At 38.9% G+C, this 72,089-nt stretch overlaps 2 long non-coding RNA genes across 2 annotated transcripts; one reads left to right on the forward strand and one right to left on the reverse strand.

Annotated features, from left to right (window-relative positions):
- Positions 1-10,842: 10,842 nt before the first annotated feature.
- LOC118245751 (uncharacterized) lies at positions 10,843-15,259 on the reverse strand. The gene is made up of 3 exons (XR_004777962.2): positions 15,164-15,259; positions 12,744-12,820; positions 10,843-11,945 (listed from the first exon to the last, which is right to left on the reverse strand). It is a non-coding gene; the product is annotated as an uncharacterized LOC118245751 (long non-coding RNA).
- A 7,142-nt stretch (positions 15,260-22,401) lies between these two features.
- On the forward strand, positions 22,402-26,814 carry LOC118245750 (uncharacterized). Its single transcript, XR_004777961.1, has 3 exons — positions 22,402-22,478; positions 26,227-26,343; positions 26,508-26,814. It is a non-coding gene; the product is annotated as an uncharacterized LOC118245750 (long non-coding RNA).
- The last annotated feature ends 45,275 nt before the right edge of the window (positions 26,815-72,089 follow it).

Genomic DNA, 72,089 nt, shown 5'->3' on the forward strand with positions numbered 1-72,089 from the left:
GGATGCTCGAAACTTCTTTATTTATTTCTTTTTAAAAGATGAAACCTACACATGGTTTTGTTTTATCTCCATTAGCCAATTCCAGGAGGTAAATATTCAGGATGGCACAGATGGATTTAGATTATTGATTCCTTTTAGTTGAATTGTGAGGTTAAATTCCCTGGACAGTAAACTGAAAATTTAACTGGAGTGAAACACCTAATACTGATGGCATCTTTCAAACAATTCATAAACACAACCAAAGCCAGTTACTAAGTACTTTCTTGTTTTCTGTTGTTTTAGCAGTCCTTGCTCAAAAACAGAGATGCTGATCTGTAACATTTAGCCAAGTTTTGTGCTTCAGACTGCAGAATTTTAAAGCACAATGTTTCATATAATCACAGAATCATAGAATATCCTGAGTTGGAAGGGACCCACAAGGATCATCGAGTCCAACTCCTGGCACCACACAGGTCTGCCCAAAATTTCAGACCATATGACTAAAAGCACACTCCAAATGCTTCTTAAACTCCGACAGGCTTGGTGCCGTGACTACGTCCCTGGGGAGCCTGTTCCAGTGTGCGACCACCCTCTCGGTGAAGAACCTCTTCCTGATGTCCAGCCTGAACCTCCCCTTGTTGCAGCTTGACACCATTCCCGCGGGTCCTATCACTGGTCACTAAAGAGAATTGATTGGCATCTGCCCCTCCACTCCCCCTTGTGAGGAAGCTGTAAACTGCGATGAGGTATCCCCTCAGCCTCCTCTCTTACAGGCTGAACAGGCCCAGTGACCTCAGCCGCTCCTCAAACATCTTCCCCTCTGGGCCCTTCACCATCTTAGTAGCCCTTTTCTGGACACTCTCCAATAGTTTCACATCCTTTTTGTACTGTGGTGCCCAAAACTGCACTCAGTACTGGAGATGAGGCTGCTGTCTCTGACAGAAAGGAAAAAAAACACCAAGAAAAGAGGTGATATTTCAGTGTTTTTTTTTTTTTTTTTTTAAATTTGATGTATAGAAACTATTAAGGCAAGTTTTTATTATGAAATATGTAAGATAAAACTTAATCATAGTGGATGGCAGTATAGTTTGCATACCCAATATCTCCAATACCCCCCATAGCCATCCATCATTCTTCCTGACCGACAAACTAGACAGCTACTATCAGCTAATATTAGAAACATGTTTGTCTATTAATAAGTTTTTCTCAATTGTATTTAACAGCAGAACAGACTACGCAGGATGACAGTGTGCAAACTCACAGGGCTTATCGTAAAACAAACAGCATTAAAAAGCAGCAATTAATGTAGAAAGTTGGTTTCAAGCACATGCCTGTCTGGATTTCTTCAAGGAGTTTGAAAAAAATAGTGAGCTCTGTGTTACTAGTTATAAATAGTTTATATATGCCACAGTTAATGCTAACCAAAAGTTTCGGCTGAACTAGTGATCACACCCAGGAATCCTGTAAACTTCAAGGTAAAGGCAGCCCCTGTTGCATGGGCTAGATCCGTGCTTCTCAAGCTATCTGTAACACACCTCCTCTCCCAAAGTGTGTGGGAGTCTGCACCCCTTCTCCGTGTACTTGTCTTCCCAGTGAAGGGGAATGTGGGGATGGGGTGTGGAATGGGTGGAGGAGGTGGGTGCAAAGGCCTGCCTCGAGCGACCAATGTCATCTACTGACTGACCAATGTCATCTACTTGGAATTTTGTAAGGATTTTGACATGGGCCCACACAACATCCTCTAAATTGGAAAGAGTTGGATTTGAAGGGTAGACCACCTTGTGGATAAGGAATTGGCTTGGTGGCCACACCCAGAGAGTAGTGATCAATGGTTCTATGTCCAGGTAGAGGCCAGTGAAGAGTGGTGTCTTGGGACTGGAGCTTTTCAATATCTTCATCAATGACATAGATGATAGGATTGAGTGCACCCTCAATAAATTTGCAGATGACACTAAGCTGAGTGGTGCAGTTGATACCGAAGGAGGAAGAGATGCCATTCAAAGGGACCTGGACAGGCTGGAGAAGTGGGCCCATGTGAACCTAATGAGGTTCAACAAGCCCAAATGCAAGGTGCTGCACCTGGGTTGGGGCAATCCCAGACAGGAGTACAGACTGGGAGAGGAACTCATTGAGAGCAGCCCTGCAGAGAGAGACTTGGGGATTGTGGTGGACGAAAGACTCAACATGAGCCAGCAGTGCATGCTTGCAGCCCAGAAGGCTGATTGTCCCCCTCTACTCTGCCCTTGTGAGGCCCCACCTGGAGTGCTGCGTCCAGGTCTGGGGCCCCCAGCACAAGAATGATGTGGAGCTGTTAGAGTAAGTCCAGAGGAGGGCCACAAAAATGGTCAAAGGGCTGGAGCACCTCTCCTGTGAAGAAAGGCTGAGAGAGCTGGGGATGTTCAGCCTGAAGAAGAGAAAGTCCCAGGGAAACCTCATTGCAGCCTTTCAATACATAAAGGGGTCTCATAAAAAGGATGGAGAAGGACTCTTTACTCGGGTAGATAATGATAGGACAAGGGGGAATGGTCTTAAACTAAAAGAGGGGAGATTTAGAATAGACATTCTAAAGAAATTCTTCAATTTAAGTGTAGAGAGGCACTGACATAGGTTGCCCAGAGAAGCTGTGGATGGCCCATCCCTGGAGGTGTTCAAGGCCAGGCTGGATGGGGCCTTGGCCAACCTGATCTAGTGGGTGGCGTCCCTGCCTATGGCAGGGGGGTTGGAACTAGATGATCTTTAAGGTCCCTTTCAACCCAAGCCGTTTTATGAATCTGTGATTTTATTATTCTACAATTCTATGAAAGGCAGTGAGGGTGGAAGTGGTTGGACAGGGACGGGGATGGGGGCAGTGCACAGAACTAGCACAGAAGGAATCTGTTGGGTCCTGGGAGCCTTCCAGAGGTCTCTGGGCCCTTTTGCACTGGAGTGGTCAGTGTTCTTGGGCAACCTGCTAGGAGATAGCTGTAGGACTGGTGGGAAGTCTTAGAAGCACCGGGACAAAGTGCTATATTTGCTCATGGCACATTTACATGGGAATTGGCTTTCTACCAATCCTAGTGAAAATTTTATCATCCCCTAGACAATAAAAATGTAAATGTAAGAGGAATTTGTATATGCAGAATGTAATTACTCTGTCTGAGAGCAAAATCCTGGCCTCATGGAAGACAGTGGCAACTTTACCATCAATCTCAGTGGAGAAAGGACTGTACATGCAGTTTTGTCAAGAATCTATCATTAATGTTATTGTTTTTAAGATGACATTGGGTATTTAATTACAGCAAGTATGAAAGCTTTTATCTTATAATTAAAAACAGAGAAAAATGTCATTAGGCTGAGAGTTCTGTTAAGGCCAAATAGTTATATTCTACATATGGCCAAGAGGTAAATCCTTCAGGAGAGTGATATTTAATAATGTTTAGAAGATATTATCTTTTGGAAAATCTAGCTGCTACAGAATCCTCCAGCAAATCCTTTCAGCACTGTATCCACAGTATCCTTGTTTTTTCTCAGCCTGAAAGCCTTAGATGTAAAGAGCCAAGTCAAAAATGAATATCTCAAATTCATTGACATAGGCTTGTATTTAAGGTCTGATCTGGCAAATCACTTAAGCACATTTTCAACCTCAGGCATGTTAATTGTCTTAGCAACTTCATGCCTGGCTGAATGGAAGATTTAGGCAGTTTAAAAAGCCTGATTTGCAAAAATAATGGCCTCTTAGCATGCCATGTTTCATTAGAATGAAAGATATAAAGAAAAGAAATGGAAGTGGGAAAGGAAAATTGGAGGACTTCTGCTCATAAAGCAAAAATGTAATAAAAGCATTTGAACTGTACTGTTCAAAGGATGAAACACAATTAAAAAGTGACATTTAAACAAAGATATACATTTGTCTACTGTAAATATTTATACATGTTTTATAACCAAAACCACAAGAGGAAATACAATTAGTGAGGACCATCTGGATGGTACATCAGGAAGACCAAATAATTCTTTTTTTCCAGCTTCTCCCAGATAAAGTTCCAGTCACCTGCTTCAGACCAGTAGATCCAGCTCATATCACTTCATCCTTCGAGGCTTTGGTCCTGTTCTTCTATTAAGAAAACAGGGAAGTTTTGCTCCGGAGCCTGACAGTACAATTCTTTATGTGGCCTTAACGCTTGGTGTTCAATCATGTACAAAATCTCCCTCCCGACAGAGGACTTTGAGGACTTGCCAGCTTTGGGAGGAAGCCACAAGGATTAGGCATCAAACCCAGATCTCAAAATCTGTCATTTTATCTTTCCTTCTTTTATAGGAAAATGTGCACTTTATACAAGTTATTGTCCATCATAATACAGCTAGATACAGAAAAGAATTGCCTTCAGTGGAGGTATTCAGGAGCAACCTTTTGGAAATCCTGTACAAAGAATTTGGATTTCTCTGCAGTTAGTGATGAGGAGGATAAGGCACAATATACATTTTCTTTCTGCAAAAATCTTTAAATGTCATTATTAGCTATCACCTTTTTGAACCCCTCTTATTCCTACATGTCAAGGTATTCTTTCTGACAGCATGTTTAACTCTAAGAAGCTGTGCATGCAATCTCTTTATGTTGCATTGAAAGTAATTACTGGGCATATAATGAATTCTCTCTGTCTCTAAGCAGATGGGTTCCCATTATCAGGGTTTCAGAAAAAACTGATTGTGTTAAGGTGTTGTGTCATATCTAATTCCAAGAGTCAGGGGGAAAAATAACCTCATTTATTAATGATCAGCCAAAGTAAGAGAAATTCATTATCTCATGCTTATGTTTTGTACCTGCTTTTTACCCCCCCTAGAATGAGGGTGAGATGACACTGCTCTGAAAGCTGGTAGGGAGAGGACATGCAATTTAAAATGGATTTATGTTTGGTTGTCACTCTTCTTTGGAGCTCATAGAAGCAGCAGTTCAGGAACAGAAAGAAATTCAAACATTCAGAAGTTGTCACTGATATGTTACCTAAATCCCAACTATAAAATCATATGCTGACAATTATTTATGTCTGCTATGGTCCAAATTTATGCCTGGTAAAATTTAACTGATCTCAGTAGAATTACAACAGTAATGTGTATAACTCAATGGCTTTTCTTCTGGGAATGTTCAGGAAATTCTAGCACAGTTTTATGAGAATCAGTTGATAAGTAGCTATACCAATATCTACATATTTATCAACTGAGTGGGGTAGTACTCTGAAGAGCTGACAGGCAGGAGAAAGGTAAGTAGCTTTGGCAGCCCTCAGCTCCAAACACGCTCCTTGGCTCCCCTAGAAATGGCACAACTTTAGACAAAGCAATTTAAAGATCAATCTGGTTGAACTGATGCAATCTGCTAATGCATGTACATTTAAATTAGCTAAATTGACACAGGCAACATTACAATCGATTTGAGTGCGTCTACATTAGGCTTAGCCTTAGTTCAAGATAGATCTCAGCTAAAATAAGATCAATTCTACCTAAAATGTTGCAGCTTTCCAGTATGGACAAAGCCTGCCCGAGCCTTGTAGTTGGCAGGACTGTAACGAACTTGAGGAAGATTTTTTAGCTTATTTTACATTTTTCTCCTCACTAAGTTTATGTAGTCTATTAAAGCACAATATTGGGGACATTTGTGTAATCTAAGAGATCCTTTAAAAAATAGAAGCCTAAAGATACGGTTCAAAAATCTGCATTCAGACCTTTAAATTAATGGTCTGATTTTCGAAAGTGGTGATCGCTCCCTGGGTGACCTCAAGGTCATTGTTGGTGCTCAGCACTTATGAAAAGCTCTAATAAGCTCTCAAACCAGATCACTTCTTTAGGGGCTTAGCTGTGCATTTAAGAGACTATTCTTTGTTCTGTTTTTAGAAGTTTTGGATGCAGGTTTTTTTCCCTTTTCTGTTTTCTGCATTGTAATTCCTTTACATATGACCACTATTCCATTTTAAAGCAATAATTTTAACAGTTCTTAAAAAAAGAATTCTAAATATATTCTCCAAATTTTATTTCTTTTGGCATTTCTTACACATGGAAGCTAAACAATACACAGTTTTGCAAGCTGTATATTTTTGTACACCCATTCTCAGCTGCAGTCATCACTTTGCTGACAACCATCTGTGTCAACCTGCTTTTTCCTTCCCGTTTTGCTCAGCTGAAATGAAAATAAATTGACAGAAACAACTTCTGTAGAGAAAGTGCAGAAAAGTTAATAGAGTCTCAGCATCTGCAGGCACTTTTTTTTTTTTAAAGTTTTATTTGTATACAAAATTAAAAAGCTATTTATTTTCAAATCAAAGAGGGAAAAGCAATCACAACTTGTTTACTTACAAATCAAAAAGCTATTGCCAGCCCACACGGTCCAGCAGAATACAATGCCTTGACTGTTGAGTGGCACAAGGTGAGGACTGTTGAGAGGAGAGGATGATGCCTTGGCCTTTCTCTGAGGGCTGGCACTAGGAAGGGGATTGGAGAATCAGACCAGCTTAAGAAATACCTAATTTCCTTTATGCACAACCCTCCTTCTCAGACCATGCTCTTCTCTGTGCCCCCCAGGCTTCTTTTTGCCAACTCACTTTCTGCTTGGAGTTCCCTTGTAAAATTATTTGTCTGTGAAGTCAGGAATTGGAGAAAAAGGACACAAAAGAGGAGGTAGAAAGGTAGTCTTGAGGCTTGAAATGAAGCCAGGCTTGTTGGCACATGGGCTTGGTTTCAGAGGTGTTTTCTGAATAACCCTGAAAAATGTTTTTGTGACCTGAGAGTCATAAGTTATCCAGCAAATCTAATAATTAGTTTTTAAGCTCACTAACAGTTCCTATTAAAAGTATGTTTCAAACTTAGTTCTTATTATTATTGGTAGTACTGGTGAGTCCTTCAGACTGAATCAGCCAGGCAAAGGAGCTCAATGGTAGTGATACCACAGAAATAATCTTGTGTATCAGTGTTAGTGAAGAATGCATCAGAGTTGTTTACATAAAAGTACAAAAATAAGGTTGTATGGAATAATTTTTTTTATTATTTTCCTGAATTCTGTAGCTCAAATTGTTAAATTAATACAAATTTTTAACAAGCATACACATAATAATATCTAGGATGATGTTCTGGCCCTATTTAATTCAGTGGGAATTTTGCCAGTGATTTCAGAGAATCAGAATTTGACATATTCCCATGCCTGTTTTCCTTTAACACCCATACTGCAAGACTACACCCCTGCATTGTCTGTCTGAAATAATCTTTCCAGTCTAACAGAGCCTTGTCAAACCTCTGAGCAGTGTATAGTGACTGTTTCACAGTCCGCAGAATTGATTTTTCTCTTTCCATTACAAGCAAGCATTACACACAGGAATTACATTAGTCCACATCAGAGATGTTCAGTACCAATTCAGAAATATGTTTAGGATCTATTATTGTAATTTAACTACAACTGCAGTTAGAAATCTGTACATTAAAAATCCTTAAGATTTTGACAAGACATTTGTAAAACGTGCTAGTTTTTCTTTCTGCCACAGAGAGTTTCATCCTCTTGAAGGTACAAAGTACTGTGATCTGAGAAGTAGGACACTACTACAGTCCTACTTGTCTGTCTCAGAGTGGCTTAGCCAATTTTGTTTGAACTTCAGACTTGGTGCTAAGAGGAACTCAGAAGTTTCAAGAGGTTCTGAGTCATGAACAATCAAAGAAAGCTGTGCATTAGAGTGTGACTTTCTCTAACTCAGCTACCATTAAGCTAATAAGACATGGCATACCTTAATCCAACTATAATTCACATAGGTCAAATGGCAGATGTGTGTGAGATCAAGGCCAACTCCAGCATTTGGTCAAAAGATAGAATAACCATCTAAATCTGTGGCAGGCTTTACGAAGCAAGGCTTAGGATCAGTATAAGCATAATTAAAAAGCAAAAGCAACAAAACAAAACAAAACAACAGAACAAACAAAAACAATCAAAAAAACACCACTGAAACCGCTAAGCAGAATCTCTCTGCAAAGAGCTATACAATATTGCTTATACTTTATACCTTGAGGAGTCTGATGCACTGAGTCAAACTAGAACTTTTGCTTGTTAGCCTGTACAACTTTTTAACCTTTTTGTCCTCTTTGTGTCCACAGCACTCATACCATTTATATATTAATAAATAAATAAATCTGTAGGATAAAAATGAGAAAAAATGTTTTTACAAATGAAGAGTGACTGAGAAGACGTAGTTAGAAGCGTAGATGCCACCATCACTGCCTCACCTTGTAATACACTGGATCAAATCATGGGAGATATTTCACATAGCATAACTTTAGTAGAAAATGCAGTAACTTAGCAGCTGCCACTGATATCGTTACAGGTTTTATGGCTAGACATGTATTTAACGGAGGACAAGAAATGGGGGCAGTTCATTTGCCTTTAGTGTTAGTTGGAATGGAAGGAGTCAGTGCTATTCTCACTTTTGAATGGGAAATTGTGCTATGTAGGAAAGAGTCCAACACACAAACAAATTGTCACAAGCAACAGACCCTCTGACTGAAAGGCTTGGTTGTGCTTTCACCCAGGAGGTCTAAAATAAAGGTCTTGACAATCAAACATAGAACTTGCATTTAGTCACTTGGCACAATTTCAAGAGGTAACTGGCTAATGAATGTCAATACACAAATATATAGGAAGCCAACAGTCTGCAGCTCAACTTTTTTCATAGAACTTTTTGACATACTCACATTACAGAGGAATGCAGAAAATGAGCTATCTATAAATATTAAAAAACACATAGTACTAGTGAAAAAATTTAAAATATCAAGGCAAATCTGGTTTGGGTTTTCTGTTATCATTGAAGTGTTTGCTTGTGGACCAATTTTTTTTTTTTTTCCCCCCAGCATGGTAAATATGCATGTTGAATATATACTTAGTATACTTCAAACTCTATTACCTATGTTATATTCCTGTTACTAAAAATAACCCTGCTACTTCGCGGTGAGCCTCCGAGAACTTCCATATCATGATTGCTGTGAGGGAAATCCCTGCTGTGGTATTTTGTGCTCAGCACATCTGGTTCGCATTTTTCTGGCATTCTGAAAAGATAACATCATAAGGAGGCTGAAAATGCACATGGCAGTGAAAATGCATTAAGATGACATTTACATAATTATTTCAAGAACATTCTAGGAAGCAAAACTGCAGGAAGGAAAGCAGGTCAAATGTTTAAAATATTGAAAGGGTAAAAAGGACAGCACAGTTTTATGCAGGTGGACTACAATCCCGCAAAACATTTAAAACACATGCTGGGGAGGAAGCCACTTGCTGCTGAAAGCTTCAAAGAGTAGCTCCAAAGCACATCACTTCACCAGACTCCTATACTAGCCATAAAATAATTAAGAAAAAATCTCTGAGGTAAATATATCATGTTTTTCTTCTACTTTTCTTTTCTTTTTTTTTTTTCCACGTATTTTTCTTGTAAAATGATATTACAGTCTATCAACATAAATTACTTTGGAGGAAGATGGATATTTTTCACTGAAAAGGTAGGTCTGAAAAAAAAAACAAGTTTATGCATCAAAATCTGCTTATTACCTTTCTTGGTAATAATTATCTTTCTTCATTGAAACTTGGTTTCATAAATGTTTGCTGCTTACTAATTTTTTATTTAGGTAGCTAGGGTACTGGAAGAACTGCACAGGGAACTGTGTCAATCATTAATGTTCATTTTAAAATACCTTAGGAAAAAAACAACAGTTAATGTTATACCTGAATTTCAGAGAATAAATGCAATGCTGAGGCCTGTTAGTTATCTCAGACAATAGTGGAGGGGCCAGTATAAATGTCCTTTAATAAATAATAAAAGAGTGCAATTTGGTAATGCCAGTCAGCTTAGCATTAACAAATTTGTTATGTTTTTGAGCATGCTACTTGTTTGTCTTGCTAATATCAGTGTAATATACTGATCCCCCCAAAACATTTCACGAGATAACACTTAAATGAAGGAATCAGGGTGGAGCAGAATCAGTAGTCACAATAACTACTTTAAAAATGCTCATTTGTTCAGCCTCAAAATAGGATTATAAGTGGGCACTGCTTGACCAGTTGTATTTTGCAAACTGGGAGGGATGGACTCTTGACCTGTTTTTTGTAAATTTTTTTTTTTTTTAAAGTAGATGTCATGGATTCAAACTAAATCTTGGGTAAAACTTGCTGTTCAGGGAAAACAAGCAATTAAGCTGATCCATGGTTGCATGGGGAATTACATTTTGTTACTAAGGCCCTCAACAGTGTATAATAAAATACAGGTGCTGACTGTGGGAAGTGGACAAATTCATGTGAAAATAGGGGATGTGAGCCCCTGTAGGCAGCTGGATGTTGGCCCTGCAATGCTGTTGCAAACATGTGTAGGAGAGAGGGGGCCTTCAAGGCTGGATCTTGTGCTAGCATGCCAGTCAAGCTGGGATTTTCCCAAGGATAACTAAAGGGTTGCCCCAGAGCTGTCCCAAAGGCTATCAGTGAGACAAATAAGGATGGGTAGCTTTCTTTTGAGCCTCAGAGGTACTTTTACAAAGAATCATCATCAGCTGAAGATTTTTATCTTGGAAGCCTGAGCAGCCTTAGAAGCTGTTTATCTATACTGTGAATGTGTTTTTACAGAGATGAAAGCTGTGGATACAGAAGGTCTAAATTCGTAATATTACAAACCACACAATAAGGAAAATGTTTTTTGTTTCTTGGAGGCAGTGGTTCTAAATTTATAACTTAAGTAAGATGTGTTAAGTTCAGCAAAGCTGACATGGTTTAAAAATGCACTTAGTAAAGCAATTGGAAGAATTTTTACAACTTCCTTTTATTTCAGAATCAGTAAAAACAGTAAAATCCAACATTAATGCAAACATATTTTCTCTCTGCATACTGGCTGATGCAATTGTTATCTGTCTGTTCAAATCATTTCATGAACTTCTTTCAAATACTCTTCCACTAATTAATTTTGTTCCTTTTTCTTTTAGATGGAAATGGAAATACACAATCCTGTGCTAGCTATATAACAGCATTATTTATATTTGCTTATTTAGTGATCTCTAGTAACTGCTGCTTCAGTATTCAGTATGTTGGATAATGCACACTGATTTCCCCGGGTTTCCACTTAGAAGCTGCTATTGCATGCAGTGGTGACTCACCAAATGAATACAGTAGAGACATGTGCTGGTGCAAGAATCCAGGGCATTTCTGTAGCTTTTACAGAATTGTTCTTTAGTTAAATCTTATTATTGGCTTTTAAACTGCACTATAGATGCTACAAAATTCCAAACACATTTCATGCATGCCATCCCTCCTAGACATTATGTAATATAAATAGTTCTGCTTTGGAATACTAAGTTTACAATCTTCTTTCTTTTTCTTTTTCACTCTTTCTTTTCCAAAAGGTTACCATACATTTAAACTTCTATTTTAATTAATCCAAGGTGCTAATCAGGAGCATTATCTGCCATATTTTTGCACTTTCTTTGTTGCACAAAAAGCTGTTTGCAAATGTTTTATGCTGCAGTCGCTTATTTTTTTATCTGATTCAGCAATCCCTTTTTGACTGTCATTTCTCCAGCAAGGTACACAAATAATCAAAACGTGACAATAAACACTGTACGGGTCATTTGGAGGTCGTTATCTGCTGCTCCATAACAGATAGATTTTCAGGTATTTTAACTGGATGAGAAAAGGGAAATAGTGAAGGATCTCTAACAAGGAAACACCTCCTATCAGTGAGTGGTAGAAATGCAAGGAACGCTATGCAACTAAACTGTGCATACAAGGCAATGTTTGAAAGGCAGAGTAAAGGAGTAAGAAAGAGTTGATGTGGTACATCATGATGTACATGAGGAGAGGTGAAGGATGATGGCAGGCAGAGGGTGGCTGAGGATGGGGCTGGTGGGAGCTTCTGGCAGGCTCTGGGCTGCTGCACTGACAGCATGACTGGCTGGCATTCACCTTTGGACATCTCTCCAGCCAGCTCTTTCTGAAAAATATCGAGAAAAAAATCTGAATGCTTTCTAGGAAAATGTTATTAGGCCTTGCTTAATAATAGGAGTTCTGAATTATTTCAAAGTATAATTCTAAATCTGCGGTAATGAGACTGGTCTCTAGGCTCCCATCCCCAGGAACTTCCATACAATTATTTTTGGTACGTGCATCTCTTTATTGTTCATGGTACATTGCCCAACTCAGAGGTGCAGCAAAAACAAGGCATCTGATTCAGCATAAACGCTTAATATCTAACAGCATCCCGTATACTTCAAAGGTCTAGACTGAACATGAAGTCAATACCATTTAGTTTAATGTACCATGCAAATCCACTTAGGAGAAAAATACTAGAGAAAGATGGAAGCAGTTCCATCTTTTCACCTCCTTTTTTCCTCAAGAAAAAAGATGTGCTCTTTAAGGAATCTGTGTTCTTTAAGGAACTTCTGAATCTTGGATTTTTGCAAACAAAATCATCGCAGAAATGTTTTTTATAGAGACCATAGAATTATTAATAATCCATTTCAGGAAATTTTTGAGCACAAGAATATATTTAGCTGCAGTAATTAAGACCTGTCAGATTAGCAAGTGACTGAGAAACATAAGAATTATGCAAATAAATATAGGTGTTGTTACCAATGACATGGATCATAATTCTTAGCTTCCAGTGTCAGGCTTGAGTGGGTCCTAAACGTTTGGTTTGTACCTTATGGTGCGACTGCAAATCCCTGAAGTCACTGGGGCCTTTTACCGCATCAGGTAACTCTGAAAGAGCAGGGGTATTTGGTCACAATACCTTCAGCTGTGTGTGCAGGACAGTCCTGGTCACATCCACAGTCATGACTTCAGTAGTTGCTCTGAAGCACCCTTTACCTGCAAGAGTGAACCACATGACAGTTGAACTATTTTGCTCAGGATAAAGAAGGAATGAGATACTGACACTGTCAATAGCAGATAGTATAAAAAGATTACTGACAGTACTTCCTGTCGACTCGCCCTTTGTTTATTTACAATGCTCCCTACCAAAGACTGTACCTCTTTGGAGATATTAAGATAGCCAGGCTTATGACAGCAGGTTGCTAAGGTAACACTTTGCTACTTCATTGAACAGCTGTCTTCCCAGTCTCATCTCAGTATTCATATCAATATCTGTATGATAACTTTCTGCAGATTTTTTTTTTTAATGTAAAAGGGTATAAAATTAGTACATACGAAAAGACAAAGGAGTATTATTATTCTAGACACCTTCAGAACACGTACAGACATTTTGGGGAAACCACTGGACCCAGAAACAGAATAAAGGGACCATTTAATATAATACCATCTCTATAATTCTTTAGATTGTCAGCACGATATATTTTTTCGAATTGAAATGGAAAAGGTACGCACGCCTACTTCTTACATGCTGAAATGAAAACAATGTTCTTAGCAATTCATCTATAATCAACAATTGCTGTACTTCTACCATGAATGGGAGCAACTTGTACTGGATTTGTTGTTGTTGTTTGTTTTGTTTCATTTACTGCAATTTATTTCAGATCCTAGCAAAGTAGAAAAATATTCCCTTCCTTCCACCTCTAACCAGCTTTCAGAATAATTTGCACTAGCAAATTCAGATGGTGGACCTTCTTGCTTATTACAAAGGTCTGAAATATGTACTTGAAAGAAAAATAATCCTGATAGAAATATTGTTCCCCAGTGCCTTCAGCATAATCCTTGCCCCCCACTGTAAGCATCCTTATATTTTCAGCACCCTCAGAAATGATTGCTGTTTGAAGTATATTTCCACTGAGCTGTTTCGAGGATCTGTAGGAAATGGGAAGAGGAGGTTCAGAAGTCACAGAGATCTGATTACATCCAGTCCCAAGAAAGATAGCATGAGAGAAAGTCTGTGTTCTTCTTAAAAACATCAGAATTGTAATTAGTTTAATTTCCCCAGCTCAGCAACTAGCATTTGATCTCTGATAAAACATCTAGTTATTATTTACCACGCTGGGCTAAAGCAAATTGCTTGGATTTAATTCTATATGTTCTTGGTATCTTCCTATAATTGAGTGAAAAGTCTATAAGGGAATATAATCTGTAAACAGCACCAAATTAACAACAAAAGTTCCTGTCAAGGTAATTGCCAGGGGGTTATCAAACTGCTATGATACTCTTAAGAAATACAAATAAATTAGAGAAAATGGCAACAAACAAAAGCAACTATATTGTGCTTTGTCAATATAATTTGGGCTCCAAACATAATCGTGTTTACTTTCAAAAGAAAGACCGGGGGGAAAACCAAAACCAAACAGAAGCATGATAAAAAGCACTCTGAGTATGTTACAGCAAGTCATTGCTCTGTTTAGTCTAACATCTTGACCCCAACAGAAGAGATAGTGGAAATGCCTATATGAATAATTTAAGGTATCTATTATTCATGACAGAGATTTTCTGGAACTAAATTTCTATGAAACACTGCCCTGCTGAAGATAGGAATGGTAAATTTAGAGATACAGCTGGGGAAGTTTGGGTGAAAACTTGTTACGATGATAGAGAGGAAGTTACGCACTGGAAATGGGATTTTCTGGCCTCCCTGCTGAAGTCAGGGTGCCTGATGGAGATACAATGCATTGATGAGAATGACTGGTCAAAACCAATGGAGAGGTTGACTACAGAAGAAAAAATAAAGCTAAGGAACAGTCTGCTTCCTGAGGAAGCAAGGAGGAAGAAAGGGGTGATGAGGGAGAACCAAAGGAAGGCTGCTCCCATCCATGGCAGGTGCCGATGGAGGGAGTCAGGAGGGGGAGTCCTGAGAGGGTGGTGAGGCAGAGCAGGAGACAGATGCTTGTACACAGCTCTACTGATAGCAACAGGTTCATATCCTTCCTGATTATTTAGCCAGGAACATCCTACAAAATGATGTCTGTCAGCCTAGGGTTACGAAATAGAAGGGAAAGTCATTTCCTGGCAGCAGGCACAGAAGAAACAAGCGTGGCACTTCTCACAGTCACGGCTGACTGCAGCCAGAGCGGCTGCCCACAGAAATGCCTCACTTTCCCTACACAAACTCCGCTTGGTCTGAAACATGCACCCACAGTTCCAAAGGAGCCAACATCCCCCCTCCCCTCTTAGAAAGGGGTGCCAGATAAGGAAAAGAAAAATCTGGGCACTTTCTTGCGCTTGAGGATATTTACGCTCCTCCCTTCTTCTTCGGCTTGGTCAGGGAATTACCTCAGTATCCTGGGAGCAGGGATAGCTCGTGCACGCTGGGAGGGCTGGCAGCAGACGGTGGTGCTGACCCAGGCCTCCAAAGAGATGGTGAAATCTGGGGAAAAGCTAGGGAAAAAAATAGACATGCGGTCAGACTTTGAAGGCTGGAGTGATTGATGGCATTATTCAGGCTGGCTATATATCAGGATGTCTCCTTCTCATTACTCTTGTGGCATGAAGAGCAAAAAGCACAAAAGGGATAGAAAGGTAAGAAGAGGGGTATTTTGCAAAGCAAAAACAGTTTACGAAAGATGATTCAAGCCTCTACTTATCACATAGAGCAAAAAATCCCCCATTACTAGCTCTTCCCTCAAGTCCTAATAACACGGCAACAAAACAAGAAACAAATGCTTCATTATTTGCTCTCAACAGAGTAGTAACTGGGCTGTAAAACATCACTGTGATGTATTCAATATCAAAAGTACTGTGAAGTACACACACTATTATTTTTAACCAGGAAAACAGTCAAGTGGATACATAAAGGAAGAGCTGCAGTTCTTAATACACTCCTTACATTCATTGCAATGCATCCTGCTCTAGGGTGTGGGCAAGGTACAGCACAACCATGGCATTTCCTAGGAATTATCATGTGAAGTCTTAATTATTTGCATCAGCTGAAAGGCTCTTTTGAGCCTTCATTTAAAACTGTCTCTCCTGTCTACTCTGAGCAGCTGAAGCTGTTTTTCTAATCAGTATGGGTTTCATCAAAACCAAGCTTCTATTCTTGCTTTTGTGCAGATGAGCATACATGGCTGGTAGCTGTAAACACTTTTCTGACATCCTTAATATTTCACTTTGTACTTTACTGCCTCTCTAGCCTGACAGGTGGCAGCTCTACCAATATGATCGGCAGTAGGAGCACAGGATTTGCGTGAGCTAATAAAAAGTTTTTTTTTTTTTTCCCTTCAGTTATACTGTTAACTTCTCTCTCTCTCTCTCTCTCTCTCTCTTTCTTTTTTTTCTTCCTGCAAACAAATGCTTCCCTCTTTTTTATTCCTTTTGTTTTTCTTTTCATTCTTGTTTTCTTCCTTTTTTTTTTTTTTCCTTTTAGCTTTTTAGAGATAGTCATTATTTAGGAGAAACTGACATCCATTAGATCCGTGCCTCCTTTTTAACTATATCTTTAGAAAGAAAACAAAATTATGGTGCCTGATCTATATGGACACAAAACATCATCAAGGTCACTGCGCTGAAGAGCTCGTAATCCACATCTAAGACGCCAGACAGTGGCAACAGCAGTCTTTCTGTCTGTAGCAATCAGCTTGCAATCCAGCCTTAAGTGCCTTATGTCACTGTAAAAATGCTAAGGGGCATTTGAGAAATATCTTAAGCACACTTAAAACATAATCCTCCTTCAAAAGAGGTTAATATACAGAAACATGTTATTTATGTTTTTCCTTCTTTATTTATTGACACACATCAAAAAGAAATGACCTCATTAGTGGCATAGCTTTGCCCCCCCCATAGGGTGGTGTTTTTTTTTTTTTTTTTTTTTTTTTTTAACAGTCTACAGTTAGCTGGATGTGCTGCAGTAATGGGAAACATGTAGCAGGTATTAGGGCTAGCTATTTCTACCGGCTCATGTCTCTTTATATGAGACTCTCATGTCCTAATAAGGCAAGAAACTTCTTTTAGTATGATTCAGCCTCTCCCTCTGGTGTAATAGGAAAAGATGTGAGATACCTTGGGTACAGTCCTTGGCATTTTATAGAGGAAAAATTCTAGTGAGATTACTGAACTATTCAAAAAAAAAAAAAAGGCAATAACATTGGGATTAAAAAGTAAAAATCCTGCCCAACAACAAGAACCAAACTGCATTATTTTTTTTCTCCCTTACATCTTTGTATTATAGCTTATGTTAGGGATTTTTTATCTTTTGTCTCTATTGTTTTATTTTAATATCCTTCTTTTCTTTCTTTTATAGGCTAAAAAAAATAATTTTCTAAGTAGAAAAGTATAAAGAAATTCCTTTTCTGGTTTAAGGCACTGGGCATATCAGAAATGAAGTGGTAACAGAGAAGATGCTCATTAGCATGTACACAGTCTCTGCAAATTCCTAATTGCAATGCGACATCCCTGGGTTAGTTTATCTCTCTCTGGCTTCCCTTGGGCCCTTTCTCTGCCTAATTATTTCTCATAAAGAACCTATATTGTAACAGAAAGTTCTCTTCGTATATACCCACAGGAAAAACAAAGCAGAACACTTTGCAGCTCTCCAGCAATATGTTTGTACGCAATGTAGCTCATGCATCTTGTCGCCGTGCAAGGAGACCTCCCTCCAGTGGCACTGCCCTGCCTTCGGAGCCCGTTCTCCCACCTGGCACCAAGTGCTGCTTTCCTGACAGAGCTGGCAAAAAAACTTAAAAAAGAAAAGTTGCCTTTTCTATATCATAACTTGTCCTGGAGTTACTTTCTTTCATTTTCTAGCCTACTGAAAGTATATAAATTTTTCACATGTAATGCTTTTTTGACACTATTTCCAGTAGTTAGACCTGTCCCGCTGCTGGTGAATCTTGCTGCTCTGTCGGGGACAGCAGCACCGTTCATCTCACAGTCACATTAGCAATCTGCTTTCCAGTACAAATGTCCACTTGCGTGGTGGCTGATACCCAGCCCAGGGACTGCAGCTTCAGGAAATCCTACCGCGTGCCTTGCTGTACTGTTCCTCACGGGAGGTACGAATTTCTGGTGGCAGGCTGGCCGACAGTTGGGTGCTCACTCACTGCTTTCCACATCACTGTTTTAGTTCAGATGCTCTGTGCACTTTTGAGCAATTTGCCAGGCTTTTGTTCAAACTGGAGACTGGTTCAGGGTTGTATGAACTGGACTTCTTTCAGATGAAACTGAGCTGGAAGTTGTCCTCCAGAAAATGACATCCAAAAAATGCTCCAGCTTACAGTGTTCATTACCATGGGGTTACTGGAGCAAGACAAGAGCTACTCTCACCTCTCTCCCCCCGCTAGGTCTGGGATGGAGCTAACAGCAGCCCATATGGTTTTGGATTTGTGCCTAAAATACTTTTGATAATACACTGATGTTTTGGCTATTGCTCAATAGTTGCTGAACACCACGTCACAGCTTTATTTTTCCACTCTGTTCCCTCAGCTCGTAGGCTGTGGGTGGGCATGATAGGGAGAGAACACAGCTGGGACTACTGACCCAGACTGGCCCAAGGGATATTCAGTACCACGTAACATCAATGCAATAAACTGGGCTAGTAGAAGAAGGAGGGGACAGACTGGCTACCAAGGTGGCCTTTTCTCAGAGACTAGGTGAGTTTGAGTCTGCCTGTGGGAGGTGGTGAGTGACTGCTTTACATCACTTTTTTTTTTTTTTCTTTCCCCTACCTCTTTTAGATTGTTTTCGTCTTTACCTACAAGTTTAATTGCTTTTGGTCTTCCTGCTCTCTCTGCTGTCTTGCTGAGTGCGCTCCTGACAGTTGTTACTTAAGAGTTTTAAGGCACTGTTTGAGGGGACTCAAGGAATAATGTGATGACCATGCCACAAGAAAGTGTGTAAGAGAATAAGGCACATAAAGCATGCAAAATTCATGCAACAGAATTTTTCTTGTCCTCAAGTGAAACACAATCAGAGCACACTTTAAATGCAAAAAAGCAAACAAATAAAAAAAAACCAACACAACAAAACAACCAAACAAAAACCAGAAAACTCCCAAACAAAACAACCCCAAAGCACCTACATAAGCTAAGAATACTATAGAAAAATATGTTTTTATATCCATAAAAGTCCAGGACTGTGCTTAGGCTCACCCAATAATTTCATGCAGCAAAGGCTTTTCATGTCTGAAAGCAAAGCCAGGATAAAACGACCCACTCCTGTAAAGAGCTTCAACAGATTCAGTTTTTAATTTCAGATCTGATATGCTATTTTCTGTTACAGTGGATTCTGCTGTTTGTGTTTCTTCTGATGCAGTCTCCCTAGAGGCCCAGCTGATACTCAGTAATGCAACATTCAGTCTGCGGCCTAAGGGTCAGCGCAGATTTCACGTCTTCTCCAGCTCTTATCCTTGTATCAGTGTATCATGTGCATTAAGAGGGTAAAATTGCCCCCCATTCCTCCTTATTTGGTAAATCAAGCAAGACTCAAATTCTAGGCGAGATCACAGGCACTCGATGGCTGGGAGGGAGGCTGCAAGAGGGAGAGAAGGATACAGGGTAGAAATTAAGTTCTCCAATTTTTTGGCCATAATATAAACATTGCTGCTCCTATAGGAATGGTGCCTTCTATCTGAGTGATTCAATTAATTTGATAACATCAACGAAGAATTTTTTGGTACCTTTTTCAGCTAAAATATCTCAGGCAAAAGTAGTCGGTGTATGATGTGAGAATGTGCCTTAATACATATTTCCCAGCTTTGCACTCTGCAGTGTTGGAGGTAGAAGCTGATACTCCATACTATTTTCTTATTCTTTCAGGGTCAAATTGAACTGTTAATACTTAACTATTAACACTGAAAATATATGAATGAGTTATTAGATTTGATGAAGCATATTGAAATAATTTAATACAGTGAATTATTAGAGTAATAATGTAAGTGCATACCTCTGTTGTTACCCAGTTGTCCATTCCTTTTTATTGCACCCTGCACATCACCTAAATCTTTGGTGGTGAGCTCTCAGGAAAGGACCTGCTTTTCTGCTGTCTGTAAAGCATCTAGTGATTGAAAAGGGAATTAATATTTGCTTGATATCCATAAGTACTACCACAGCTGAAGTAAAAGTCTTTTCTTATGACAGAAAGATGTACTCTGTATTATATAGTTAAAAACTTCAGTACTAAATGTACAATGTACAAAATTTTTGTACAAAAAATGTAATGTAAAAATGTAATGTAAAAATGTAATGTAAATGTAATGTAAAAATGTACAAAATATTTTGTACACTAATGTACAAAATAAAGCTGGATGAAGACACAAAAAAAGATGGTAACTGACAATTTAAAAAATTTAGATATTGAGTGAAAGAATAAAAATTTCCTTGAGGTATAATCTTAATTTTTATTACTCTCCTACAGCAGTGCAAAGCCTAACTATTATACCATTGTTATGACATAATCAGAATGTATAAGTATTTCTTATATAGATATTGCCAAGTATTTATCATGTGATCCCATTTTCTATTTTTGAAAAATTCCATTGTATCAAAGTCCTTGGAGAGAAAGACTTGTAACTAGTGAGACTTCTTTTCTATATTTAGAAATATTGGGATAGGAGCAGTTCCTTAAGATGGTTATGGGCTGATATTTTCTGGGAAGTTGCTGTGAAAAGCTGCTGAGAGCATGAACTATCAATTTCCCACAAGTAAGAACTATTATACTTTACTTCTTTTTACTGTAATAAATGAATTTTAACAAGGCAGTAGAAGGCCGCACCAAATCTTAAAAGTTGGAGTATGTCAGGTCTACTCAGCTCTGGTGAGGCCGCACCTCGAGTACTGTGTTCAGTTTTGGGCCCCTCACTACAAGAAGGACATCGAGGTGCTCGAGCGAGTCCAGAGAAGGGCGACAAGGCTGGTGAGGGGTCTGGAGAACAAGTCTTACGAGCAGCGGCTGAGGGAGCTGGGCTTGTTCAGCCTGGAGAAGAGGAGGCTCAGGGGTGACCTTATTGCACTCTACAGGTACCTTAAAGGAGGCTGTAGCGAGGTGGGGGTTGGTCTGTTCTCCCACGTGCCTGGTGACAGGATGAGGGGGAATGGGCTAAAGTTGCACCAGGGGAGGTTTAGGTTGGATATTAGGAAGAACTTCTTTACTGAAAGCGTTGTTAGGCATTGGAATGGGCTGCCCAGGGAAGTGGTTGAGTCGCCATCCCTGGAGGTCTTTAAAAGATGTTTAGATTTAGAGCTTAGTGATATGGTTTAGTGGAGGACTTGTTAGTTTTAGGTCAGAGGTTGGACTAGGTGATCCTGGAGGTCTCTTCCAACCTAGATGATTCTGTGATTCTGTGATTCTGTCTTCTGTAATGCAGTTCCTATCCTCTGGTATTGCAGAAAACCATTGTAGAGTCCCGCCACGAAAACACACTCAATCTTCTCACAGTGCTTTACCTGGCTGCCACTGTGCCTGGAGTCTGAGAGCTCTGTGTGTTAAATGAAAACAAACTTAATGAATATACGTGCACATACTGTTCTTGCACTCATGTTGTCCTTTAACTTAAATCAGCATCCCCTTTGTGGTACTACAATTTTTTTTTCCCTCTTAGGCTATGTCCACATTGTACTGACTGTAGCACAATGCAGAGACATTGGAACTAAATTAGGTTTCAGAAACAAACTAGCCATGGTAGCTTAAATCTGTGCTGCATCCTAATTTATCAGTAGTAGTCTGTGAAACAATCAGTCTGTTTCTAGGGCAGACTCTTCATTCTCCTGATCAGCCTAGTAGTTCCTCCCTACATTTGTTTCTGTCTTAGTTAATCTTTCCTCAGCAATGGTAACCAGAATGTCACATGGTTTCCTAGATGACATTTCACTGTGACCTATACAGTACTATCCATCATTCCCTGTCTGTGCTGGAAATGCTCTCCCTCTGTACCTGAGGACTCCATTTATCCTCTTCATTGCCACATCCCACTAATGGTCATACCCATCCTGTGATCAACAGACGTATACAGTTCTTTTTCCTTCACCATTGCTCTTAACTTCCAAATTCATTATTCATGATAGTTAACCCTGAGGTTCAAATCCTATATTTTTATTATTCGTTATTTTATTATTGAGCCATTCTAACTCCAAATATTCTAGTCCACCTCTCCCCTAATTGCATCACAATCATCTTCTGTATCAACAACAAAACATTTCCCAATTGCATGTTATCCACTCTTTTCACTAGAATTTTTTGCTAATGTCATTAAGGAAGAAGCTGAGTCTTTTCCAAGATATGTCCTTGAGGAACTCCACTAATAAACTTGCTCTAGCTCAACAGTTCCCCTGTTAACATAACATATTGTTGCCTCCTTAGTAAGTTCCAGGGCTGTTTCGGATTTGTTGAAATAAACTCCCTCTTTTCCAGTAAAATTTACAATATCCTTTTGGTTATCATATCAAATATTTCACCTAAGACCAATTATAGAATAGCCTAAAACAGTGTTTATTTTATTAAACGTTAATCTGGCATAAATGAATGTTGTGAAATCCATCATGTGTTCTTTTTCATTTTCCATTCACATTACAGATTCAACGTTTCTTCCAAATCCTTGCTCACCGTTGAGATAAGACTCATGGACTGTAGTTTTGAGGATGGTTTTGTTACAGAGCTATAGGTATAATTTTTGTGATTTTCTATTCATTTGACTCTGCCTGCTTTGGTTTTATTTGTGACTTTTGCTCATGAGTTGTCATTCCATATTCTGGAAATTATTTCAGAGTTCTGGAAGGGAGATCAGCTAATCTAAGTGGATGCACATTGAGTACTGGCCATTATTTCCATTATTTATCCATTTTCCTGTGATATGTTCTTGGCTGTCTCCTCACTGAAGCACTTAATGTGTGTGAGTGTGCTTTTGGCACTCTCTGCTATGTTAGGGAACAGATTTTATTTTAAATGGCCAGAACGATACTGAAGCTGGACTTAGCCAATGTATGAGGATGTGCAACACTGCAGTGTTGTAAAGCTCTTCTCAATTCACTATTCATGCTTTGAGCATGTTATCTGGATGACATGTATATCTCCCAACATCCAGGAGTAGGCTTCAGCTCTCATCAAGGTGAAAAATGAATCAAGGTGATCTTTCTCTACCTCTAATACCAAAGTTACCTTTCACCTGTGCCTCATTCTGAATAGCTACCCACTTTCTTCTAACTTTATCCTATTTCTGATTGCCTGTCTAAAATCCTCATTGCTTAATTTTGTTTGCAAGAACTAATTCAGATGGATTTTTTGGCAATTACTCACTTTCTCCTTACACTTGCTGGCTTTTAAGATAGAGCTTTCATTGTTGACTTGTCATTTTAGAACCAGAACTCTCTCATTAAACACTGCACAAGCTGAAAGGACTCTATAGTACTCATGTAACAGCATGAAAACAAGTGGGAGAACCCTCATAATGAGAAATAGAGGTCTCTATGGAAATGAGGTCATGGAAACAGGATGAAAAATAATTCACTGGAGTCCGTAGACTGCTAATGCTCCTCAGATGTATCTCATGACAAATGACAAATGCTAGAAATGTTGTAAGAGCTGAGCTGTGTGATTAGATCATCTGTGGGAATACCCTCTTTTCAAAAAACAAACAAAACAAAGAGGCAGCCTCTTGCCAAGACAGTCTAGAGTTATATGAATCACCTTCACAGCTGATTTCACAGCAAGAACCAGAAGAAGACATAAACTGTTATGCAGAGAATACCAATAAACTGAATCTAGATAACTATAACTCATTTACTTTACAACACCATTCATATGAGGAAGTGTTTTTTTTTCTTTCTTTCTAGAAAAGATACTGATAACAAATGCTTACAGAATTAATTAAATTCCACATTTTTTATCAGCTTAAATGAACTACGCCATTATAAACATGGCAATTAGTTGTGAACCACATGCAAGTTTAAGGACATGACTGCTGTCTAAATTCCAGGGCAGATATCGTATATTTAAATATTAGTCTAGGCTATGCTGCCTTGATCTCATGAGTCTTCGGGGTTATTGCAAATTCCGCTAAACAGGAAGTATACTGGAATGGAGCTGAAGCTGGCAAAGAATTGTGTGTACCCACAGCAAACTGCACTGGGTTATTCACCAAGGACTACTTCAAAAGGGATTCAGGATACTATGTATTACATAGGTTTTTTGGGAGACTGTTCAGATTTTAGAAGTTTGGTTCTTTATGGCATTTATCACCACAGCGAAAAAAAAAAAAAAAAAGTAATAATGAGAAAGAAAGAATATGGCAGAACTGGAAAGTTAGAGCTGTGTCCAAATTTGGGGATCCTCCAAGAATAACATATCACATTTTAGCATATTATCCTGCTATTGAGTAGAACTTCAGCCCTTTGAAGTGCAGTTAATTCAATTGTAGATGAACACATACTAAGTGGATGAACATTTCTTATGAACACTCTGTTCTGTGGTATACATATGAATGAACGTGTTTTAAGGAGAAGCCAGAAAAATGCTCCTTATGACAGCAGTGCAAATGAGGCTTTGTCTGTGTGTCTGCAGTTAAATAGTAGGAAAGGCTATACCTTGACAGCTTTATGGAATTTGAAAATATCTGGCTGATATATATATGAGTAAAATTCTCCTTAAATTTGTCTCTGCTTCTGCTGAGAGTGCATTTAGAGTGCAAGGGCTGTGGTACTTTCATATTGTTGGGCAGCTAAGCTCCACCACAACCACCCTCTCACATCCTCTCCTCAAAGGAATAAAGGGAGAAAATATGATGAAAAAAAAAAAAGCTTGTGGGTTGAGATAAGGACAGGGAGACCACTCACCAGTTACTATCACAGGCAAAACAGACTCAGCACAGGGAAGATTAATTTAATTTATTACCAACCACTAACAGACTAGAGCAGTGAGACCTAAATGCAAACTAAAACCACCCTCTCCCCATCCACCCTCTTACCACCTCCTCCCCCTGAGCGGTGCAGGAGAATGGGGAATAGGGGCTGCGGTCAGTCCCTAACACTGCCTCTGCCGCTCCTTCACGGTCCTTCTCTGCCCCTGCCCCACGTGGGGTCCCTCCCACGGGATGCTGTCCTGCCCAAACTGAGCCTGCGGGGGCTGCCCACAGGCAGCAGCTCTTCAAGAACTGCTCCCACATGGCTCCGTACCACGGGGTCCATCCATCCCCCAGAAGCAAACTGCTCCAGCACGGGTTCCCCACGGGCGGCAGCTCCCCCCAGACCCCCTGCTCCTGCGTGGGCTCCTCTCCACGGGCTGCAGCTCTGGCCTGGGGCCTGCTCCTGCGGGGGCTCTCCATGGCCCGCAGCCTCCTCCAGACCACATCCACCTGCTCCACTGGGGGCTCCTCCACGGGCTGCAGCGTGGAGATCTGCTCCATGTGGGACCCATGGGCTGCAGGGGGACAGCCTGCTCCACCAGAGGCCTCTCCACAGCCCACAGGGGAACTGCTGCTGCGTGCCTGGAGCACCTCCTGCCCTCCTGCTGCACTGACCTTGGGGGCTGCAGGGCTGCTTCTCACTCCTCGCTCTCCCAGCTTCTGTTGTGCAGCAGGTTTTTTTCCTTTCTTAAATCTGCTCTCCCAGAGGCCCACACAGTGTCGCTCCCTGGCTCGGCTCTGGCCAGCAGCGGGTCCCTTTTGGAGCCTGCTGGAGCTGGCTCTGGTCTGACATGGGGCAGCTGCTGGGCTCTGCTCACAGAGGCCACCCCTGCAGCACCCCCTCTACCAAACCCTTGCCATGGAAGCCTAATAGAAGAGCTTAAATTACATTCTGGCAATGATCCTTTCAGTTAGGTATGATGGGTCACCCTTCACTAACAAGAAGCTGGTAAATGCACTCTTGAGGAATTCCTGTTTACTGGCTTGAATCTGCTTGCTTACAGCTCACGAATTGGTATTTAGTCCACACATTTTCACTCTCAGCCTTTTGGGATTGTGTTTGTAACTTGTTTTTGCTATGTCTCCACTTCTGCTTGCTGAGCTCTCCCTCCTACTTCTATTGTACCAATAATTTCCACTAGGCAATGCCTTACAATGGATTTGATATGTCAGACTCTGGCATTCATGATCTAGCATCTGTTCAGTGTTGCCTTACTAAACAGACTGACATTTAACTGCTTCCTTGAGTAACTGGAGTTGTTACCAGTGCAATTGCTAGGCCCACCGACTGCAGTGGGGTTTGCCCTCAGTGATAGCTGGAAGGATCACTGAGAGCAAAGAACGGCATAATAAAACCAGTCAATTTTGCATGGTAAGGCATGGTGCCAGACCTAGGAAACTCCCTTTAGTCCTGGGCTACACAATACCGTTTTTGCCGGCTTTGCAAATGACAGCTGTTAAGAAGGAGGGATGAGACCTGATCAGCCGTGCATTTTCTTCTTAACTCTTCCAGTTCTGGCTCTTCTGCTTCCCAAGCCCATGAGATATAAAGCACAGGCTGAGCTACAGTCGAAAGAACAAATCATCCAAAGCCACAACCTGTGCTTTCCTGGAGAAGGAAGTTTTTCAGGTCAGTGTTGAAAAAACACACTCATCTAGAACAGCTAGGGTCTATGTGCTTGAAATATTAATATGGGTACAAGTTTCCTTTTTGCTGGGTTTATGGATTTAAATAGTTTTCATGAATTCAGAAAACGGATTCCTATTTACTATAACCTTCATTTTCTTCTACAGAAATGCAGGGAAAATGGCTCTCTGCCACATCTTGCCTGAAGACCATACATATATCACTGGAGATCAGAGGAAGAGATGACACATGCTGGCATCAGGCAGGATTTATGGAAAACTGCTCCTGTGACAGTCGTCTCCTACATGACCTCTTGCAGTTCCTTTTAAGACTTCTTTCTTTTACTCCTTGTAAATATTCCTGGTGCAGAGGCATTGAAATATTACAAAAAAATATTTGTATACTCATAAGGCAGATGGATGTGCTAATTTCTCCATGAGGAGGTAATTAAAAGTGCTATCTCCTCTCCCAAAGCTGATGGCATGAATAGATGGCATCTATTGTTTTTTATCTAAAATCAGATTTTTATAACAACCTATTTTTATTTCAATAAAATACATATTTCCTTTAAGTATGCTGTATACAGTCTTCAAAATAACTTTGCATTAAATACATAGACATAAGTGAAGTATTGCTAATACTTTGGTTTTTGTTTTTAGAAGGTACCTATGTTCATTTTACAGGCGGGGCCAATAATGCTATGGGTTACAAAATACTGCTGGTTGGGCTCTTTTACCTCTGGCTCTGCCCGTGCGTTAACCACATGTGTAATGGCTTCCACTTCAGCTGAAAAGCTGCCCTCATGTCAGACAGAGAGGAAAATCACTGCCGTGGGAGGGAGATGCTCCCTGGTACATGTGTCAATTTGCCCATGAAAATGTGTCAGAGCCAGCTGTTTGCTTCGAGAGACCAAGACAAGGGGGAGTTTAAGCCAGCGATGCCTGCCAAGGAGGAGTGGGAACCTCAGTGTCCTGGTTTCTGCCAGGAGGGATTTCTCCTGGAGATCCATGTGACTAATCTCTGCAGGGCTTTTCCTGCAGCAAAGACCTCTCTTTTTGTGCTGTAAAAATAGCTGCGATAAATCTCCCTGAGGAGCCATACGACAAAACTACCTACTATATCTGCCACAACAACTGTCATGAAACATCTCTGCTGCCACTGTTCAAGGAAGCTCCGCTGGGGTGCAGGTCAAAGGGATCAGTAGGTGCTGTGATACTTTAATCTAACACTTTTCCAGAGCTGTCCAGGGCTGTAATTGTGCAGATTTGTGTGATTTAACAGAAAATGAATGGCCAAATTGCTTCATGATTCTGAGCACATCTGAGCTACAGGGATCTCCAGCTTGTGTTTATAGTGGATTTATTAAAATCAGTTAGATACCTATCCATGGGCTAACAATGAGTGTATTTTCTAATGGCCATTAAGATGTCCTGATGTCCTCACCATCCACAATCAATGTTTTCTACTGAGCAATTGCTGAAGAGTATCACTCCTATTACATATGGAAGATAAATGGCCATGTTATAACCCTTTGGGGTCTGCTTCAGAAAGCAGATGCATGAAGAAGTGGGCAGAAAGCTACCTTCACCTACAGGGCTAAATGGCCCACGTGTTGTGTTTTCTCTCAGGTGATGTTAAGCTATTGGAACAGCAAAGGAATAAAGGAAAAAAAAAAAAAAAACAAGACAACAAACAAACAAACAAAAAAAAAACATGCAGCTAGAGCAGAGATGCTCTCCTGATGCTGCTTATTGGGTGGTACTCCAAGCAGGAAGATTTATTCCAAACCTCATGCTGCTCTGTCTGAATTGGGCAGGTATCTGGGTTTAGTCTTTGACCTAGCAGGTTTCATCATTGGGAGAAGCAGACGTGTCTTCCTCCCCAAATCCTTATTTTACCACTCAGGCCTTCCTCTCTTCTTCCTGCTTGGGTGCTAGGACCTCAGACAGGGTACCAGAGGGACACAACAGGCTATGAATGAGGACACGGAGCCAAGCTCTGCTAGCAGTGACTGCAGCCCTTTTCTCCTTGGATCCATGCCAGCTTCTCGGATAAGTCCTATTTTGTGTGAATTCCTTAGACCACCATGGGTCACATATTTTTGATAGGAACAGATAGGAGCTAGGAGCTGTTTGAAGCCACTTTTGCAAACTTTCTATTCCCTGTATGAACCCCTGGACTGCTACAAAAATCTGATTCCAGTAGGCTGAAAACATGCCAGTTGATTCTGCACATCCAGCATCTAATAAATAGTTTATACAAATTCATTTTTAAGCCCGACTGAATATGCTGATTTAACAAATGAGGTTAGATTTAAATTAGTCTTCTGCACAATAAACTGTTTTAAAATGCTTTAAATTATGAATATTTATATTGCTAGTAATTTGAGGTGCTACTAGTATTTTTCTTTAATGGTTAATTATCACAACTAATGTGTTTGAATTATTCTAGAAATCTTTCCATTATTTTTTCTGTAAATATTCATTCCCACACTTACACCTTCTTATTTGATGTTGAGATTGAAGTGAAAAATGATCAGAGCCTTTTAAGGAAAAAAAATCTCCCAACTGCCATTCTACCCGAATAAGCACTAGACCATTTTATTTTAACCAGCTTAACTCCAAATGGTACTTAGGTTTTTCACCCTGTAAGCAGATTTTGGTATGGGTCATGCATTAAAAGATTTGCTGGCAGATAGCAAAAAGAGCCAGACTGTGTGCTAGAAAGTTCCATAAGGCATAAAAAAAGAAGCAATGTTTTCCACAAGCTGTGTTGTAGCAGCTCTTCCAGCTTCAAGGACATTGCTGCATAGCTACCAGTATTACCACTAAGGATTTGCTTGTGGTTCATTTAGTTAAAGATAGGGCATGAGTTTAAAATACAACTATTCCTGAAAACAAACAAACAAACAAATCAAAAACCTCTCATGGGAACACTCATATTCCAATACAAATGTTTTCAAACTTCTCTTTCTGATAACATTAAATCTCATTGAAAGTTATGTCTGCAACCACTGTAAGTATGTATAAGAAATTATTGCTTTCTCTTCCCAGGAACTGAACTACCATCTTCAATTTTAGATAACCATTTTAGGTTGAAAGGCGCAAAATACTCAAAAAAAAAAAAAAACAAGAAAAAAAAACCAAACCGATACAAAGATAACGTCATTGTACTCTAGTCATATCTGAGGTGGTAGAATGTCATAAGAACCGGTTTCAAATTATGTGCAAGAGAATGAACAGAAATGAACAGACGGGTGAGATGGTGGGAAAAAACCCTTCTCTCAAAAACAGAGTCCCCTGGGATGGTTAGCATTAGAAAACACAGACCAGATTTGGTATTTCAAAGATACAAATCTCTCTCATGCTGGAACCATGCGAAACCTCAGTATATAGTGATAACTATTAGTTTCTGAACAGCAAATTTGGGATAGTGCCAGCAGTTTATACAGTGTTGAATATTAAAACAATTCAGTAAAAAAAAAAAAAAGAAAGAAAACAAAAAGAGGAGATGTTATTTATGACCCTTGTATGTTGCTTGTTTCCCTTAGTCTAGATACTCTCTTACCTGCATTTCTGTTTTTACTGCTGAGGACCAGTTTCAGACTGGTATCCCAATACAGGCTGTCACTTTGCTTGTACAATGCTTGCTTGTTGGTAAAGGACCAGAAAGTTTTTCTGGGTGAGAATCAACAAGTAAGCAAGGTTTGCCACTTCTATTTGCCTCTCCTATTGCCAGCTAACTAAACTAAGCTTAATCCTGTGGTATCATATATATTAGTGTGACATGTCCAGAAAACATGACCCATGAGAAAAAAGGCAAGGGAAGGTAAGGCAAGGCAAGGGAAGGGCAAGGGCAAGGGAAAGGCAAGGGAAGGCAAGGAGAGGCGAGGCAAGGCGAGGCAAGGAAAGGCAAGGAAAGGCAAGGAGGGATTGTGAGAATTTATTTGGAAAAGACAACCATGCTACTGTGTACAGGAAGGAATAAAGCATTTTGGGACTGGAAAGGAAAGTAAGGGGTTTAAACTGTAGCAAGGGAGATCCTAATTAGACATTAAGAAAACTTTCCAGTTGTAAAAATAGAGAGGAGCACTAGAACTGGCTGCCTGAGGAAGTCATTATAAAATAATTGATCTTGCTTTTTAGCAGAAGGTTGGGTTAGCTGCCTCATGAGGTGTGTTTAAAATACAGACTTGGGAACGCAGCCCTGGCTGAGGCTGTGGCGATGCTCCCTGAGCCCTGGTGCTGCCGTTAAGGCTGTGGGCGCAAGGGCAGAGGAGCAGAAAGCTCTGTCAGCATCCCTGCTCCAGACAGGCAGGCGACCAGGACTGTGCACACCAACATTTAAATACCAGTCAAGATCCTTTATTTTCAGTATTGCTTTCTGTAAACCTATACCACAAAAAGGCAAAACCACAAAGAGATGTAATTTGCAAGGCTTTGAGAGGAGAATTGATGAGAAGGAAAGCAATAAAAAATTCATCATTCAAATCAACAATAGTGTTGGATCACTTCTAACAAACGTAATGATCCTTAGCTAAATATTCATCAGAATATTTAAACTTAATTTCAAAGTGGCCTGAAACGTATCTGAGTCTTGATCTCCAATTCAGAATTCAGTGTGATCTTAATATCCTGAGGGGAAAATGAAACACTTGCATATAGAACTGGGTGGAAAGGCTTTTCCCCGCTCCAATAAAGTTGTCAAGATTAAAAAAAAAAAATCCTATCCCACGCTGGGATGAATGTCTAAAAGCTTTTCGTAAGAAGAGGGGAAAAAAAAAAAAAAGACAAAGGCAGTAAGAGAGAGACTGATTCTTCTATCATCTCAGAGCAGTCAGCTGAGACCAAAGCTCACCGCAGGGTCTCGCACATCACAGAGGAGTGCATTGGCATAAGGGTTTGACTGATTTGGCCTGACCTTCCCAGGCTCTCCTTTGCACAGAGGAAGGCTGACTGAGTACAGCCAACTAACATGGGAAATCCAAGTTCAAACCTATTTGAACCAAAAGACCAAAGACTTGAACCTTGGTCTGCCATACCTCAGATAAGTGTCTCTGCCATTAAGCTCTTGTGGATTCTAGGTTAAGTTTGATGCCCACCCTCACACTCACCATTTTTCTGCTCTTCTCATCTTCCCTACATGTGCTTACCTTTTATCTACCTTTTCCTCCTGAAACTGGTGCCTCCATGCTGTAGCGGGTCTTATTTGTAGCAAGTTTGCTTTGCTTATGGAAAAAAAAAAACTTCACAAAATCCCAGTTAACTGTATTTGTATCCTAGTAAGGCAAAAACTTTAGCTGTTCAGATATGTTTAAATAGTTGGACAGACAGCTGTAGCCGTGCAGTGCGTGATACACACTCGCACTCCATAAGCCTTCTGCTGTTACCACACAGTGACCGCTGCTGGGTAGATCTAATTTGGAGTCATCTCATCAATCACCTTAAAAGCCATGAAAACTAATTTCCAAACTAAAGCATTTTCAATTCATCTTTCATGTGTCATAAAGATACTTTGAGCTTAAATTTCTTATTATCTGTCTCTTGCCTCCCACCTCTGCAATCACAGCAGTCGTCACTCAGAGGGAGAAAGCTGCAGAAGGCTACATTTTCATAAAGCTATTTGGGATTTTTTTCGTATAGTTCCCCTTAAGAAGTCAGTGGAGGAGACACAGATGAAATCACGGCACAGCAGCTTGAAAATTCAGTCCTGCATGTGAATTTTACTTTGTAAATAAAGAGACTAAGGTGATAAAGGTTGGAAAAGCAATAGGATGGAGACAAGGTTAAAAAATCATGTCCTGTTTTCAGTTGTGTATTTCCATACTTTCTTAATAAAAAGCATATGTCTTAAGTAGATCTCTAACTGATCTCTATTTAGGGACTTCAGGACCTACCAGCATCTTCACATTGCAATGCAGAAGACATCTTTTTACTTTTATATTGCTTCAGAATATTTGAAATTTTTGCAAAAGATGTATAATATAATGCTGAAAGCAGAATTAACTAAAACTACTTACAACAATGCATTCTGTTTATTTTACTTAGCTAATGAAATCCAAAATTGAGAGTCTGGTTGCTGGTAGTCCAGGTCCATAAAAAAGACACATTGAAGTTTTTAGCCTCTGGAAGATTAAATCTGGGACAAAGCTTAGAGTTCTACAAAGTGCCTATGTTTTTTTAGAGAATACTTATCTTTTTGGATAATTCCTGGGTTTTATGTGAAATGTAAAGAAGGCCAATACTGTAAAGAAGATTTTTTTTTTTTGGTCAATATTATCAGGTATTTTTTGGGGGAAGTTCTTTGATACCTTACAGTTTTGCTCTCCTTCCTACTCGCACTAAATTTTTGTTTTCAGTTCTCTCATGCTATGGTACATCAAAGCACTTCAACTTCTTGCTAATTCAGACTGAATAGTATCTATTTCATATCTAATGCTTGATAACATCCCAGTTTAAAACCAAAAGAAAACCACTGCCAGGATAACGCTGGCTACAGGAAAGTCTAAAGTCCAGAATTTTAAAGCAGACATACCACTAAGACCTGTTAATAAACAAAGCATTTCAAATACGCTTAAAAATTACAAACAGGAAAAGCTAAAATGACACACTGGTTTCACTTTGCATTTTATATGCTACCCTCTAGTAGTCTGAATGTACTTATCCTCTCTTCTAAGGTATATACCTTTAATTTAGAGATTCCCATGTTCTTCACAGATAAACCCAATCCCCTGCAGGTGCAATTATTTCAACTAATAGCTCAACTGAGCAGCCAGTGCTGATTCCCAGCATTGACCTGTCCTTTGTCTGGTAGAGAATCTTGCTTCTTTCTTCACAGACAGAGCTAAAGCAATTTTTCACATGGATCAATATTTAATTTTTAGTTTCAGGTTTATTTTGCCCTCCCTCCTCTCCCCCCTCCCCTTTTTTTTTTCTCTATAAGTTGAACTGAGCAGCAAGAAGTGAGGAAAAATCATGAACAGATGATGTATAAGGTTTTAGTTGAATGTGGGCTATATACCACAGCTTTAGAACTTTTCTTTTCACTTTTCTGGCAAATATTTACTTTTGTAGTTGGAAAAAATATGGAGCTGAACATCACCCTAAAGAATTCTTTGGCAAAATGCATGTGCTGTGAGTGTATGTTATTAGAAGCATATTGGTTGGCAGTGATGCTGTTAAAATTTGTTAAGCATTCAGATACTGCCCTATAAATTAAATTGTCTGTCAAGAAAGAATGATTTTTGAAAATAGCTTTGCTAAATAAGGAAAACCTAACCCTCAACATAAACTAGAAAATCCTGTATTCTGAAGTGGAAACTCAAAGGGTAGTATTAAATTCTTCATTACAGGGGAAGTATAAAATTAAAAATAAATAAATAAATATATAATTTAATAATTATGGCATTCACACTTAAAATTGTAAAAAAGCCAAAAAAGGTCATATGAAAGCACTTATTTTCTAAAGATATTTCCAAACTTTCCTACATTAGCTTTACGTTTATCTTCCCTATCAACTTGATATTAAAATTATATCCAGTCATTTCATTTTGGATTAAATTTTAGAAGGCTTATTATTTTAATTTATTTTATTTTATTTTATTTTATTTATTTCATTTTATTTCATTTTATTATTTTGTGCACTCTTGCACGATGCCCAGGCAGGAAGCTGGAAAAAAAAATATATATATATATATATATATTCATATGTGCTTTTGGTTTGTTAAACAATACAACTCATACAGTGGATAGCTGACATTGGAAAAAAATCTTACAAGACATCTGATATAACCCAATGTGATACGAGTCCTTTTGTAAAGCTGAAAATATGCTGCTGAAAGCAACAATTATTACTCATCTATTAATTAGAGTGTATGTATTTTTCTGAGATAAGTATCAATGCACCTTGCTGCTTGTAAGATTGCCCAGCTCGTGGGGAACAAAAGGTAATCCAGGATCTTCCCATAGCATCCAGCAGAAATCACTGAGCCACAAGTGTTCCTGCTGCCATCTCAGGAGCCCCTGCTCCCTGGGGACACAAGGAGCTGCAGGCTGTGCTGAAGCTCACCGATTCCAGGCGAGCAATGAGATGGCTGTGCAGGATGACAGCTGACGCCGTGGGAGGCTGGCAGTGAATAAACCAAACTTCCCAATGCTCCCACGGCTCCGGAGCAAAGACATAAAGTGTTTTGCCATTTGGCCTGAGCCTTCCCTGCATCCTGGTCCTTTGGGGAGGAAAGTTCAGTGATATTATTTTAAAGCGGGTCGACTCAGTGCAGTTCAGGGCTCAGCCGTGTGAGGGGTTGTGCCACCCCAAAGAAGGGCTGCTGCAGAGCCCAGCCCAGAGCTGGTGCAGTGTGGAAAGGAACAAGGCCATGGAGATGTGAAGGAAATATTCTTTCCGACAATATTCTTCTGGATATTTGTTCTCCTTGGACAGTGGGCCCATGGCCTAAGCAAAACTGGATCCATCTGATTGTAAGCATTTTTGCTGAATTAGACTGCACAGGCAGTGAGTGTGGGGACTGACTGGCATCAGGCAGTGTAGGCCTTGTTTCTAAGACAGTCTGGGAAGCTACAAGAAACGAATTTACTTTTTACTTCTGCTTTTTTTCTACTTGGTCTGAGAAAACAAAACTTATAAACAGCTTTCAGACAAGCAGAATGGTCACAAATGTGGTGGTTTCCTCCAGTATGTGCCCGTCTGTCCACCAGCAGCACCTGAGGGCTCCTGGCCCAGCAGAAAGCCCAGTCAACCCTTCCCAACCCAGGGGCAGCTCTTTATCAGCTGGCCATTCAGCCTCTTTCCAAACACATTTCTTCCAGAGATGAGATGTGTGTAACACTGCCCAGCAGCACAGTTTATCTTTTCTTTTCACCCTGGCTATTTTTATTCAGAGCAGTGTTGTGGCTGACAAACATAATGCTTATAACAGGGCGCACAGCAGGGTCTAACCACTCGACCTGAGCTATGCATCTCTCCTTTATGGGAGTGCAGTCAGGTCCATATACAGTATACCATGCATTTGCTGTTGGCTATCATCTTCCTTCATGCACATTTTAACTTGCTAATTACCCTATCCATATGTTACACATGCTCCTAAGCTTCAATTAGTAGCAGCACCTGTTCAATTCCTGCCATATACTTTTTAATATTGTTTGGACATTCAGGGGGATTCACTTCCAGACTAAGACACGTTTGGGGTCTACTTGTGTCCAGGTTCTTGTTATATTAAAAATAGGTCTAGGCAATGAAATGATAGAGCGATTCAATTCAATTCACCATAAAATAGATATCCAGAAGTTCAGTAGCCCAAACAAATGTGTCTAATTACATTTAATCTGCCCTGAAAAGTCTAAGCATTAGCATTTTAATTTGGTTGTGCTTTTGAGGATAGTTTCTTCATTTTCCCTTTCCACCCTTTGGTTCACATCCTGAAACAGTCTTGGAGTACCAGGAGGATTTCTTTCAAATTGGACTCAGCCAGACCACGCACCCCAGGAGCGCTCCTACTCAGCTTTGTTCATTAATGGATGAAGTCCTCATGCCCTCACTAGAACAAATCAGATTTGTGCCCCCTGATAACTGTACAGTTCATATAGCTGGGTTATCAGTACAACTGATAGGTCTGCTATACTACATCACACTGCCTGCCTTGACTGGAGACAGCTCTCCTAGGGGGCTGGTGGGCATGACCCTGGAACTGAAGGTGCTTCACACGTTCCTGGGATAGCAGTGTGAGGCCAGGCAACATTCCCCCCAGTGCAGATAAGGATGGTAGGTAGGCACCTGTGTCGGGAGATCTGAGTCCTGCCGCTAGTGGATGCAGTCAGATGAACTGTTTTCTAGCTCTGCTGCATGGCACTTTGCAGACTCTGTTGTGAACTGAGATCTTTACACACAAACACTTTAATTTCAGAGTCTCAGTTGTGAATTGAATCCCTCTCTTCCCAGGTTGTGTTTCTCCTTTATACGACAGCAGCCAAGTCTTATGTAGATATTTACTAGACCTCTGATGGGTCACAGTGTGATGCTCTTTTTGTTTATTTTTATTTGCTTTTCAGTCACAGTCTCAAAGCTCACCTGCACCACTCCTGTATTTGGACTAGGTGGTTTAGATCTTCATAACATTGCTTCAGACTGTGGGAGTAATTTATTTACAACCTAGTAGAAGCTCCTAACCTCAGAGTGTCCTGAATAAGGACTGAAAGTTCAGAAGAAAGACAAAAGGGTTTGCTTGTTTCATCCTCTATTTTAGCAGCCTAGCCTGTGGGTTTTGGTTTTATTTTGTTTTTTTTAAACTGTAGCTTCTGGTGAAGTTATCTTTATAGTTTATATGGCAAAACTTCTCATGCTTATCACATTCTTTAGATGTTGGTGATATTCACTGAGCTGGCAGAGCAGAACGCAAGACCTAAATTTCAGTTAAACTTTTGGCAAGACGATCCCACAACTGTTCCTCCCAATAAATTAAAAAAAAATGTATATATAGGAAAATATCTCCCCCCCACCCCCTCCCCCCAGGTTTTCATATGAGCTATTGACTAAGAGGCAGGTTTTGAATCGTATCCTTCATATGGTAAAACCATATTTGTGGTGTGTATAATTATATGTTTTCAACTTATTTTCTCTAACTCTCCAAAAGCAAGTGTATTATTGTGTGTTGTTACATAATACCCAGCCATGTGGAAAAGTAACAGACACACCTTTGGCAAGTGACTGCATGTCTCCAAGGTTTTCACCCATGTTTTCACAGATGTCCTCTTAGAACCCATCTAATCCCCCACATCAAGGTTTTATAGAATATTTGCACTCATTGGGACTGGTGCAGTATGAAGCCAAGTACGCAAAGACTGCCAGCTGGCCAGAATATTTGATAAATGTGAGAACAAAAAAAATCCCACTCATAGCAGTGAAGTGATCTATTCCTGGAACACCAGCTGGATTGCTGTAATAAGCTATTAAACCAGTGTAGTAAAATGAAACACAGATACACTATGCAGATTATATAGCAGATCTATTTCCTTGTACAGCACAATTTCATTGTTTTAATTTTAGCTTATTGGTCACTTGCAATGATTAAAAGATATGCAAAAGCTTGGCCTTTATATTCATTAGTTTTGAACTAGAAAGCCCCAAATTAAAACTGTACAGGACTGTGCCCCTAGCACCCTCAAAGATCTGTTTCCATTTCAAATGACTCAGTGAGGCAGACTCTCTGGCAGAGTAATTTTACTAAGAAACTACATCCCAGACCTGGAACTGAGATAAGACTTTATAAAAGACCTCACAAAAACAAAATCACAAATGTGCTCTAATGTAACACAGTATTTCTTCTTACAATAAAGAATCATCTAAATGTCTAAAAAGACATGAAGATTGATATTCAGGGCCATGTGTAACAGCACCATCTTGTGATTCCTGCCAAAAAAATTAAAAAGAAATATTTCAATTGGAAGCGGTACTGTCTGATAACTCAGACAGTCTTTTGTGACTGACTAGATTGGGTGTGATGCATGACAAAAAACTAAAAATTCAACCATAAACAGGATCCTAATGGAACTTAGTTGAACACTGCATTAAAGAATGGGCAAGGCTGAGATGTGTGATTGTTCTGATTTCAGCTGGGATACAGTTAATTTTCCTCCTAGTAGCTGGTATGATGTTGTGTTTTGGATTTAGGATGAGAATAATGCTGATAACACAGCAATGTTTCAGTTGTTGGAGAGCAGCGCTTACACAGAGACAAGGACATTTCAGCTTCTCATGCTGCTCTGCCAGCAAGGAGGCTGGGGGTGCACAAGGAGTTAGGAGGGGGGGGACACAGCCAGGACAGCTGACCCACACTGGCCAAAGGGATGTCCCATACCATGTGGTGTCATGCTGAACAATAAAACTGGGGGTGGGGGGTGGGGTTGCTGCTTGGGGAGGGGCTGGGCATCAGTCAGTGGGTGAACAATTGCATTGTGCAATTGTATTGTGGCGAGCAATTGCATTGTGCATCACTTGCTTTGTATATTTTTTTTTCTTTTTTTTTCCCCCCTTCCTTTTCTGTCCTATTAAACTGTCTTTATCTCAACCCATTAGTTTTTTACTTTTTTTTTTTTTTTTCCATCCTCTGCCCCATCCCATTATGGGGGCTGGGGGAGTGAGAGAACAATCATGTGATGCTTAGCTGCCTGCTGGGCTAAACCACAGCCGTGGTTTTTCTATTCTTTATCTGTCTTTTTGGTAACAAAAGGAGAAGAAAAACACCAAGGACTATCCTAGTCCTACCATCATGCAAGAAGAAACAAGACAAGTGGCTTTTCTAGTTAGACATACGATTTTTTTCTTATAAAATAATATTGCAAAGATTGTCTCTGGAATCACAACATACCAGTATCATCATCAGTAAATCCTGATAAAATGGCCCACTAGCTCTTGCTTTCAGTTATTCACAATGAAGACTTTGGGATGTTGATGTTTTGGTACTATGGGGACTGAAACAATAGGCCTGGTGGACTGAAGAACAGCATCCAGACTGGTGTCTATTACTTCTATCTGAACTCCAGATGAAACAGGGGGAAACAGACATCTGATGGTAATAACAGAAAACAAAAAACACATCAGGCTGACAAAGCACACATTTCCGAATAAGAAATGAATAACGCAAGAAGGAGGGGTTGATATGTCTATTCCAAGCTATTTAGAAATACATGCTCACATGTCTCAGATGACACAACCCACGGTAAATTTGTTACATTTACAGGCAATTGGTGTCACCAACAGGAAAAGCAAGCAGGATGCAGATGACTTCCTTACTACACCTGATTACTTTCCTGAGCATGTGAGATGGAAACAGGCCAGCAGAATTTTCCTTTAAGGTTGGATATAGGCAGGGGTTATCGGTCTGGTGCATTTGCTTTGTAAAGCTGTCTGCCTTTAAGGGTGTCGCAGGCAGTATTTCATATATGAGCTTCGACGGGGCAATGGAGGCAATTGAATTCAGAGAATGCTCAATATTTGACAAAAAACATCTGATAAAAGCTGCAGGATCATCACCTCAGCATTCATCTCTGATGCAAGATTTTGGTGGGACTAATTAGGGATAAGGAAAGCTGGACTTTGAGTCTAATTTCTCTGCTCAACATTTCAGACATAGCAGATATTCAAACAAATACCATAAGGGTTTTATTTATTGTGTTGTTTCCCCCAACAAGTGATAGGTGACACCTTTACTAACAGGCACAGAAACTGATCATCGTTGCACAGAAACCGACCATCATTTCAGTGTGGCCAACTACAGATCCTCTGGGTTATGGATCAGCTACAGAGTTCATGTAAGCCTTACTAAGCCTTCACAACTGCAGAGAAGGAATTTAGTTTTTGTTAAAAAAATGCTGATTTGCTAGCTTGGTAAATTAAAGCCATTCATCTGTTACAGCTGCCTATAACATAAATCAAAAGCATTATTTATATGTATTAACCTGGGGACCTGACCAGCCAGTGGAGAGCATGTTGTAGAGATGGCATTTATTCCTGTAGAAGCCTTCCATCCAGCTGAAACAGGCTATGTTTAGCACAGATTAATAAGATTTCAGTTTTGCCTGATGCAAAGAGATTTGGTGAGGGAAGGTTTGCTGAAGCTGCTTCATTATGAATTTCTAAAGAAAGGTAAATCTCGCCTTTGAGAAATACAAGGTACTCTATACGTTTCTTTGTGTTGTAAGACTTCAATTATATTGACAGGCAGGTTTTTTTTTTTTTTTCCATTGTTGTTGTTGAGGCATTTCTGCAATTGCAGCCACTGAATATATCTTCCAGCTTTGGCCTTCAGAGTAAACAGCCTCTGTTTTGTTAGTGCTTACAAATAATTGAATGACGGTTTACAACACATTTGAAAATAAGGTTTTGTAACTAACAAACAATGAAAAAAGCAGGCTGTTACATCACTAGGGTTAATGTATGTATTAATAAAGTCTACGTTCACATATGTAAGACGAATGTTAACATACAGGAATTTTCTATCATTCATACAGATGGTTTATGTTAAGTCCTGAAGTTATTAAATTAGGTTCTAGTATAGATATCTGTGCATATCTATAGGTACATAAAACATGAAAAAAGAAATAAATTTCTGTTGCACTTGGTTATAATTATCAGTATAGTTAAGGTGGTGTGGGTCCCATTCAGTTGCCTGGCATGGTGTTTTTCATGACAGTCAGTAGAAGTTACAGAGATGAACAAAGCTACTGAAAAAGTAAATCATGCTCGAACTTACATTTATAATTTATTGACAGCTGCTGGGGCTCATTGGTGCTTGGCATGTTTTTTTTTTTTTTTATTTGGCACGGCCTGAACTAGTTCACATCCTGAGTCACTGCTGCCACATTTGCATGAATCTGGGTCTATGCTAACAAGCTCTGCTTCCTGGCGACCTGTGCTCTTTCCTGAGCAGAGGACAGTGCTTTGTGGAAATAAAAGCTTAGATTGATGCTAATCTGAGAATTTCTGCACTTTTGCCTGGATAAACTGTAGGTTGAAAATTTGTGAAAACTTTGGGAGACAAAGAAATAGATTTAAAAGTCAGTAGCAACTTTTAGGAGCAGTCAGGCTAACTAAGACTCACAGGTAACAACATTCACAAAACTCAATAATTTGCTATTTATCTTAAAGAACGAGAGAAGGAAGCTCTTACACGTAGGCCAGAGGTTCTGATCCCCTCTAGCAACTTGTGAAGGTTCAGCTCAGATAACTGACTTAACCTAAATGTTACCAATATGGAGATTAAATTTTGCTTTTGTCATTTTTCAAGGTTTAGGATTTTAAAAAACAACTTGTCCAGAATTATTTGCCATGTTTTACACTCCTTGTCTGATTTAAGTGTAGCCAGTACTAGCAAATGCTGCTTTCCTTTCCTGGATTTGTCACCTTCAGGGAAATCTTTTATTTTTCTGTCTATTTTTGTTTGTTTGTTTGTTTGTTTGTTTGAAACAGAGGTCCAAAGAAAGTCTGTCTGAAGAGTTGGTGAATATGTTTCAGTGCACAAATACCGCAAAGTAGTCATGTGTACTCAACAGACTGGCATCAATACCTGGCAGTGGCTTATGGCACATATGGCAGTTCATTTTACAGCTTCTGGATTCCCACTGTGGGCAAACTTAAGGTGAATTAATTTTATGAACATATAAAACAACCACATTATTTCACAATTTTGTTTGAAGATGTAGAGTAAGAAAAGGTCAACCACCTTCATAAAGGATCATATAAACTGTCACTTTTTATTTTTACAGCCATCCCTATACTTCAAGGCAATAAGAAAAGAAAATCCTGCAATCTGATCATTATTTCTATTAGCAATGCAAGGTCATTGCCCATAGGAAGTTATAATAAACCTGCGCTTGAATTCTGAACAGAAACACACAGAAAAGAAAACAAGCCAACAAGAAAATGCTGTGCAACCCTTTAGACAGGAATTGGTTGAAAGACATCTGGGAATAAACATTTAAAATTTTACTTGATCTGACCTATTTACTATTGCACTTCTGCTATTATTTCAGTTGATTACTGCAATTATTCAGTGAAAAACAGATTCATTAACTATGTTCCATAAATAAAATCATGCTAAGCTTATTTTCTAATCACTGATCATTGTTTTTAGACTTGCAGGGTGGAGATGAATACATTAAATATCAGTGCTCTGTGTTTATCAGGCTATGCTTATCACTTATCATTTAAGCCTGGTATCACACTGTAAAATTAAATCACCCTCTATCACAAGCCTAGAAAAGAACTAAAAATTAGAAATATTCAAAACAGTTCAGCAGGATGGTGACAACTGAATATTTTCTGGCTAGGGATGGATAGCTGTTACAGTACTTAAGTCACAGGGCTGCATGCAGAGACTTTAATAGCGGGTTAGGAAAAGCTGAAAGTTGGACTGTCCGTGAGCAGATCTACCTCCCGCTCAACAGTTGAAAACAGTAGATCCGTGTCTTCTGTAACATTTTTACTGGCAGTAGCCCAATATAAAAACTTGGGGTAGCTGATGACTTACATCTGTTTATGTAAGCACTCATATGGAGCAAAGTTAATGCAAGTCTATGTTTTCTTACTACATAGTTTTTGGTTAGTTGCTAGAACTGGCAGTGAGCAAAGCTAACATCATTCACTGAGGAAGCTGTCTATACATAGTTTCTATAGGAAGTGAATTACCCGTCCTGACTACGAAAGAATCAAGAACACAGACATCCTAGGAACTCTTGATCTTTTGGAGAATAGCACTATACTTATTTCTCCAAGCACTGAAATAAAGTGCTGAAAAATCAGGCAACACTACATAAGGGACAGCTGAGATGCCTTTACGTTGTCAGATTCTTAGAAATCAGTTAGTCCAAATTTGGGATCTTGCAGGCTTCCTCAGAGCAAACTGGCATTGGAGTGACATATTTCTGACAGTCTTCTGCTCAATTCAGAAGTTCTGCCATTTCACAGGAAAAAAAGTCAAACTACCAGCAACAGTTCCAGATGTAAATATCTTGTAGCTGACATCATGAGCTAAAAACTGACTCTCTAGGCTCCTCACATGGTGTCATAGTTGTGTTGGGTTGAATTTTCTCTTCAGGCATGTTTTCTCTGTATTTTCAATCATTGTTTCTAAGATCCCAGCCAAAGAAAACCTCTGCCTGGTGAGTATTTAAATTGCTGAGCAATGTTATACTCACATTTAGGGAAGTGGAGAGGAGGGAAAAGGACAAAAAATATGTATTTAGCATCCTTAGAAAATTATCCTAAATGACAGACAGCAGTTAAGTTCAGTCTCAGAGAGTCTCAATGTGAGCCAGATGAGCTGTGTATTTCCATAGAGCATGAGATGGAAGGAGCTGCTCCACGCGAGCCTTGGTTCAAGTCTTCTTTCTTTTAGGAGACAAATGAGTTCAGATGGTACCAATGAATGCTGCTTCTCAGAATATTTTTCCCTGCATTATCATCTTCACTGTTCTGTAATTGACTGGCAATTCTGTCAAAGCAAATTTACAAGATGTGAGAGCAGGCATGATGCCAAAGCAGGTCTGCCTAGAGCCTGTTTGTGCTATACTCTTGCTTTATGAGGTTTCAATCCCAGATTACCCTTATAGAAGCCTTGCTGTTTCCCATACTCAGTTCATTGTTCAAGGCTACATTTAGAAACAGAAGCCACATTTTTGTGACAGCACAGGTGAAAGGGACATTGCTGTATTGATTGAAAGTCCATCTAACAAAGTACCATAAACAGTGATGGGCATTTAATCAATTGTTGTGTTCCAAGGAATATATTTTGCTTACCAAAAAGAGTGGGAAAAGCCTCTTACCACAGCTTTTTCTTATTCCAAGGTGAAATTACTCTTGTGAGTAAAAGAATCTGTTATTAAATTCTCTACAGTTCACAAAATTAAAGTGAAGAGATGGTTTACTGAAGAAGGACTAAGTTCAGAGAACTTTTTATACAGATAGATTGCATATGATGGAGGAATACCCTAGTTTACGAAGGAACATTTTTATACTTACTAAGAAGTTAAGCTATTTTCACTTGCAACTTGCTGCCTGTATGTGTGTACATAGTGTCATATTGTAGGCATTCTAGATTAGTGTAATCTTCATAAATGCATGCAGAAATGCTAAATGTTCTGGTCAGGCTCCGTGTGTCTGAATCATGACAACCATAAGTAAATGTTTTCTTCATCCCACCAGTGTCCAGAGCAAGTGGCTGGAGGAATGTGATTGATGTCTCATTGTGGCAGGGCTTTCTCAGACATTTTAATGACTACATGCTTTATCTCAAGGGATACATTTTCACTTCACTATTTTTTTACTTGTAATATCCAACAAAACTCCTGCTGATAAATCCTTATTATGATGTTACTAGGTTCTGCATATAATGAGGGTTGTGCTGCATATAAGATCTTTTCCTTTTCTATCTTCCCATACAATAGACACAGAAACAGAAATTGCAGTACACACACAAGCATAGTCAACAATGGGAGAATGTCCTTACTAATGTCATCTTGGTACTGGGATGATTACAGAAACCTGAACTTGAGAATCACATAAATGTTGCAAACTTTGTTTGTGGGAAAGGATATTTGAAAAGTTCATGTAATCTTACACTAACTATAATTTAATTTGAATGCTGAATTGCTTGACTGGATTCTAACAAAGCCCTTATAAAATGTCAAATGCAGTTGATTCTCTGGGAGTACAAAGCAACACATTTACGTTTAACACACACTGAGAGCATTTAAATAACTTATGAAGTGTACCTGTTAGTCATATTTTAAATTTATGTAAATCCCTTCAATTCTTTCCAGGTTTCTTTTTTTAAATCAGTGAAAGAATAAAATTTGGCATTTGAAACAAGCTATTATAATGAACAAGGCAGAAAATACAACTATTCAAATCTAACGGTATATTTATTCTTACTTTTTTCTTTTGTAATTTCATGGAAACATAAAATTTCATAATAAGTGACCATACTGATGTAGTTTCTTTTATTGGAGGGTAGATAAAGTTCACAGATAATTTGCAAAGTACTTACTGACCTCTTGGGTTGCCTGTCAAAAGAGAGAAACTCTTTTATTTCCTCTGCAATTCTTTAGTATTTATTATTCTATATTAATGTCACATGGGCAAAAAAAAGCATACAGGGCAATCCACAAAGATACCACTAGGAGATATTTACTTTGCTAGCTTAAATGGGCTGCCAGTTTTCCACCCTATTACCTGTACAATAATCTACTCCTACCCAGAGAAAAATGGGAGGAACATAGAGTGAGAGCTAACAGCAGTAGATAACAGTGGAAGCTTATTTCAGTAGGTATGACTCAGAAATTTTAGTTAAGTGTACATCATTTTTTTTTTCCCCAGAGAAATTAGAACAGAAAGCTTAAAAACAGTATTGTGATATTTACTGTTATTCGCCCTAGAGGTACTTTGCAAGAATGAGTCAGACTGTACTTATACACTGAACAGAGTTATTTCCTGAAGGTGCATTGATTGGCCCTACACCTGCAAGACTTTATAAAGAAAAGCTTGTGCAGTGGACATGATTGAGAGGTAACAGTAAGATGCAGAAAGAAATAATCTAATTTATTATCAGAATGCTGATTTATCAGGATACTGCAACAAAGTTGTATGTCGATATTTTCATAAATCAAAGTTGCAAAGACAGAAACAAACATGAAATGTATTATTTTATGGTGGTACCTTTTTTCCACAGGACTGAATTTTACAATAGTCATATGAAGTATAAACCAAGCAGGATGACACTTCCAGAAATAAATTCAGGTGAACCAAATCCAATGTAGAAATTACTGGAAAGCTATGAACCCAGCAAGACTCTGCTCAGTAAATTAATAATCTGATGGATAGTGCAAAGTTCTAGAAAGCAAGAAACATTCTCTAATATACTCTGGTCATGTCACAAGAGGATTTATTTCAGACTAAAACACTAAATATGACTGCATTAGCTAAACTCTGAACTCCAGTAACACTTCATCAGCTACACTCCATCCACTAGGTATAGATGAACTTCAGAAATACGTATATATATATTTTGAATGTGATCATCATTATTCAAATATATATATTCAAAAAAAATACATATACAAAATAAATACAATATACTTTCAAAATAAACTGTAAACCAATGAAAGGAGACCTGCCTCAGAGCCTGGTTGCTTTGGTACTAACATCACCATATAAAGAATATAATTGTCCCTTTCAAGAATGGAGTCTTACTTATGGCAAGGCTTCCTTCTCAGAATATAGTAAGCTGGATAAACATTTCATCTGTGGGATATTTTAATACAATCCACATATCTCATTTATCTTTTTTTTTTTTTTTTCCTGCTTCTGGACATCTTCATATGGACATATCTTCATTTATCCATTTTTAATTTTTACCTCCTTTCACTCTATTATTATTTTTATAATATCTCTGACCCACTTTGTTTCCTCATATTAATAATTCATTTAGCCTTATATAACTGCACAAATTAACCACAGAGACCCAAGATGATTGATTTCTACAATTGACTTCATCATGGTATAACAATTTTGAATTAATTGTCAATTTATGTACCATTCTTCCCAAGTCATGTTTTGTGACACGTATTGCGACATATCCAACATGTTTTTCAGATAAAACTGCGTTTATTTTTTTTTCACTGATCCAATTTGTTCCTCTTCCCTTCCTTATCACGAATATCGGTAATTCATATTTAGTTACACATATGGTGAATTTTGCTGGCCTGAAAGTTTGTAAATGGGTCAAATGCATTTGTTACTTATAAAATGGAGGAATGCAGAATAACCAGGCTTTTCAGATCAAGCTTCTGCTTTAACTATATGCCTTAGCTATTCTTTAGTAAGCTTTACAAGTGCTTATGCATTAGGATACAAGGCAACAAAGAGAGGATAGAGATTGAATGGGAAAATAATTTTTCTGAAAAAAAATCCTGTTGAAAAATACATTTGGTTTGGATGTTAGAATCATCAGCATTGAAGAGAATGCAACAGGACACAGACAGTACTGTGAATAATAGGGGTTATCATGAATGGAAGAGAGACAAATCAGTAAATGCGATCAGTCTGTGCACTTAGCAGACAGCGGATGTGCTGTTATGTGTAAACTTCACATGCTAGGTGCAACTGTTTTCTAAATTTCTAGTCAGAGATCAAGAACTAATACAGACAACTTAAAAATAGTGACAAGCATTGGTAAGTCACATACCTTGATCTAGGAGAAATGTGGCTTGGATGATCTTAAGAAATTTAATCATGGTAGGAAATGAGAACAGCAGGTTTAACTAACACATTTAATCCTTATATGAAATAGGATGGTATGAGATATAGTGCTCAACATATTTCCCAACCTCCTGTCCTGGCTTATGCTGTGAAAAAATTCACTAAATCAACAAAATGATGTATGGACCATAAGTGTTTTGAGTGACTATTAGAAAAGCATTAACATAAGACCTTCTATGTGAACTATACAAACTGGATTGTACATTTTCCCATCTATTATTAAAGACTTTAGGTATTTCTAGATATAGGATAAAAGCAAGTAAAGTTCTTTCCCTTCCAACCCACACATTTCTGTTCTCAGAAAACAAAAATATTTTACAAATTCTCCACATATGCTTGCTTTCTTCCAACTTCCCAAAATACTGTTCCTGCATTTCTGTAAGATAAGAGCTTGTAGAGGTTGCTGAGGTGTTGTACTTGCTTTTAAGCATTCAGGGATGCTTTTAAACATTTTGTCCTAGGGGACAACTTGAACATTGGATGACAAGCAGAATAATCAGCTGCTAAAGCCAACCCATCTATTGTGCTACTTTCTGTGGCAGTATTTTGCTTGTGTCCAAGGTGTTCTTCATTCTTCCAGGATCATCCCAAAGGAAGCTTAATGCAAAACTGGGAGCATCTTTTCTTCATGTAAATAAACATGACTTATTGTCTTATTTCATCTGGTTTGACCCAAATCATGAGAATTCAGTTTGATGACTCTTCTGAATGAGTTTCATGGTAATTTGACAAAGTATTTCAAAGTACATGAGAACATAAAAATAGAAATTTGATGTTGACACAAGAAATGAATTACTTAGAACAAGGTCCTTATAACATCTAGAGAAGATTGAATATGAACTTGATTTTTAAACCTGAATCTACAACAGCTCAGGAGTCTACAAAATTTAGTACCTCAAGTGCTAAAGTTTTAGAAGCTGCAAAGAAGTTGGTGACAGGGATGGAACATTTTTCCAGTGCAAACAACCTTTTTTTTCTGTCTTCCTGCAGTTAGAGTCTCTGCCACAAACTTTGTTAATAACATTTTGTATTAGCCATATGGGAACAGTGTAACTGAACTGAGAATATAAGTACTAATTATGTGCTTTTCATTCTTTAAAATGATGCAGAAAGCCCATTATAACTTGTTCTTTGTCACTAACATGGTAAATTCATAGGTGAATTACACTGTTTTTCTGCGATCTCTGAAGTCTGTAAATGTGGAACAGCTCAGAATTTTATACAAATTCTCATTTTCTTAAAATGTAGTATCACAAAATCACAGAATGGCCGAGCGTGGAAGGGACCTCTGAAGATCACCTAGTCCAACCCCCCTGCCAAGCAGGATCACATAGAGCACGCTGCACAGGATGGCATTGAGGTGGGTTTTGAATACCTCCAGAGAAGGAGACTCCACAACTCCTCTGGGCAACCTGTGCCAGTGCTCTGTCACCCTCACATGTAGTAGCACTTTGGAGAGAAAGTAAGGCACACAATACAGATATTTCACACCTACCTTCCATTTGCCAGTCTAGACAGTCTTTTAATGGAATAAGGCAGTATTTAATAAGAATAAGAGAACTTCTTCCTAAGATGACTTCATTCTTCATATTAAATATGAGGATGTTTAATAACCATGGACACTTAGAGTTCTCTTAGGTATAAAGAGAACATTTTGGTCAAGATTTTCTGAATGTAAATGTTTCAATAGAAAAACTGTCCCACAGTTTTTGTTTGATTGTTTGTTTTGATTTGTTAATTTAATTTAACTTAATTTTAAGCATATTTACTTAAAAAGTTCCAGAAAGCCAATGTGTGATTCCCTCTATCTATAATTAAGTTCGTTTATTATCTACTGATGCAAACAGAATTACAGACTTGCTTACGAGAGAGAGAAGGCAATTTTGTCCTTATGGCAAGATTCTGTGTAAAGAGGAGAAAAAAGCAAAGTAAGTCACTTTCTTGTGCTCCATTTTAGGCACTTAATAGCTCTATTTACCTTATGTTTAAAGACAGCTCTTATCACTTGTTTATGACCAAAGTTTAAATCATACATGACATGCTAGTTCTTTGAGACAGAGATAATACATAAAACCTCATGATACAGCCTTGTTATTTTGTTCTTTCCTTCTTAACTATTTTAGTTTTTTGTCTCTATTGACTGTTGTAGTAATCCATAAATATATGTACTGCTGTTTTAATAATGCAGAAGATTTACTTTCTAGCTAAGCCATTAATATGCATCATCAACTGTTTTTCAAGAACATGACTAATACATCAACAATAGTGGGTTTTATAACCTTGTCATTCACAGGGAGGTAATATTCAAAGTAACTTGACTTTCCAGAGACTCACCTTTAAAGTAATGATTAACAGCTTTCAAAACCCTGAATGGCTGTCAGTATATAAAAAGTATATAAAAGTTACTTCTACAGAAGATCAGAGGAAAAAAAATATCCAGCCATGTTTTTTTTTTTTTTTTTGTTTTTTTTTTTAACAGCTGGATATCTCCATGATCAAATGTAATGCCACATTGTCGAGGTATGGGTAAATACACATGCTCCAAGGTATAACTTAGTGAGTGAAGAACCATAAAGGAATTTCTTACTCATGGTCTGCATTAGCTACTCAGCTGGTATCTTACCAAAATGGTGTATGTCCAAATGAGCAAACAGAGAATCCCAAGGCTCGTGTTACAGAACATGGAGCATTGGGTTTATGCAGCAAGGTTTAGACATTGCGGGGGCTGAAGGGGTGGCCTCTGTGAGGCCAGCAGCTGCCCCATGTCAGACCAGAGCCAGCTCCAGCAGGCTCCAAAAGGGACCCGCTGCTGGCCAGAGCTGAGCCAGGGAGCGACGCTGGGTGGGCCTCTGGGAGAGCAGATTGAAAAAGGAAAAAAACCTGCTGCACAACAGAAGCTGGGAGAGCGAGAAGTGAGAAGCAGCCCTGCAGCCCCCAAGGTCAGTGCAGCAGGAGGGCACGAGGTGCTCCAGGCACGCAGCAGCAGTTCCCCTGCGGGCTGTGGAGAGGCCCCTGGTGGAGCAGGCTGTCCCCCTGCAGCCCATGGGTCCCACACGGAGCAGATCTCCACGCTGCAGCCCGTGGAGGAGCCCCCGGTGGAGCAGGTGGATGTGGTCTGGAGGAGGCTGCGGGCCATGGAGAGCCCCCGCAGGAGCAGGCCCTGGGCCGGAGCTGCAGCCCGTGGAGAGGAGCCCACGCAGGAGCAGGGGGGTCTGGGGGGAGCTGCCGCCCGTGGGGAACCCGTGCTGGAGCAGTTTGCTTCTGGGGGATGGATGGACCCCGTGGTACAGAGCCATGTGGGAGCAGTTCTTGAAGACCTGCTGCCTGTGGGCAGCCCCCGCAGGCTCAGTTCGGGCAGGACAGCATCCTGTGGGAGGGACCCCACGTGGAGCAGGGGCAGAGAGGGACCGTGAAGGAGCGATGGAGATGAAGTGTTGGGGACTGACCTCAGCCCCCATCCCCCATTCCCCTGCGACACTCAGGGGGAGGAGGTAGAAGAGCGTGGATGAGGAGAGAAGGTGATTTTAGTTTGCATTTAGTTCTCACTGCTCTAGTCTGTTAGTAGCTGGCAGTAAATTAATCTTCCCTGTGCTGAGTCTGTTTCACCTGTGACAGTAACTGGTGAGTGGTCTCCCTGTCCTTATCTCAATCCATGAGTTTTTTTTTATCATGTTTTCTCCCCTGTCCTGTTGAGGAGGGGGAGTGAGCTAGGAACTGTGTGGTGCTTGTCTACCTACTTGTGTTAAACCACAATGCATGTCAGAGGAGTATGACGCAGTAGCTCTCATTCTTACAGAAACACTTAATTTTCTGTTTTGTTCTTGGTGTTTGTTTTCTCCCCAGACATTTTATACTAGTATTTGCCCTCTGCTAACTTTGTGACGGTGCTTTGAGATGATCTACACAATAAGGAATGTTGGAGCTGACGCAGGACCACAGTATTATTATTTCCCATAGAATCTAGGAACAGCGAGCAAAGAATAGATCCTACTGTATTCCCATCCATTTGTGAATCTAGAGAGCAACCATGCGTTAGATGTGTCAGTGACAGTAAGTGTGATATAACAGAGAGATATAAAATAATATAGGTGGGTGTGACTATACTTTTAGAAATACAATCTAGAAAAGACAACTAATACATGTGAAAAACGTGAGCTTTTGCAAAACGTTATGTATCATTTCCATATGATAATGTTTTATGTGTTATCAGAAACAGAAATGGTTAGAGTATTTTGATTCTGTAACTAAACAAATAAATTTGATAGGCAGGGGATGCAGAAAGCAGATTAAGTTTTGATTCAATAGAAAAGATTTAAAAAAAAATCTACAAGTGTTATCAAGTTAGATCCTTCTCTCCTTTCCTCATTTAAATTAAGGTCCAATTTCAGTGGAAAAATGTTGCTTTCAAAAGGGAAATTGAAAGAAGATATTTAAGAGTTCATGTGTGTTATAAAGACAGCTACCCAAGCAGAATTCTGTGCAACATTTTAAAACAAACATTATTAGCAGATGACTGGTATGTTGCATTTCCTTCCCAGGTACAGATAGCATTTTTCTCATCACATGGCAAGAAATGATAAAATTTATCTTTTTATGTTTCTACAAATTGAAATTCAGTACTGGAAATAGAACTGAATACAAGTCCACAAAATTTGTGATGTTTTGGCCTTTGACTTGATTATCCTGCTGAGATGCCATTGTGCTTGACATAGTATCTCATTAGGCACAAAGACAGATTTGCATGTAGGAAATACAGAATTTTGTTCATTTTGGGGAAAGGCATTATTTAAAGGCACAGAAAGCAAAAGGACTTTTCCACATTGCAGGAGGTCAGGTGAGGAAAAAGGTGATGTAAGTTTTCTGCAGAAGCAGTTTGAATGATAAAGAGCCAATGTGTTGATAACAAGACTGACTATGGAGACATTTAGGAAACCTACCACTATAACCCATGGCTTTGGAAGCATAAACACAATCTTCCTCCCAGTACTCCCCAGAAATTGAATGCAGTGGGGAATCTCAGCAACTGCCGTGAGATAAGTATTGTCTAGAGAACTGGAAGATATAGGAGAAAAGTGATGAAGCTACATAAAATTTAAAATGTAGGCATTTTGCTATAAATGTGTTTTGTAAAGATCATAGAGAAGATAATCTTATTCAAGGAGGCAACTTTCTCTGAGCTGAGAGCTTAAAAAGAGCGGTTTTGTTTTTCTGCTTTATCATGCACCATCTCACCGCTTTAAGCAATAATATGCCTGAGATGGGCTTATATGTTAAAAAGAAAAAGGGAGAATGAAAAATTTCCCTAGCAACAGAGGCATAACATATAAAAACTGTCACACCTGAAAATACTGTGACAAAGACATAGGACGGTGAATCTGAAATCATTACATAAAACTTTGCTCTATCTCCAGATGTAAGCAGTTCACAAGCAGAAGGCAGCTGCTGAGCTATCTACTCTACATCTTTGTTTCACCATCCCACTGCTGCAATGTGATAGCTGTTCATATTTGAAAATTCCCATAGTAGAGTACCAAGCATGTGTGTCATTGTAACCAAGACAACACTACGGTTACTAGGGGAATTAAAACAAAACAAATAACTAAACACCCAGGACAAAGCAAAAATCAACAAAGCAAAAAAACGCAGTCAACCAGCCTCAGTGTTCAACATTTCATATGTCTTAGAATTATGTGTATCACATAATTCAACATCCCAGCTCTTTTTCAAATAGCATTGTTCTTTGCTAAACCTCCTAAATTCACAACAGATTTTTGATCAGTCTTACACTGAATAAAATGAATTGCTCTGAGAGATCTAGCTCTCCCATTAGTGCACGTCCATTAGTGTTTTAAGTCAGATCGGATGGATCTTTGGAAGCATCCTAGTTGCTTCCACTGGCTGTGCTTCCGTTCACATTATGGAGTGGTCTCTGAATGCATGGACCAGAGTTATTTCACTTGACTTTGGATGGGAAGATGCAACCCAATAAAATACTTAACACTGTTCAGACACCAATGGAACAGGCTGCCCAGGGTGGTTGTGGAGTCTCCTTCTCTGGAGACTTTCAAAACCCACCTGGAGACATTCTTGTGTGACATGATTTAGGTGTTCCTGCTCTGGCAGGGGGATTGGACTAGATGATCTTTCAAGATCCGTTCCAATCCCTAACATTCTGTGATTCTGTGTGTGATTCTGTGACTTCAGCCCACGGGACCAAATTAAAGCAGATGTGAAATAAAGCTCCTGCAATGTAGTTGGTATGACCTCAGCCACAACTGCTTTTCTCTGCAGATCTCTCTTCTTGGTGTTGCTCTCTTTCTCTGTGGATAAACTCTATTAAACTTTGAAATGAGAAGTACTTCAGATAACGTGCTCTTTAATGTTACTTGTGTTATGTGGCTGCTATTTGACCACAGATGACATCTTGTAAGCAGCTAATAGAAAATATTTTTCCAGAAGTAACCCTATTAAACAAAGAGCTATCAGCCAGCTGTAAAATGTGCTGTAGTAAAATTCAGGATCGACCGGCTTATAAAATAAGCAGTTACTGAAATCCACATCTCTCACCGTTCTACTCTGTGGCTTGTAAGAAGTGAGTTGATGGCTGACCCCACCCAAATTACTAGAGATAGGGTACACTGCTGAAGGTGCCAACACAGTTTATATTCTGAAAACAAAACAACCAAACAACCATAAAACAGTGTCAGACAGTTCTTATTTAGAAGTAAAGCTAAGTCACAGTAACTACCTACACTTCAGTAGTAAAAATATTACAAAGATGTAGTATTAATTGAGCTTTAGTGTGACAGAAAAACCCGAATGGAAAAGCTCTTGAGTTTTTAAAATCAACCAAAACAGAATGAAGATATAAACACACAGACAATCAAGCACACAGATAAATATGTGTTCTTTATTGTTTCTTGTAGAAATGCTATGGAATAGAATTATGATATTTTGCCATTTGTGATATCACTTGAAATTAATATAATATAATTAACATTTTACCCTACATTATCGTAAAATGTCCTTTATTTTTATTTCCACGAATGGTCCCATGACACAAAACCAAAGAGAATTTTGATCATTTTCTTTGAGAAACTGAAAGTTCAAAATGAAAATGGCTGCTTCCTTCGTGGGTTTCTGTTTCAACAGAAAGTCTTTTCTATTAGGTTTGACTTTTTTTTTTTTTTTTTTTGGCTCCTGTTGTAATATGGATTTTTCATTAAAACTTAAGTTATTTTTTCAGAGGGGAATGGTAATCTGGCTGCTGTCCAGTTATGAAGAAATAATATTCAGGTAATCAAATACCACAGAGATGTGTCTGGTCTATGAATAAAACAGAAAGGCTGGGAAAAGAAAAAGTATCCGTCTCCTCACAAGACAGGGACCTAAATGAGGAAGTCCTATTCTACTCAGGTGTGCATGACAGAGGTTATCACCACGGCCAGGCAGATTTCTTACAGAGCAATGCAGTTCTAAACTGGATTTTAACAGCGATTTCTTAGCATGTATGTGTGGGTATGTGTACTTAAAAAAAGAAATCTCAGTATCAAGGACTAATAACCATTTTAGTTTTCTAGTTGGCTAATTGGAGCAGTTCAGGACATTTGGAAAGGAAATTAGAATAAAATTATTGTCTCTGTTAATGGTATAGGATCTAATATGTCATCTGCAATGAGTTTGAAAAGCTCTCAACTTCATTAAGACTTTGCTCAGCAGCTGTCTAGGAATAACATATTTTTCTGGCTTTGTTCTTGGACATGCACCTTTAGAGGGAAGACATGCCTGTCAAAATACTTTTTCTTCAAAATTGTATTCAGACATTCACATCTTTTATGATGAGATGCTCACCAGGATCTTCAGTGCAGTGTGCTGCAAACATGGATCTAGAGTGTCCTACATCTGTAGGGTCAGTGAAATAATTTTTGGCTCTACTTATGAGTGGCCAACAAGAATAGACAACAAACAAAGTGACTGTGTCCATTTCCTTCTCATGGGTTCAAGAATGTCTTTTGCTTGTGTATGAGATGGAGTCTGTTTCCCTTTAATATAAGGCAAGTTAACTTAATTAATTTATGCAAAAACTGTCTGTGGATCTCATCTCGTTGTGGAAGAGTACAGCCACAGAGAGCCAGTGCTGCTGCCTTGCATAATAATTCATGGAGTGAACGCCCATTTATGGATTTAGGGCATCCTAAATAAATAAAGGGGATACTTTATGGGTAAGATGTCAAAGGTGATTTTACAGTTCTTTCCTCTAATGGAAGCCACACACAAGAATGTCTGTGTGTAAAAAGTCTAAACCAGAGTTAATACTCTCCAATCTTCCCTGGTCCAGCCCTTTCCATCCTTGGGATGCCAGTAGCCAGTGGAATTGCTCCATTTGAGAGCACCACAGGATTTTATTGTTCAGTTGAATTCAGGAATCATGTCTCTGCTCACTCTGACTTGAGGACGGTCACATAAAACACGAACCATTCTATTTTTATTTTAAAAATACCTTACATACTTAAGGAATGGAGTTCTTTTTTTTTATTGTTCAAGAGGAGTTGTCAGCTTCCTCCCCACTATTCCCTTTACATACATCATCTTTCATAAGAAGCAGTGCTGCTGTGACATTTAGAGAATGTTGTTCTAGTGCATGTGTATGTATTTTTAAAGGGACTAACATTCATGGAGTAAGATTGCTTAAGCAATATGAGCAAAGATCATTTATTTATGTATACTTTATATAGCAACTGTGACATATGTAGAAGTTATGCTTCATTTCATTATATATGGTAGAACACAGAACGAATACTTTCTTTTCACCACTGTCACTTGACTGGAATTACTATACCCAGTCACACAGAGAAGAACTGTAACTCAGTGCTGAAAAGGCATCTTTAAAATCTTGGCCATGGCATGGAGAGCAGGCTTGTATCACGGTGAGTGTGCTGTGGAAGTGTTTGGAAACTCCAAGAAGAGGGCTGTGAACTTCTCCCATACTGTGGGGCAAAGTCAGAATGACTTGTTGCATGCTAGTATGCAAGGAAGGGGATAATGAGGGACCCACCAGGGACAACTGGAAAGAGTACTAGCCAGAGGAGCAGTATCTTTGATAGAGCAGCACAGCAAGGAGCAGATGACTAAGAAAGAATTAATTTTGCTCTGTCTCAGGGCTCATGAAGAAATTCCTCTGCACTTACCGGGCAGATGTACTGTAGGCTTGAATTTTGAACCAAATCTCTGTGCAGCAAGTTACATTGCATTTTAGGCAGTTGCCTTGAATCATGTGCTTAAATTCCTCTCTGCTAAATTCAGAACTGAAAGACAGGGCTGGAAATTGCTCTCCTCCCATACAGGGTCTAGAGTAGTACCTCACATTCAATTTCCTTGTCCTTGTACCTGCAGAAAAAAATTACTTAAAAAAGTAAAATGACACCTCCCTGCACGTTCTATACACATTTCTCCCCCATCACCCAAATGATGCAAATAAACCTATTTGTTTACATTGCACATATAGCTGAAATGGTAGGGCAATAGGGAATTAATTGAAGAACTTTGCAGACAATGCAGACCCTTATGAAAAGCAACTCATCCATTAAATTACTTGCAAAGAAAATGGTAATGGTGATTGGAGTCCTACTGGAAATAAAGGCCAAATGAGATAGAATGAATAATTCGCAGGATTTATGTACAGCATCATATTTTCCAGATTCTCTTGTATAACTAAACCAACATAAGAGGAAAAAAATACAAAATTACTAAAGGAAAAAGTGTTAAAAGGAAAAGAAAATGAAAAAACGATTCAAACATCTCAGAAAGATAAAAGCAGGAATGACAGCAGCAAACCAAACAGCATTTCTCATGGCTACTGCTACTTTAACACCTGACAGATCAGATATATCATAGCTTATCTCTGAACCTAAACTTTTTCCTCTCTTTCTACAAACACACAAATTTCACTATATCTGCCATTTTAGGAGGAAGAAATTGAGGCACAAGAACAACAAATTGTTCAGTGGTGCCAGCTTCTTTGGGTATGAGCCCATAGGAAGGTACAGGCATCTTGACTGTCTGGCAAGTATCTCATTGCTCAGATCATATTTCCCTGCTTCATGAGCGGAGAGGGGCAAGTAAGGAAGGAGTGAAATCCTACTGCACTGATGTACTCTTGTGTAGGAAAGGCTATGGGACTGATGTGGTTGTGGGGTGCAGGGATGTGTCATGGATAGGTCATGTGCACCATCTGGACTGCTGCTTTGTACAATACCACAATCTGCAGAGGCTCCTGGCTTGTAGGAGGGATGGCTGCTTGTAAATGTGGTTGGAAAAGCCAAACATTTCGGGAGGCAAAAGTCCTCATGAAGCCAGAAAAGAAAAGGTTTGCAGATTGTATCTCTTCCCTGCCTTTTCTCAGTACGTGCAGTACAGAACCCTGGATACAAAGAAAGACATGTAAAAGAACTTCATCTAGTCTGAATCTGACAATAAAAAAAAGATGACTGAGGAGAAAGACAAAAGAAAACCATTTTTTTTTTGTCCCTCAATTTTTGAACATTACAAAAATGTGGTAAATAAGGTAAGGTATTCCATGTTCAGAAAGTCAGGGTTTGCCTGGGGCTTTCATTATAACATTGCTTGAGGGAAGGATGAACAAGATGAATAATTAACACATTGGCATGTTACTTTGGCTTGAGAGTAATGCTGTACATAATAGGTGTTAGACAGCATGAATTCAGTCAGATATTCAGAATGCAAGTATTGCCACTTGGCTGAGATAGGCTTATTTACTGGGGGTCGTTTAACATACTGGGAGTATTTGTTTGCAGATGGATTATCTAGAAAAATGTGCAAAGGACTCAGGTGGTACTCTATGTGCTGGTCATTACCTATGACTACACACACACACATACATAACTTTCTGAATAATGCTATAGGAAGAGATGTCAGAAAACCAACACCTTTCACAGAGACACTGAGCAAATTTTAATCATGTTTATGCTGACATTTCTTCTGTGCCAGACCTTTCTGACTGATACACATGAAATACTGCCTGATATTTCTTGAGCCAGTGCCTCTCATGGGACATGGAAGTGTCGTGAGCACCCACTTGTCTGAGTGCTGAAAACTTGAGACACTGGTGAGAAATGAGATCAAAGAGAAGCGTCTAAATCTCCATTCACTAAATAAGTGTAAGGAAATAAAAGCTGTCATGCTGAACTAAACTAACCTTTTCCCTGAAGGTGTCCACTCATTTAATTCTATATTGAGAATGATAGGCATAAGCTGTCCAGCAGGTGATAGTCTAGAGACTTCAGACAAAGATTATACCTCATGCTCAGTAGAGCCTTGGTGACCCTATCCGTTGTTAATTCGCCCAGTCCCTTTCCAGAAGCCACTTTTTTATTATCTTTTCAAATATCCTGTGGCAATGATTTCCACAGAGTTCTCTCTACACATTGTGAATATGCAGTTCTTTTCTTTTTTTGTAACCTTGTTGCCTAGTGAGTCATCAGCTCTCCATTGGTTCTTGTTTTAAGAATTCTATAATTTTCTGATTTTATAGACCTCAGTCACTGTAAATTTAATTTCCAATCATCTATTTTCCATGCTGAAGAGCTAATCTTGCTATTGTTTCGGAGTCCCCAAAACTTGTTTGTCTTTTGATCACTGACCTGATGTCAGTGATCTGGGGGCTCCCCCAGCCCTGCCTGTCCCTACTCAGGCCCTCAGGGATCCCTCAACCTGCCCGTGGTCCAGGACCCCACACCAGCACCCATGGCTGTCAGTCCCCACCACAGCAAGGCCACAATAGGGCCAGGCTCCAGCTCAGTCTGCCTTTGCCCTTGTCTGCCCCTGGCCCCAGCTCATAGCTTCTTAAGGACCCCATCAGTAGGACCCAGGCTGTTGATGACCCTGTCACCAGCACCTGTCACTGTCTGCCCTGTGCAGGCCCTGGGGCACTGCCCCTCAGAGAGGGCATGGCCTGTGCTGGAATCACCCTGGGCCTCTGTCTCCCTGGCCCCAAGGGGCAGCTGCTCCTTGCTGTGGTTGGCAGCTTATTTATTTGGACAAAACCCAGTCCAAGAGCTCTCTCCTACAGTGGTAGTAGCTAACTTAGTGCCCATGGTTGCACTTAAGGTTTTTCCCCTACCCTCTGTGCGTTAGTCTACATGAATCTTAAATAATTTGCCAGAACTCACATTTTTTTTTCTTGAGTCTTTTTGGTGAAATCATAAACATTTAATTTTGTTTTAGAGACCCAAGTCATTCACCAATTCTCTTGAAGTTCCTCAGTCAGTTATAAATATAAACCGAATAATTTTGTACCAGCCACCATCTCTGTCACCTCGTTGGTTTTTCCCTTTACCTGAGTCTTGTTTTCTCCACAGGGGTCCCGCTGTTTTCTTCCCACAGCTGAAGAAAGAGTAGAAAAACAAACCTTTTATACCTTATTTCTTCTGCCCTCTGTCACCCATGGAGTTTCAGCACTGGGAACTGAGATTGAAATATCACATGCCAGCAAAGAAAAAGGTAACATTTTTGTGCTCATGAAGAACAGGAATCGCTGTAATAGACTGCTTTGCTTTTTAGCAGTATTTTTACTCTCTCTACACAATTTGACTTAAACACATCAGCTAAAATATACAGTTGATCAGTGCCCATAATCTTAGTTTAGATGTGCATTACACTATTTAAGAAGCTGACAGATTTTGACAATGCCTACAAACTTTCCTTCAAGAAATAAAATAGGTTTCAGCACTTATGTCATCAGTAGTAATGTGAAAAGCATTAATTGTGTCTGATATTTTTGTGGATATGGCCTTTTCCAAGTTTCCTTGCAGCTGTGTGAAGATTATGGCAATTCACATTCTCTGGTCTTTGACATGTTTTCCAATACTTCCAAGGTGATTTTAGCAAAATTTCATTTCAGGTATTTCCTATATTATGTATAGTCCTTCCTGGAAGAAAGGTGATAAACAAGTATGTCAGCTGTCTTGTGGCACATGAAAATATTGTTAATATTAAGAAAAAAGTATTAAAATTAAATGTGAGGCACTTCATTTTGTGACTGTGATGTACTTAACTAAATCTCAATGTCAGAGCAACTCTAACTCAAACTTTTTTAAAGAAACCTCCCTCCACCAATTGAAGTAATAACCTGAAGTTACTCCTGATCTTTGTGTACACGGGACTTGTAGAAACAAAATCACTCCAGCTATGTATGAATGGACAATAATACCGCATACAAAGTCCATTGGAAATTAAAAACATTTACAGCATGCAAGACAGGAAATTGGGCCTATGCATTCAAGAAAGAGATAATATCCAATGATTGCTTCTGTAGAAAAAAAAATCGTTCTACATAATCCATCATTTTCTATTTAAAGAAACTAAATTATATTCAAGAAGAATCGTTACTCATTTTCTATATATACATGTGTATAAATATATGTAGGTACAAAAAACAGCTTGAAAAATTTTTTTCCCAAAGGGTTTAAAGAGTGAGTTTGTGTCATTGCACCACCACTCCACCACCAAAGCATAGAATGGAGCATAGAAACACTGAATGTAGAAGTGACAAAAGAACCCAAACATACAAACCATAGAAAAAAAATAAATTCATGTCATACAAGCAGATGTTTTACAGTGGAAGATCTGGGAAAGCCTGAAGATGAAAGGAAGGTCTCCTCTTTGGTTTAGCTCCAAGAGAAGAGATTAGGGTAGATGAAAAACATAAGGACCTTGCTTAACAAGTATGGAACCTGTCAATTTCATCACACCATTACTTGAAATATCATGCAGGAAAAAGGAAACAACAAAAGTAATGACACTAGAATAAGGAAAAAGGCCAGCTATGTTGACAGGCAAACAAAGAAGCAGATGTAAAAGCCTGAGTGAAAGTGCTATTGAAATGGAAAATGAAAAAAGAACACTTTTTGGGTGGAAGTTTAATTTAGATTTAATTTAGATTTTATTGGCAGTAGTGCTAGGCTGGATCTTTGAGTCATGCATTCCCTTGTGTACAGACTTACTGATCTGCCTAACAGTGCAATGTAAAATTAAGTGGGGAACGGGAGAGTACAGGTCCTTTTGTTACTTGCCTTCCCTCAGCAGTATTTTTTGGAGGTATAGCAACAGGAAGAGTTGACTTGGTTCCCCATAGAATCACAGAATCGCTTAGGTTGGAAAAGACCTCTGAGATCATCTGGTCCAACCTTTAACCTAGCACAGCCAAGCCCACCATTAAACCATGTCCCTAAGCTACATCTACACATTTTTTGAAGACCTCCAGGGACGGTGACTCAACTACTCCCCTAGGCATCCTGTTCTAATACTTCACAACCCTTTCAGTGAAGAAATTTGTCCTAATATCCAATCTAAGCCTCCCCCGGTACAACTTAAGGCCATTTCCTCTTGTCTTATCACTTGCTGCTTGGGAGAAGAGACCGATCCCCACCTTGCTACAGCCTCCTTAGAGCGTGATAAGGTCTCCCCTGAGACTTCTTTTCTCCAAGCTGAACAACCCCAGTTCCCTCAGCCACTCCTCACAGGGCTTGTGTTCTAGACCCTTCACCAGCTTCGTTGCCCTTCTCTGGACTCGCTTGAGCACCTCAATGTCCTTCTCGTAGTGAGGGGCCCAAAACCGAACACAGTACTCGAGGTGCGGCCTCACCAGAGCTGAGTACTTGGTGTCAGTCTCTTCCCCGGTCCTGCTGGCAACGCTATTTCTGATACAAGCCAGGACGCCATTAGCCTTCTTGGGCACCTGGGCACACTGCTGGCTCATGTTTAGCCAGCTATGGACCAATACTCCCAGGTCCCTTTCTGCCAGGCAGCTTTCCAGCTAATGGAGCGTGTAGTCCAGTAAGGACATCTCTGGCACTTTGATAGCCTTTCACATGCAACCTGATAGCTATCTTCAAATCCTGTCAACTGTCTAAAAAAAGTGTGTAGAACAAACTGAAAATCCATGTCAGATGGATTAAAGAGAAGTGTCTGAAGCAGGCCTGAAGAACAGTTTTGCCCATCTTGTCTTTCACTGCTTACATATGGACTCTGCTGATTCACTTCCTAATATAATACAACATCATCTCTAATGTAAAGAAGATGCAAAAGCCAATGAAGATGAGAAAGGAATGAAAGGTTAACAGACATAAATACCATAGCTTTCTTTTAGACTTTTGCTTCTCAAGACACATCAATGTTTTAAACCTCGATTTTGCTTAAACAAACAAAAAACACACACCAAAACCTCAACCACTATAGTCTGAAAGGTTCTCTAGAATCAATGAAATACGTGAAGCCTGATTGCATAGATATTTGTGTGCTCAGATCCTGTTGTGTGCCTTGTGCTTCTTTTTGGGTTGGATGCCTCTGAGAGAGATGAAGAGCGGGCAGCTGGTGCTTGAGGAAAGTCACGACTTCAGATCTGTGTCCTCCACTTGGTTGGGGATATTCACAATACAGGTAGGAATGCAACATCTTTTGTTTAATTTGGTTATAACTGGCAGTGATTTAACTGTCACTGGTTAGAAGAGGCAGACTGACAGGCAGCCGAAATGGCTAAAATATAGATTTTTTGGGCCACTCTGCTTTGGCAAATTGTATAGCCCTTGAGCATCTGGGTGCATTAGCATTAGCATTTTAGTTCAAACCAGTTGAAGCAACCCCCCTCTCTATCCCCTGTCTTGGATGTTGATTTATACCATGACATCATCTTGGAGCGTGCAGAGCAGTGGTTTCTTTTTGGATGAAACAAAAAGGGAAGGAGGGAACCTAATGCGCCACTAGCTAAGGAGGGGTGTATTCTGATCACAGGGGAGTGTAGAGCTTGCGCCAAATCAAAGTCACCAAACCTGTACAGTGTTGACTTCAGGTCCTTGGCACCAAAGCATTGTCTGGCTTTCCTGATGTATTTCTACCATCCCACACTACTTGCTAATGAAAACACAGCTACAGCAGTGCAAACCACCCAGGGACTAAGGTCTGTCCAGGTGCCAGTCCAGTTAGCCTAGCATATGGAAAAAAAAAAAAAAAAGGCTAAAAGGCAACACTTTCCTTCTTACTTGTGCCTTTAGGCAACAGAGGAGAATTAAAGGAAAACCTGAAAACAGATGTTCTCCACGCCCTCGCTCATACCATTTATAGAGTCCTGTTTACTCCTAATAGCCCCACTCATACATGTCAGCTTACTGTGTGCAATTAAATCATAATACATATTTCAAACTAAATTGAGTCATGATAATCATTACTTTTGGTAACCAATGCTAATTACCTCTTAGAGAGTTTACCCTACCAATGGATGGAAAATATATATGCAATTGATTACAATTTTGTTGACTAGGTCATTTAACTGATGGCAGTGAAATCTAAGATTGGAAGCAAACCATGCCAGCCAAAATAATTATTGCCTGCTCTAAGTTTTCCCCCCAAAGGCCACCTGCATAATTTATGTGATATATTAAACTGTGCATATTTTAAAAGAGTTTAGTTACATTTTCAGAGTGACCTATTCAAATCAAAACAGTATTTTTCTAACTCTGTATTATAAATGTCATATAAAATGTGTTTTTATAATTTAAAAATAAAATTATAAATGGCAGTCACCTAAAGTGAAAGAACAAAAACAGAGATACACTGGAACTTAAACAGCTTTGTTCTGACTTGTCTAAACTACTGCTGTGTTTGACTTGGATCGTCTGTTTGGTTTAAGGGGTATACTTCAGCATTTATTTTTTTTTAACATTAACTTTCCCTGATGGCCTTTTAGGCAATACAGTTTTGCCACACAGTTTTATAGACTCTCATGTGAGAAGTGCTACTCTGCATTGATATACAGTTCTGCTCACTTATCCCAAGTTTAATTTTACAGTAATGCAGAGTTATTCAATATAAGGTACTCTGCAGAGGCTTCCTCTGCAAGGACAATTGCTAAGTGGACAATAATAAAAAGTGAAACTGAATATTCAAATCCTTCCATGAGCTTTCACTGGCACTCATTGCAATATTTAAAATGTCTTTCTTCTGTTCTCCTTAGTGCATATTCTTACTGTTGCTTCAAATTTGGCATCTGCTTTTGATCTAAGACAGATTGCTCTTTCTATTTCTTTGTACTAATGATATCTCAGATGTTACTCCCATAGAAACTTCACTAATAAAAATTTTGTGTATGCAGCAGGAGTAATACAAAATTTTAGTTGCAACAGATATAATAATTGAATATTAAAGAGACCTGATGATGGTACTTATATGGTTGCTATACATAACCATTAAATTTGGGTCTGCCATCTTGAAGCATTTTCAGAAAGAACTATTCTCTGTCTGATTATTTTCTATCACAGTGGCTTTAATGCAACCTGGAGGTGCTCTGCACTTTTGGAACAAAAGCCCATAGCTAAATACAGAGTTAAGAATCTACTGTAAGCATCCAGGACTTTCTATTCTCTAATCAGTTTTTATATGTTATATGGTTGAAAACAAGGATGGCCAATTACAATTTATTGAATATCACAGCCAAGCCTAATCTGCCAATATATGTAAAAAAATGTTTCCATTTTCATGTTTTAGATCATCATTTATTTGTCACTGGAAAGTTGATATGAAGAAGCAAGCAGAACCTTGCCCAATTAAAAATATATGGATCAGGAAAATCAAAGAAAAAGAAAAGGTCTTCTTAATTTCTGTAATTAAAGAGAAATTTTATTTCTTAAAGTGCATGAATTTCTGAAATAGAACATGAGTTCCAACATAAAAAATCCAAAATCCAAATTTACCAATACATTTGGTAAATTCAAATGAATTTATTTCAAAACTGAAATAAGTTACTTTGGCACATTGCTTTCCTACCACTGTAATCCTGGAACTGTCTCATATGTATTTGTGAACTGAACATGCTGAGGATTATGGTCCCCTACGTGGCTGAGGAAACAACCTCATGGAGAGAGCTGTGAATGACAATGCAGAACCACAGTGCCCATGAGGCATCACTTTAAAACTAAGATGTAAAAGTGTATGTATACTTTTACATATATAAATATATATATATATATATATAACCAATGACATTTGCTCTTTACTGCTGAATTCAAGGGTTTTCAGAATCTTTCACCTTGTCACATGCAGGCTCACTTTTGGTGCAGAACTGTAAATCTTTCTGTACAGGTTATGATGCCTCTTTGTGAATAAGTATGTAACTAAAATTCAAATGATTGGTCAGCTTTGGACTTCATGGTAAAAATCAAAACATGATAAAACTGTCCAGGGAGATTTTATATTTTATTTTTCATGTTCAGCCAATTTTATGAATCAATGAGATATTTGTGCTACAGCTTAGCCATACAGCACTCTACCTCATCATCTTTCTAATGAGAATTGGCTGTTAATATCTTCTTTTCATTTCCTTACTCTTTGGCTAGCTTCTATTTCAAAACAGAAATCATCTGTGACCTGATGGTCATCAAATTTCTTTAATAACTTTTGAAGAACTGAAAAAAAAGCTGAACAGATTCAAAAGATTACAAAAGGATTAGTCTGTCCTCATACACTGGTTAAACTTTACAAAGAATTCTAAGGAAAGCTGGAGAACAGCAGTCATTTTGGCATAATTTGTGCTGTTTGATGACATAGGTTTCTCTCAACTTTCTTGTCTTGAGTTTAGACCTTTTAACATGACTACCTGTTTTAGTTTTTATTTTCTGGTGTTCAGAAAAATTGAGAGAAAGAGCAATAACTGACATTTATACCTTTGGAAAAAATTAGGTTTGTCCTTGACCCATGAGTGGTTCAATGCATTGTAAGAAACAGACAGTTATCATCTTTTCCAGTCCTTCCTTAGCCCTATATAAGTATTTTTAGACACTCAGATTCATTCATAGCGTGAATGAATTTGGAACATTGAGGCTGTTTCTGGAGACTCGAAAAACAGCATTACTGTAATCTTCATTTTCAATAAAACTAGTCAGACAAGAGGATGATTACCATTTGAAAGCAGTAATGAAGCAGTGAATTATTTTTATGAAAATATGATGGACTAAACTTTGACAATGATCATTGTCAGCAATACATGTAGCTGGTTTTAGTCTCTGTTTTGAATATATTTTTATTTAACGAGGATAAAAGAGCTGCCTAAAATTAATTTTGACATAGAACATGACAAGATAGCAATCTTTGCAAAACTCATAATTCTCAGGGAAATTGTTAGCAAATTATAAACATAACGCAAAATATCAATAGCTATGATGTATTTTAAACACAATTATGTTAATAAAGTATAATCAAATATATTCAAGCAGTAGCAATTACTAGTGCATATCATTAAACCATCCACTAATTAATCCAAAGCAATAATATGGTTTATTTAATAAGTTCCAGCATTTCTCTTTGAAGATGTGTACAGAAGAATAAATGTCTTATGTCTGGTGAAGCAGGAAATGATTCAATGAGACTAGAGCTTCACAGGAGTAACTTGGAACCTCTAAGATATTTTTATTTAATTGTCACTGCTGTAATAATTTTAAATATCACCAAGCTGCTGGGAGCAAAACTTGCAATGCAAAGACAGGAATGTAGAAGCTGCCTTTGAGTAGAAAACAGTTCATAACAGCCAATAAATCACAAAAGAGAAGAGGTCTTCTCCAAAGCCTGAAATTATAGAAAAAAATCCTATTGATTTTGGGGAGCTGCATATGGGATGAGAACACTCAGTACCAACAGATCTGAACTTGTTTAGCTTTACTACATAATTCAGTAGAATTACGTAACCGCTCCATCTGGCTAAATACCTTGTAGATAGTGTCTGGTATTTTAAGAATCTATCAAACATTTTTCTCTGTCATCCTTAAGTTTTCTGCTACACATACAGAATACGTGTTGCTCTTATCCTTTCACGTGAATCTCTCTTATCAGTTTCCTTATTTCCTGTGTGAAAAAGCCCATTCCATCTAGGTGCAATGATCCTACTGTAATGAAATAAAATATTTTTAGTATATTAAACTATAAGTGTAGCATTCCCTAAAGACTTAGAAAACATCCTTCAAACAGCACATTAGTATAGTCAGTGCCAAGTCTTTTGACACAGCTTCATTTTCCTCTTAAAGAAGGAAATACATTACATTTCATTGCTTTATGAATTTTGTAGTGTTTGAACTGCCGCTTCTATAAATGTTATATTAGCAATATTTGTTTCAAAAAGGGACAGCTTGTGCAAACCTTAGGGAGAAGGAGGATTAAGTGATATTTCCACAAACCAAGACAGCAGTGTTTTTCCAGAGAAGGAATGGAAAGTGGGGGGAAGACAAGAGCCAACTTCCATTTCTCTTGAAGGAAATACTGGAAGGATTTGCCATCTGGCAAGTCAAATGCAGAACATATCAGCTGATAAAAGGTTGGTAAGACTCTTGCATTCATCTTCTGATTTTCCTCAGCAACCTGGCTGCCATGGGAAGCTCCTTTCAACAGTTGCTCAGGTACTGAGGCCAACACACAAGTCTCCTCTGCATGCAAAAACCTGATCAGGCTGAGGGACACAATGACCAAACTATTGCCTCTGGTATGGGGAATAATTGCAGTAGTGTGCCCAGGGTAGGACAACAACCTCTTGATAAATTTCTGTTTTTTCTCCTCTTTGTGAGTGAATAGTGTTAGCGTGCTTTAATTCTCTCATGTGTCACATGAGATGATGCAGCACAACTGCAGGGAGAATATGCATGGTTCATGCACATGACTTGCACATAAATATCATTATGTGTATTTATTCTTATTACTCAAATAACAGCTTCTGTCTGATCTTGAAACCTTCATAGTAATGTGAAGTAATCTTTAAACTAAAAGAAGAGGTAACATATTTGGCTTAGAGATGTCAGATGAGCTCACCACAGAACAGTCAAAGTAAGCTAGCAATTACAGCAGGAAAAGAAAAAGAATGCTTTATAGAAATATAAGGCATTTATTTCTGTGAGTAACACGTCTAGGAATAATAATAAAAAAATCTCAATCATTTGATGTCTCAGTAAAAATAAACGACACCATTAAAATAATGTGATTTTACTGCTGTCTGGGAGTTAAAGACCCCAGCACCCACAGCTCTTAGGGAATTCAAACAGGACGGGTTACTAAATTAAAAGCAAATGTTGCTACTGCCACTTTATGCAAATGAAAAAACAAATAGTACTTTCAGTAAATAAAGCTAAAATAGGCACATTCTTAAATGCAATTAAAATATGATCATGTTTTTTATCTTTATGGCAGAAAATCTACAGACTTGCATAAATTAATCTATACACAGACACTTGGGCAAGAATTTTGTGCAAAGGAAGGATTTTTTGAGGGGGTGAATGGAGGAAAATCTTTTGTGTCATGCACTGATGTTCATGAAACTTGAAAGCATACAGGTTTGACAGTTCCTAAAGCCCAGAATATTATGCCTGTCGAATGCTTCCACTCATCTCCTAGGCCACTCACTGTTTTCTGTACCTACATCTATAATAGCTACCTTAGGCAAGTCAGATACAATATGTTGTCAGACAGCCTCCAAAACAAATATATAGATAAATAAGTGCTTGGGTTTCTCGATTCCCTAATGGATGTAGGCACATGTAAGAGTCCAATGTTTTATCTTGATTTTCAGAAACAAATTTAAAGGAATTCTGGCAACCACCAAATACATTTTTGGGAGCTGTTACTTTGCTGTAGAGATGAGCCAAAGTGCAAATCTGGATTTAGAGGCTCAGGCATTTAGGGCACTGTGCTTGTGAGCAGGTTTCACACATTCCAAGGAAAGAAGTGAACCAGAGAATCTGGGTTTAATTTTGGGCTTTGGTTCCAAGCTCTGCTCAGCAGCTGAAGGGAATGGGCTCTCTGCTTAGATTATTACAATGACAGCATCATTATGAAAGAAGCTTTCATGCCTCCATTCAGCTTTCCTCTGACCTCCTCCTTTCTTCATTCTTTTCCACTTTTAAAACCTAACAGGGAACAAATATATTTTTTCTTCTCCAAATTCTCCATATAGCACAATATGCAAGCATACACATTTATATGCAAATCAGTTATATTAAAAATGCTGTGTGCTTTCTCCAGGACCCTACCAGAAATGGAGCATTTATGCCTCAGCAAGTAATCCTCAGTTAAATATTCTCGTGATTTTTGTATTGTGACTGAAGTGAATTACAGAGAATTGTTGAGGGTGAGAAATGACCTTTAAGCCCATAAAGAACATTAGAGGCTGATTGTTGCACAGCCTTCCAGGATAGTAACTAATTGCTTCCAAAGCAATCCTAGTGCTCCTGCATTTTTTTTTAAATTAATCTTGTCGTTTTATGAGTTCCTTATTCTTTGATTAAAACTTTTGTTCCCCATCTCAATTAACTTTCTTTTTTTTAATGTTCCATGTTTCTGTTTTAATTCCATCATCCATGCTATGACTAAAGATGATGCATTACCAACATTAACTTATTATACATCGTTTAACACTCAAGACAGTTTCCTTCTCTCTTTTATGAATACTTCCCCCTCCCCCCTGCCCTTTTTTTCCTTTTTGTTAAATATTATGAATAAATAATTTTTCAGTTTGGCCTTATTTCTCTAAAAAAAAAAAAAAAATTGGATTTTTTTTTCTATTTTTCCTTTGAAGGCTTCATTATCACCACTGGCAATGAAAAGATAGGGACAGAAATCAGCTTTAAAAAGATTTTATGCATGGTTGGAAAAAAAAATCAACATGCATTATGTGACAGACATGTTACTTCTTTGTGAGTTTAATGGCTTATTTCCTCATTCTTTTTTTTTCCCCCCAAATTTTTAACTCTACAAAAAGTTAAAGGAATTCAGCTCTCTCAGGCTCAGTCAGACATATCTGCTCAGAAACATTTTGTAACCCTCTGTTAACCCTGCGTGGAGAAGATACTCTGGATTTCAAGTAAACTGGAGGAGAAGGAAAAAGTAAGCAGTGGTAAAAGAATTTGTGACGCTGTCATGAAGCACCTCTCAGGACCCACTAGGGGAATGGGAAATCCAAGCTCATTCATCAGGGCTGGTGGAAATAATGTGCTGGCACCAGCCTGGTCCATCAACATTCATGAGGAAGGAACAAGCTTCCTCTCCTCTCTTGCATGCTGGAACCTGACTAGCAAGAGAATCCCTCTCCCATGTTAAGCACTGACATATCCTGCCTGTATCCATGAAAAAACTGTGGGTGCTCTTTCAGCAGAAAAGCACTGCTGAGCATAAACGAATTTATAATTCCTCCTCGCCTGTACTTGGTGAAACATGACATGAGACAGCTCTGAAACAGCTTGTAAAAGCTAATTCAGAAAGATTCACCAGTAGAGAACACTGTTAACCAAATTTCAGATATGAAAACAATTGAAAAACAGAGGAACAAATATCTAAAGATGTCAGAATGAAGAGAAAGTACACTCTCTGGGCTTTTATAAAGTGCAAATGTCTGCAATCTGCCCTGCAGAGAAAAAAGAATCTTGAAAATCCCTTGTCATTAGAGCTGAAGGTTCCTCAATCCTCTGAAAATACTGTGAAGTTTATTCAGATTACTAAGTATAATTTTGATGCTGTTTTACTGGGCATCACTTTATCTGATTTTAGATCTCGAGGTCAGATCCTTCATTTAGGAATACTAATATATGCTCAAGAGAACTTGATGTGATGATCAGTCGCTGTGTTTGCACCATGGAAGACTATAAAACACCAATTAAAAAACATCACTTCTGACCAAGGGAATATTTAAATGAAGTATTTGATGTTGAATCTGAAGAAATTCATGCCTTCCCTGCTCTCATACATGCTCCTGGGCCATAGCCATTTAAATCAGGATTCTGAATTAGGTAGGTTCTCACTCTGTCCTGTAAAACAGTCCTGACATTATGGTCTAACTTTCTGAATTCAGTCCAGTCTAATTTCAGTTTTTAATTTTGTGTCAGTTCAAACAAAAGGTTTACCAGGGCCAGAGTCTAACAACTACTAAGCTTTGTTATAGGGTTTTATTTATTTATTTTTAAAAGAGTAGTTAAGAAAAAAGCTTAGTGTCCTGGAGAATGCTGTAGCTTGGGCACCATGTGTTACAAGAAGTTAGATTTTATGAAATACCTTAGTTAACTTTTACTGTTGGGAAAATGAAACATCATGTTCAGCTTTGTTACCTGCTATTTTATACAAGGATACATAATTCCTCAAAAACAAGGAAGTCCTGCCGTTTTTCAGGGTGTCTAGCTGCCATCACCTTCCACCCAAAACAACATGTTGTCATGAAAATTAGGTTAAAATATCCTACCAAATCAACTTTCAATCATTCAAAAAGAGCACCTAATTTCCTCTCTGGTCTGAGAGTGGATGTAACCATCTTCTACCATCTACTCTTTTTCATTTCTATGCCCCCATCACCCAAAAAGCGTTTAAAATATATTTTTTCAAAATATATGTTTGGACTTAGTAGGTGTGTGCACTTAAAATGCAGGATTCATCTAAAAATAATATTCCTTGTGGGACATTCAAGAATAACATTAGGCTGGTATGATAATGAAAATAATCACCTGAAGAAATGTTGTAGAGGAGTGTTGAGGGAAATATTTACTACCATGCAGAGAACTTCAGCAAGACCAAAATAAGTTAGAAATAGCTCAGAGACCCTCACGTGAATTCTGTTTTTCTTAAATGCCACTTCTCAAGGTACAACACTGAAGCACTGAAGGCATATTTCACTCTCTCTGTGCCTATCTTTTCTTTTTGCGAGTATTAAATTCCACATGACAGTCTTATTTTTGCATCCTCATTAAATTCTTTTGTAATCTATTCATGTCCTCCCAAGTATTGACTTCAGAAATCCTCCCGCTTTTGTCATCTGTAAATTTTGATGCACTCCATATCAAATCAATTTTTAAATCACTAATATAAATGTTAAATAGAAAATAGCTCCCAGCAACCTC

This window comes from Cygnus atratus, chromosome 1 (assembly GCF_013377495.2).
Source record: "Cygnus atratus isolate AKBS03 ecotype Queensland, Australia chromosome 1, CAtr_DNAZoo_HiC_assembly, whole genome shotgun sequence".
Lineage (NCBI taxonomy): Eukaryota > Metazoa > Chordata > Aves > Anseriformes > Anatidae > Cygnus > Cygnus atratus.